This window comes from Tiliqua scincoides, chromosome 4, assembly GCF_035046505.1.
Source record: "Tiliqua scincoides isolate rTilSci1 chromosome 4, rTilSci1.hap2, whole genome shotgun sequence".
NCBI lineage: Eukaryota > Metazoa > Chordata > Lepidosauria > Squamata > Scincidae > Tiliqua > Tiliqua scincoides.
The window spans coordinates 177,979,497-178,036,792 of record NC_089824.1 but is presented as its reverse complement, the minus strand read 5'-3'; the positions used below and the strand labels follow the sequence as shown (position 1 = coordinate 178,036,792).

The 57,296-nt window shown below is 45.6% G+C and overlaps 2 protein-coding genes across 3 annotated transcripts; both read left to right on the top strand.

The window, feature by feature from the left end:
* The first annotated feature begins 4,102 nt into the window (after positions 1–4,102).
* CTSE (cathepsin E) lies at positions 4,103–26,411 on the top strand. Its single transcript, XM_066624659.1, has 10 exons — positions 4,103–4,291; positions 6,597–6,793; positions 15,103–15,259; positions 17,325–17,442; positions 20,211–20,329; positions 21,318–21,517; positions 21,685–21,807; positions 22,163–22,304; positions 23,866–23,961; positions 26,247–26,411. Exons 1-10 carry the CDS (start codon positions 4,103–4,105, stop codon positions 26,409–26,411), a joined length of 1,506 nt encoding a protein of 501 aa, XP_066480756.1.
* Positions 26,412–34,453: 8,042 nt separating this feature from the next.
* Positions 34,454–56,686, top strand: RAB7B (RAB7B, member RAS oncogene family). 2 transcript variants are annotated; one of them, XM_066625494.1, is made up of 6 exons: positions 34,454–34,603; positions 45,640–45,697; positions 48,226–48,352; positions 51,611–51,826; positions 52,431–52,556; positions 54,732–56,686. In XM_066625494.1, exons 2-6 carry the CDS (start codon positions 45,645–45,647, stop codon positions 54,810–54,812), a joined length of 603 nt encoding a protein of 200 aa, XP_066481591.1. In that variant the 5' UTR covers positions 34,454–34,603; positions 45,640–45,644; the 3' UTR covers positions 54,813–56,686. The 2 variants fall into 2 exon arrangements, with proteins under 2 accessions (XP_066481591.1, XP_066481592.1); XM_066625495.1 differs by lacking the exon at positions 52,431–52,556.
* The last annotated feature ends 610 nt before the right edge of the window (positions 56,687–57,296 follow it).

Sequence of the window (57,296 nt, the reverse complement as noted above, 5' to 3'; positions counted from 1 at the left end):
GAATGCACAGAAAGTATAATTTTCCTTTCGGACTAAACAGCCAAAGGTTGAAATCCTATACATGCTTACCTGGTAGTAAATCCTGTTGAACTCAGTGAGTCTTACTTCTGAATAAGGAGTATGCTGAAAAAGGCCATTGACAGCACAAATCTATGCATGTCTACTAAGATGTAAGTCCCATTGAGTTCAACAGGACTCACTCACAGGTAAGCATGTATAGGATTTAGCTTTTGGTGAGGAGACTTACTCCTTGGTAAGTGTGTATAGGATTGTAGCTTTAGATTGTTTGATGAATACATCCAATGGCATGGTGATGGATGAGTGCCCAGGAAAATATTCAGAGATGCAATGAACGAATTAACATTTCATATGAGAATGGAACATTTTATACCCAAACTTGTTGCAGAGATCATTTCATAGAAACCCATTCCCCTTCCTTTGAAATTCATACGTCTTCAGATTCCACTTACCCACTGACAGGCAAATGAGATAGGTAGCAATCACTCTAGAACTCTATTCCCAGTTGGATGTATCCAAAATAAACCTGTTTTGTGAAGTTGCCACCCCAAGTCAAAGCATCCTTCTTAAATGGAAGTCACTCTCAAATGATTCATTTCCTATTGCACCCTGAAAAGTAATGCTGTGGCTGATAGAGATCTAAAAAATGAGGATGTAATGCAAACGGAAATTGCAAAGACCCCCTATCCAAAAATCAATCATAAGCAGCTTTGCATAGCTGCTTAGAGTCAAGATAACAAAATAGATTAAGAAAAAATAGATAGCCAAACAAGGGAACATCAAGAGTTGAGGCATTTGGTTTTCTTTTTGTGAGTCATCTGCCTTTGGTGTATTGTCTCCCTTCAACACATATTCATCTGAAAATCTTAGCTACTAGGGTAGCAAGACTAAACAGCCACCGGGTAGATGAGACTTGTCAGCCTGGAAAGGCAGTTCATCTGAGAGAAGGAAAACTCTGATCCCAAACCTCCACTGCCTTGTGGCTACATCCAGTTATGGAAAAGGCTTCAGGAGTCAATCTCGAGGCAAAATCCGGAGCCGGAGTTGCTGAGGCAGTTCATGGCTGAACACAGTCACGTTCTAGCAACTCCTGCGACACTGCTGGAACCAACTGTATTGGCCTCTGCCTTTCCATTGGACCATTTCAGCGACGTGGAGAGGGGGTATTTGCTGCGTGGGTAACAGTCTATCCTCCATACCTACTTTACCGAGGCTTCGCGCACTGGAGAGGACACTCTGTTCCAGAACCACCATTCAGAGCGTGACACCATAGTCTTCCGAGACTGAAGGATGCCAACTGTAGGGTAGCAAGTCAGGTTCACTTACCCCCTCACCCGCAAATAAAGACACCAGACTTTGGCTTGGATGAAAATGGGCCACTTTATTGAACTTTAACTGCAGCAGGGCAATAACATTGAACATCAATCATGCGGGGCCATATGGGGGAAATGGTCCTAGCCGTCTGCTTCCCCCTGCGTTCTCATTGGGCGTACTACCTGGCTCGAAGCCCCAGCCGTCAGATGCCAGCTTAGGTCTGTCACCGCCACCCCCCAAAGGGGGGCAAGGCAGCTGGACTTCAGGCTAGCCGGCCAAGGCACACCATCCTGTCAGTACAGGCCAGGGGTTCGCCTGCCTGCCTCCTGGAGCCGGTCAGGCATCATAGGAGCGGTTCAGACTTACCCCTCACCCTGCTGCCTTGGATAAACACTGAGCCAAGTACCTGCCTACCCAGCCCCGCACGTACCCTGCCACAGGGGAGAGACAGCCTAGCGCTTGTCCTCACCGCTCCCCACAAGGATAAACTCTCTCAAGCCCTGCTGCAGATCATGCAAAAATAAATCATTCCCAACTGGTGACAGATGCACCCCATCGCTGTGGAAAAGGGCAGGCTCCTTGAACCCAATAGCCGGGTGCCGAATGACCGCCCCGCCCTGCTCCACCACTACCCTCCCCAGGTAATCATTGACTCGTTTCCTAGTAACATCGATCCTGCGGACGCTACGTGCTCTGCGCCACACCCGCCGCGGGAGGAGATTCGACCAGAGGATTGCCATCCCCGGGAACTAGCTACGGAGAATCGAGAACTCCCTACGTGCCTGGAGCCTCAAGGACATCGATGTCCTCTGGCCCAGATCATTCTCTCCTAGATGCACCACAATTACCTGGGGAGGGGGATGTCATTCTAAATAATTCAGCAGCATGGGCATGAACTGACCCCAGCGCATGCCCCTTCTGGCAACCCAGGTGACACTGGCCAGACCCCCCAGTCCCAACTGGGAGCCGAAGCTGCTTGCCACCGCTCTCTTCCGGGCACAAAAGATAATCGAATGTCCGCAAATGAGGACCCTCACTGGAGCCGACCAACGCCGACCTGTAACAAGAAAGGGGGAACATAAGCCAATGTAACAACAACCCACAAGATGCCCGCAGGCAACAGAACTGGGACTCCCACCGGGCAGTCCCGCACTAAACACCAAGGCTGGCTACGCCAGTCAACACGCCCCCCCAACCGCTGAGGGAGCCCGCACTGAACACCAAGGCTGGCAGCACCAGTCAACACGCCCCCCCTACCACTGAGGGAGCCCACAAACCGCTGATCCAGCCCCACCTAACGATGGGCCTAACGCATGTAATACTTGAAGGCACCGGAGCGCCAACGACCAATCTTTTGAATGGCTCCTGCCTGGAAGCCAAGCCTAGCTGCCGTAGATGCGGCACTGATCCGGAAGGAGTGCAGGCCAAACTGGCCGGGTGACACACCACGCCTCTGTAAGGCAGCATGGAAAACAACTCTGAACTGGTAAAGTGTCAAAGGAGAGGCGTCCTGGTGACGAAACAGGGGTCCAGTTCCCTGCAGCGCCGCCCAGTGGTAGGCCACCAATGCCTGCACAGGGCAGATCTCGACATTGGTCACTCTCTTCAGGTGGACCCACTGGCCCTTACCTCGTTGATCGGTCTTAGAGTGCCTTAAAAATAAAGAAACACAATTAACTTCTAACTGACAATCTCCCCACTGCAAGGCTCTGTCCCCCGGGTTAAACTTGGAAACAGACAGGACCTCACTAGGGCGAAAGGCTCCCAAAAATAAAACTAGGCAACAAGCCTTAAACAATTGCGCCTCATAACGCGACGCACAGAGTACTCGGAAGTCAGCACAAAGGTCCTGCAACATACCCGGAGTGACCGGCATACGGGCATCTGGGGCAGCTCCTTCTCAACCCCTCCAGCATTCTTCTGACCCGAAAATCAGAAGTACTGTCAACCCAACCCAGCACCCATGACTGGAACGAGAGGGCAGCTAAGTAGACAGCGATCGAACGCACTGACGGGTCTCTATCCTGAAGGGCAATAATGAACCTCATCAGGTGCTGAACAGGCAGAGGCCAGGCGTCCTCAAGACGCTGCCTCCTACGGAAAACCACAAACTCCTGAATCTTCCTTGTATAACTGACCCTGGTGGAGGCCGCTAAAGAGGCCCAGATCATGATTTGGGCGATGCTGAGCCAAGGCTCCACAGCCATAGGGGCATGGGTTCTGGGTCCAGCTGCCTGAAACGCTCCTCCTGAAAACGAGAGAGAGTGTCGGCAATGCTGTTCCACACACCGGGTACGTGCCTAGCTGAAAAGAGAATGTTAATTGACAAGCACTGGAGGACAAACGCCCTCACCAAGCGCATGACCCTAGGGGACTTAGAAGTCTGGCTATTAATAATCCTGACCACTGCCTGGTTGTCGCACCAGAAGTGGACCGAAGTATTAGCAAACCCGTCTGCCCAGATGTGTACAGCGACTAAGATGGGAAAAAACTTGAGAAATGTTAGGTCTCGAGTGATGCCATCCTGCACCCAAGTGCTTGGCCAACGGGCAGCGCACCATCTGTCCCTGAAATAAATTCCGAACCCATGTCCACCTGCAGCATCCGAGTGCACCTGCAACTCAGCTTCGACCAAGCACCTGGTCCTCCAAAAGGACACCCCGTTGAACTGGTCCAAGAACCGGAGCCACACAGTCTTGTCCTCCCGAAGTGTTGACGAGACCCTTATGCGATGGGATGGCCTGCGCAACCCAGCCATAGCCTCGCACATATGCCTCAGGAAGGCCCTACCCGGTGCCACCACACAGCAGGCGAAGTTGAGGTGCCCGACAAGCACCTGCAACTCCCTGAGAGACAGTTTCTTGGCCCTAGACGCTTGCTGAAGCCAGCCAGCCAACCAGACGAGCTTAGCCTCCGGGAGCCTACTACACTAAGCGATGGTGTCCAACTCAATGCCGAGGTAAGTTAACCGAGTTGCCGGGCCCTTGGTCTTATCCTGTGCCAGGGGAACCCCCAACTTCTCGCACAACTCCACAAACGAGGCGAGCAGCATTTCGCATGTCCCAGTACCGGCAGGGCCCATAAATAAAAAGTCATCAAGATAATGCGCAGTGGTCACATGACCAGTCTGAAATTGGACCGCCCACTCTAGAAAGGTACTGAAACATTCGAAATGGGCGCAGGATATCGCGCAGCCCATCGGCAGCACCCTATCCACATAATAGGCGCCCTCAAAGCGGAAGCCTAGGTGGCAAAAATCGGCAGGGTGGATGGGCAGCAGGCGAAAGGCTGACTCAATGTCTGCCTTTGCCATCAAGGCGCCCACGCCATAAGACCGCAGCCGCCCAACCGCCTGGTCTAATGAAGTATACCTAGCATAACTCGCTGGGGATACCATCATTCACGGACTCACCCTCCGGGAACGATAGATGGTGGATTAACCGAAATTTCCCAGGAACCTTCTTGGGGACCACTCCAAGAGGGGAGACCCGCAAGTTGGGTATAGGCGGGGTCGGGAACGGTCCCGCCACCCTGCCGAGGTCTACCTCCTTGCCAATCTTCCTCCTAACAACATGCTCTAACCCAGGGGTGCTCAATAAGTGGATCGCGATCTACCGGTAGATCGCAAGGCAAAATGAGTAGATCGCGGAGTGCTGATCCCCCCTTCAGGGGCTTCTGGGAGGAAATGCCGGGAGTAAGGCCCATTGTACTCAATGGGGCTTACTCCCAGGTAACTGTGGCTAGAATTGCAGCCTCACAGCCTAATCCTAGGCATGTCTACTCAGGAGTAAGTCCTGTTATACTCAGTGGGGTTCAAGGTACACCAACATACATTGTACACATAAATGTTATATGCTATGATGGCGCGAACATTGTAAAAAAAACTCTGGTAGATCTCCGGGCCTTGCTGGGTTGCAAAGTAGCTCTCGAGCCAAAAAAGTGTGAGCACCCCTGCTCTAACCCCTTAACAGAACACAAATTCTCGGACAGCACAAGCTCAACGGGCGATGCTGCCGGAATCCGAAAACCCTTCGAAAACCCCTCCACCAAATGACCTGTCATCCAACTCTGTCAGGATAAACTTTCAACCATGAATGCAACTGTGCCACCTTAATCGGCATTGGCCCCCTTTCCATTGGAAGGAGGGAAGGAGGATGCGCCGCCCCTGCGGCCTCGGCCGGCCTGCTGCCCTGAGACCTGTCTTGGTCCGCCCAATTTAGGGCATGAGGACACAGGGTGCTTTGCCCCGCACAAGCCGCAGGCGTGCAAGAAAGTGCAGTTATTTCTTCCAAACTTTCCTGACGCGTTATACTTGAAACAAGTCCAGGGGTTCTGAACCCACTGGGCACCGCTAGGTGCCTTGATAGCTTCAGGTTTGTTCCTGGCAATAAGGTGACCGCTATCTGAGCGGTCACCCCATGCCGGCCTCGACAGCAGAACTAGCTGCGTCCACAATTCCCATTGTGGAATGTGCCAATCCAGCACAGGGTCATGTGATGCTCATAGTCTAAAATGATGGTCATACGCCACCCAAGCCGTGCCCATATAGTCCCTAAACGCCCTGTGCACTATGTCCAAGTACTTGAACAAGGCTTGGGCGCGGTTGGGATACATTTGCAACACAACCGAGGCGTAAATGACGAAGCCATTCAGCCAGTTTGCCCAATTCCTATCGATCTTCCGTCTCCTAATGGATTCCTGATCCCTGACAGGCTCCCCCACCTTTGGCACAGGCTCAGGCTAGATCTGCAAAAGGCCAAACATATCCATATCCTTTCCAAATTTTTTCTTTTACAGATAAAGCCAGATGCCCGCCCAGAGGGAGTGCAATATCACCATTCGACACCCGGGGGCGCTCCCTTGACTCCATACCGCCACCAATCTGCGCTCCGGGAGCGGCCAAGGGGCCCATTAGCTGCCCCAGTGGGGGAAAAGCAGACCCACCAATCATGCCAGGCCCCCAGGCAGGCGGAGGGGGAGCGCCAGGCCTGGCCGAAGCCACCATAGCTTGCACCTCACCACCTGGGGTGCCCTGCTGATAAGGGCCCCAAGGATAAAAGGGGTTAACCGTTCCCCACTGATACCAAGGAAACCACGGGGAATTAAGGGCCACTGAAGGTACAGCAAGGCCCTGCCTCTCATCCCATACCGCCCCTACACTACTGCCCAAATCCTGTGCTTGCTCACCTGAAGCGCCAACAGCTGGCTGCCCGCTTCTCTGAGCAGCCTGCGTGGCACCCGTAGTCTCCATCTCTGGTGCGTAGGCCACTTGGGTGGCAGGCTCTGGGTCATTCTCGTCTCCCGAGCCCCTCACTCGCTTCCTGGAAGACAAGATCTCGCTAAGCCTGGCCCCACGACCTTTCCTGGTCGATCTGCGCAGTGGGGTGGCCGTACCTGATACCCCCCCACCATCACCCCTCCCCGCTCTTCTCAAGGCTTTCTCCTTCTCCCTGGCATCAAAGTGAGCCAACATAGCCCTGAGTTCGCTAAAATCTTCCTCCTCCTCTGAGGAAGAGACTGGAGAAGAAGGGGGAGGGGGTGCAGGACGTCTGGGGGCTTTCCCCCCCTCTTTTGATTCTTTTTCCCCATCACTAGACTGTGTGAAAACCACCACCACCACACACACTCTGTGTACTAGATTCACAGAGGATACAAGTGCTACACCAGCACAAAATGGGGGAGGAGGTGTGCCTCCTTCACTCCCACTCGCTCAGAAGCCAGTAGCAGGAACCACCACGCCAGCGGGGCAGGGCACTATAGCCTCAACCAAGAGCCTCCGTTGCTGCTCCGGCACCCTAGCCGCTTCTGGCAGCTCCTCCCCGCCAGAAGCCAGACGCAGGAACAACCACGCCAGCGAGGCAGGGCACTACAGCCTCAACCAAGAGCCTCCGCTGCTGCTCCAGTGCCCTAGCCGATTCTGCTGATCCTTCCGTCCTCCTTGCCAGCCAGGAACAAACTGAGCTCCAGCCAGAGCGCGCGCTCCTTGCTGGAGCTCAAGTCCCGCCTCCCCAGCCGCTTCGCCCAATCGTGGCTCAAGCCTCAGCCCAGGAGCACGAGGCAGGGAGGGGGCAATCGGCTGCTAGCGCCTGATTGGCGCCAACAGCTGTTCTGTTAGTTTCACTTACTGACAAATGAAGATTTTTGTAAGAACTTTCGTTGTTGTCCACAGTTCTAACAATTCTGTTGCTGCAGTGAGGAGTTGTTTTGATCGCTGAGCTTGACCTCTGCTGTAAACAAGGACAGAAGTGGTATACAATACGCACGTCATAAACCAAAACCAGAACATCCGCCTCTTTCAGGAAAGGGGAAAAATCAATCTTTTACATTTTCACGTGGGCAGTTTTACCACAGTCATGGGCAAGGCCTAGAAATGGTGCGATTTAAGAGCCATGCTAGATGGTTCTTAAAAATTAGATGTGCTTGTCATTGCCTTATGTGGCCCAACGGAGTTCTTATTTTATTAACCTGTAGTGCACTGGGGGAACTACAGAGCATGGTGAAACTGCAGTGAGGGGTAGGAGAACTTCAGTACTTTGCCTCTGCTGTGAATTTAATCTCAATTGCACCCTCCCATACACTACTTTTAATTTTAGTCTATGGTAGTTTCCTCCCCACTAAAAACTATACATGGAAAGGTCACGATAGGGATCTAAACTGCAGCAGGAATGAAAAACGAAAGCCCCACTACTCCCTGCCACAGTTTTGCCATGTTTCACAGTTCATCCCTATGTGCTATTATTAGTCAAATAACCCATCCCCACTGAGCCAGGACATCTTTTTACAGATATGTCTATAGTGTCCCTTGATCTGAGCAACCTCTATTAATTTCACTGTCTCTCTCAGTCCCCCCCTAGCATTATAAACTAGGGGCAGCCCAAACCTAAAGCTGACTTGAGCTGGTGTGGAACCCCCTGTCACAGCTCCCAAGTGTCGCAAACATGCCATCAGGTATGTTTGCACTGACTGGGCTTATACAGAGTCCTGCACTGGATCACAAGAGCTATATCTAAACCCTCTGCTGACAGCAGGGCATTCTGGGGGCAGGGAAGGGTGTTTTGGGTAGGAGGGGGCAGAACAGTGAGAGGATCAGCTTGGGAGGAGGGTGGGATCAGCAGTGGCACCACACACCAAATCCTAACCCCCATTCCCCATTCAGGGCAGGAGGTCTGGCTCAGTTGGTAGAGCTGCCGCCTTGTATGCCTGAAGATCTGAGGCTGCCAGTTTGAAACAACCGGAAGTACCCGAGAACTGACCACACTGATATACTGATGAGCTGACCCTCGGTGGCAGAAAGGAGTTGCCGTCAAGTGGAGCGTGGGAGGCGAAGGGCCAGAGAGAGGCTAGACCGGGAAGGAATCCAGCTGGAAGGAGGAATTCTATGAAAGACTAGAACTTTTCAATTGTAAAAATCCCTACGGGGGTTTAGAACAGCCTGCCTATGTAAACTGCCTTGGATTAAAGTCTGAGGAGAAATCTGATGACCAAAGAAAGGCGGTATATAAATACCTGTATAAATATAAATAAATAAATAAATATAAATTCCTTACATGGGCTTACTCATATTTGTGCCAGCGAAATAGCTGGTGCAGATCCTAGTAGCCCCATAGGGCAGGCTGGCATTCAACATGGGGTAAGGAGGAAAATATCTACCTGAGGTGACCTCCAGCAGCCTTCCAACCTGTGCTCGATACAATGCAGGCCACTTCGGCCTGGCTGTACCGGCACAGGTTCAGGATTGCGCCCCCAGCATGTATTGGATAAGACTTTCCTAATATCAGCATTTCTAAAAACTTTAAAAGGCTTTGGACATGGAACTTTCAGTCTGACCGTTCAAAAATCTCTTATATCCCTCAGCAAGGTTTTACAAAGTGTGTGGTGGTTATTTGTGAGGTAGAAGCAAGAAAGCAAGGATAATTCTTTAAAAATGCATTTAAAATATTTTTATGAGCAAACACATACATGCATGTTATCAATGGCTGCTTTCTTCCACCTCGCATACCAGCTCTGAGACCTTTGCATAAAACTATTTGAAGCTGTTATGACTATACATTAAAACGGAAGCCTCTACTACACCTTGTTACTACTTTCCTCTTGCTTCTATAGCACATCGTGTCAGTCAAAGGTGGACTGGGACCTCCTTTGAAACACGGAGTCACCCTTATTAGAATTAACATGAAGATTCAATTTTCTTAGGGTGGAGATTCATAGAGGCAAGATGACACCATTGGAAAGGGACAGGTAGAATTCAGGAGATTAGATGACTTTCAAAAGCCATCAGAGCAAACCTAGTTTTGTAGGAAGGAGCTGGGAAATGCTTCTTTGGGTGCATTCACGCATGTTTAATGAATGTTTAATAGGACATTAAATAAATAGCAAAGCATCTTGCTGTTTTATTTATAGGTGCATTGTCAGAAGGGCAAAGATTCTTTTTGGACGAAGAGACAAGGTACAGATCAGCTGGTGAATGAAGACAGAAATCTGAATTTAGTCACTTTGCACAAGCAAAATCCCCCAAACAAACACAATGAAATACAATGTTTTTCTGTCCCACTGAAATAAACTGCACCAGTTCTGAAAATATTTGAAAAAAGAGCTTATATTTTGTTATTCCTTCTGTCAGTGCCAGTGCCAGATTGCTGGGGGCCCTGAGGCAAAGTCCTGTACTGCCTGGTGCCTCCCGCCAGGTTCATTGGGTATTACCACTGCTACTAGTACTAGTGGTTTAGAGGTTGTCCTGACCATTGGCACCCTGATAGTTGTGGGCCACTGCTCCATTTGGCCAACCTCTGCTACCGCCCCTGCACCCTGCATAATATTAATAAACTGTAGAGCTATAATTTTCAACCACTGTGCCACGCACATTGGTGTGCCGCAAATGGTCTGCAGGTGTGCCACAAGAGTTTGGGGATCATTTATTAGTAGGGCTATTGAGGGATGAGAGTCCCCTGCTGACAGTGTGGGGTGCCTCATCAAAAAACTGATGGTGTTCCTTGACAATTGTAGCACTGTGACAGTGTGCCATGAGATGAAAAAAGACTGAAAATCATGCAGGAGAGAAATGAGGAGTCAAACTATGTTGGGAAAAAGAAATCTTATCACAGATTTTGAAGAAAATTTAGTTTGATCTCTGAGAAGGGCAGTTCCTGCAATCAAGAGACCTAAATATATTTACTGTCATATTTCTGAAAGTTCAGTCTTTCAGTACCTCTCCTCAGCAAGCTTCCAAACTGTTTTCAAACTGGGTTAACTACTAAAAGGGAACTCTCCACAAAGCTGTGGACCTTTATAGGTCAAAGCAGGGGTGTCAAACATAAAGCCCAGGGGCGGGATGCGGCCCGCGGAAGCTTTTTATCCAGCCCTCAGGCTCTCAGCTGCTGAGTAGTGCTGAGGTGTTACTGCTGAAAAGACGGCCTGCACAAAAATTGGACTCTCCCATATCTTGAAATATGATAAAGATTTATGTATTTTCTCTTCTGTCATTTGCAGCTAATGAATTCCTATGTGAGAAAAAGTGCTTATTTTTTGTTATGACCTGTTTAATGACATCACTTCCTGCCTGATGACATAACTTCTGGCCCTTGGCAGGCATCATGAATGCTGTTCGGCCCTCGGTATGAAATGAGTTTGACACCCCTGGGTCAAAGTTTCTTAATGTCTACTCATGATGAGAAAAGGGTCCTCTTTCTGTTTCAAAATGAAAGCTATAGAGAACAATGGCCACAGACAGGGAAAAGCCTTAGATGTTTATGACTGTTCTCAGATAAATACCACTTTGCAGAGCATGCTTTAATAGTAAGTCTAGGCAGAATTGCTGAAGATGAAATAACTCGCACCCGGTTCCCCACTTGTACTGTTCTGGAACAAACCTTTAAAAGGGGTGTAGTCTATCACATGTTATCTCTTTCTAACACACTGTGGTTGATTGGTAGAGGACTAGCATGTGGATGATCCTACATAACGGGAAATTGGAAGACGTTAGGCAAGATGGTCTTTCAGTTCCCAGACCTCACAAAAGTCCATCATTGGTTTGACAACAGCAGCAGCAGTAAAGGCTACGCTATCACATCTTAGTCTGATGCTTGGTTATCACTGTTATGAGCCCTTCCTGTGCAGCTTCATGATTTCCTTTGGTGTTTGTGTTTTCTGATACTGGTGAGACTTAGCTTTCCACTGAAATGCTATTTTAAGAAAAGAAGAACAAAAAAGGATTTTGTCAATCATGCCACAGCGTAGTAGTACAGTGTAGTATACATACTTTTCTGGATTTTTTTTTTTTGGCCTGTTTTTTCAAATTCTATTAGTCATTACTGTTTGCTCAGTCTTAGGTTGACTTAGAACCAAACTAGACATAGCATTACTTACACCTGAATGTAAGAACAGCCCTGCTGGATCAGGCCAAAGGCCCATCTGGTTCAGTATCCTGTTGGCCACAGTGGCACCCCAGCTGCCTCTTGAAAGCCTACAAGCTGGAGAGAAAGGCATACTTCTCTCTCATCATTGCTCCCCTGCAATTAGTATTCAGAAGTATACAGTGAAGGCTGCATGTAGTCACAACTAATAGCTATTGATATACTTCCCTTCCACTGAATTTATCCAATTCCATTTTAAAGCCAGCCAAGCTCATGGCCATCACTACATCTTGTGGCAAGGAATTCCACATACTAATTGTGCTCTACGTGATGAAGTACCTGCTTTTATTCATCCACAATCTCCCTTCAGTTCATTGGTTGACCCCTGGTTTCAGCATTATAAGACAGCCCCCCCCCCACCTTGTTTTGGAAGAACAACAGCATGCAAGCTATATTTGTACGATTACAGTGGCTATGGGTATATGCATTCGTTCTCACCAATAGGTATAACAGTTATTTATTCAGTTCCTTGCTGAAAGGCTTATGGGTTGGTCAGTCAATCCTAATCAAAGTAGGACTGACCAACCCATAAGACTTTTAACAGGGAACTGAATAGGTAACTGCTTGCCTTACTGGTGAGGATCTAATGGATCTAAGGAGAAGTCTAATCAGGCTTCTCAGTTTCTTATCTTGTTGTACTGCCTTTGTAAAAACGGCAGAGCAAGACCTGACCAGGAAGGAATCCAGCTGGAACGAGGAGTTCTATGAAAGACTAGAACTATTCAATTGTAAAAATCCCTACGGGGGGTTTAGAACAGCCTGCCTATGTAAACTGCCTTGGATTAAAGTCTGAGGAGAAATCTGACGACCAAACAAAGGCGGTATATAAATACCTGTATAAATAAAGACTAAGGGTGGTTCTCCATCCCAAAAATTCTACAGATACAGAGAGACCAACTGGAGAGTGCTACTGCACGTACCATATCACAAGTGACTCAGCATATTTACGGACAACTATATGCACCTATGAACAAGTCCCACAATTCTTCCACCCATTTCCTGCACACAAAAAAAGGCCTAATCGCTGTTCATTAGGATAGGGTGTACATGCAATGATTAATTTCTATTTCAAAGGTGCTATGTTGACATTAAGTGGCACGGCTGTCACACTTTGTATTTTTTTCTTCAGTTTTATCACGTTGGCTGGGCTGGGCTGGGCTGGGCTGGACTGGGCTTGTGGATATCAGTACAAAACTCGTATTCAGTTATTGCAAGTTGAGGGGAGCATAAGACTGACTTGTTGCACCGTCAGGATGAGGCCGTTGATCTTGTTGATATTTTGTGTTGGGTTGGCCAGTGGATTCAAAAGGTAAGCAAGTTTTCCTTGGTTTTTTCCTTTCTCTGATTCTTTCAGGCAATTGAAGTTGCATGACTCAAGGCCTAGCTATGAGACTCACAGCCCAATCCTAATCAACTCTTCAGTGCTGCTGCTGCTGCAATGCAGACCCAAAATAAGGGGACACTGTGACTGATCCCCTCAATGCAGGATGCAGCCCCAGCACTGGGAAATTAGTTAGGATTGGGCTGTCAATCCCTCAAAACCATGGGGCACTTAAATCATTTCATAAATTCTCGCAAACTGGGACAGGACACAAGTTCAATATTGGCACAAGAACACCACAAGCACACTGTGTACTATATGACAAAATTACAGATTCACACATTTGTACATGGCAAGGTGTGAGCTGTAGTTGGGTAAACAGCACTGTATGTTTTATTTATTTTCCTTCTTGTGTAGTTCATGTATTTATGCCCTGCCAGTTTTCAAGGTGGTTAACAGAGGAAAAGAATAAGACAGAGGAATTGAGCATGCAGCATTAAAACAATGTCTGTGATTAGAAGCAGTAGTAAAATAGTAGGCAGATAAAACACAATTTCTGAATGTAAAGAGTGGACAAATCATTTTCATGCAGTGCCTAGAACTGAGAAAGAATACATGGTGGGTGCATAGCCCTGGGGAAGGCATTTCAGAGTGTGGTGACACCAGGGAGGCAGGCAGATCCTTATTCACCTGATTTTGGGGGTTGCCAATTTGCTTAAGATAACCTTGTTTATCCAGCTTTCTTCTTAGGCTGCCAGGTACCAAAGGTTAATAGGCTCCCAGGTGCCAAAGGGCAGGGTTGGGAACTTGACTTGGATGACTCAGATTCAAGTCACAGAAATGGGGTGACTTGGCAACTCAACTTGAGTCAAGCCCCACTGGACTTGCCCATCCCTGCTGAAAGGTAAATACTGTATATTACTTACAATAATTGCAGGCTATTTTGAGACCACCGCTGGCTCTGTCCCTATATCAGTGGGCTCCACTCATGGCTCAGTGCCAGATTCCATTCCCTATCTTTCAAAGGTTGGCAGGTCCCACCTTGTGACAAGTTTTAAATCTCAGGATTTAGGCTACATCCAAGTAGACAACCCCACTAAACTCAGCATGCAGGGCTACACAAAGGAGTTCCCAAATGATCTCAGAGGATGGATCAGTTTGTATGAGAGCAGGCCATACTTGAAATAAAGGTTCATGTACCCAGGAACCACACACTGAACAACAGTAAACGTCACATCAGTGTGAATCCCAGAAGATATGCCATATTTGCCACAGTGATAGAAATCATATCTGTTAATATGGTTTAACAATACAGGTTGGATGGCAAAAATGCACCATAGCAAATCGATTTAGAAAACAAAGTTTCTTTGCTCCGGTGATTTAAAAACAGCCTTGATGACCTTTGTGATGAAAGATAAGAGTCATTAAGAAGACAATCCATCAATCAGTCCTCCTCCAAGAACTTAGAAAGAAAGGCGCTTCACTCAGCCCCTCCCTTCACCAATGCAAAGTGATCACTTTCTTTTTCAGTGCTCGGGGGAAGGGAGGGGTCCACTGGAGAGAGAAGGATTGATGGATTGTCAGCCAGCCGCGCATGCCTCTCTCATTAAGGAGGCTATTGTTAAAGGACTGTTCAGTTTTTTAAACTGATTTTAAAGGGATGTATTTTCCCCTTCTCCAGGATAAGCACATTCCTTCTCATTTGCAGTGGCCATTCATGTTGAGTCAAATCCATGTATAAAAAATCCGTGTATAAACAGGCTGGACCTGTATTTTGGAATAAATATCGCATAACAAAATTATGAATTTCATCCACAATCATTTTACTACTGCTGTTACAAATATTTAGATACTGCTTTTCAACAAAAAAAGAAGCACACACCGTGGTATTTGATGGAGTACTACAGACGGAAAATAAATACGAACAAAATATGAACAATTGTTTAAAAAAAACATACACATGAGGGAAACTAGTTCTGTCTCTTAAGACATGCTTTTCTTGGTTTTACCAGCATTCACTTCCATTCCCTCTCCCACCAGAGTTACCCTGAAGAGACACAAATCTTTGCGGCAAACATTGCGAGAACGTGGGCAGCTGTCTCAGTTTTGGAAGGCCCATAAGCTGGATATGATCCACTACACACAGGACTGTTCTGCAGACCAGCAAACTGACGAGCCACTCCTCAACTATTTGGATGTAAGTGGGTGTGCAGCTAGAGGGGGCAGAAACAGGGCAACCACAAAGGAAGCAAATCATCCATTATTTGTGCATGAAGGACTTTGAATGCACTACAGACAAATTATCTGTTGTCATGACCAGGAGTCTTTACAAATTGAGGAGTACAGCAATGTGCCCTCTATTTGTGTATCTGTCATTCCGTTGCAAGCATTTCATTCCATTATTATCTCTTTTTTTGGTGGGTGGTCATTTAGAAATGCAACACTGGTCTTAGTCAAAGACTCCATTCACTATATGCATATATGTAATGCAGCCCATACTCTTAGCTTACTGCCAAGATTAATTTTTGTGCTGAAAAATACAGAGGTTGAAGCATCCTTTGTGTATCAATGTGTCTACCTAGTGAAGGAATGGCCAACTTCCCAGAGCACAAGAGCTCCCACTCAAGAGTTTTTCTAGCTCTTTGCTTTAGCCTGACATCCAGGAAAATGCTTGCCTCATTGTGAAAATAAGGATCGGGCCCACAACCCAGGCACCCAGCCCTTATCTGTTCCTGCCACCTGTGGCCCTGCTGTCCCACTTTTAGCAGACCAGGGTTCACCATGCCCAATTTAGGTTCTTAGGTAGGCCAGGCACTTAAGGTGTCTGAATTTCAGCTTAAGTGTCATGTCTACAGTTCTTAGCTATGGTTCTTCCATTCCTTGCAATCTTAAAGGGGCACAACATAAGACAGTAAGGCACAGTTCTTGCCAATTAAACCAAATTACTAAGTATCAAATATTGGTAGGACTGCCACCACCCTGAATACACCAGTGCCTCAGTCAGGGACTACAGACTTACATCAACCTTTGAAGGCCCTCTCATGCAGGGACCCAGGTGTCAAGACTCTGGACTGCAACTTAGACTTTTCTTTATAGCTCAACCAAGCAGCTAGACTAAACAGCTGACTCCTGTTACCAGTATGCAAGTCCAGACTCAGGCCTATAAAATATATTTCAGTTTATTAATGAAAGCTAACATTACACAGATAGATATTTCAAGGGAACAATTGCAAGAGATATAGACTTCCAGAAACACATCCATTCTAAAATAACAGAGCTAGCTTTCTGACTACACTTGTTTACATTTCTATCCTTTCACCTTGGTCCTCTGACCACTGGAGGACAAATGGCTCCCAGGCTACCTATCTGGCTAGGCACCCATGATGGAAATCAGAGCAGACAATATGCCCAACAAGCAGAGCACCACACAAGACTCACTACTCTAGGAAAACACACCACACCTGCCGAGGGTCCCCTTTTATTCCCTTATCAGCCAACCAGGATGCAGAATGGTTCAAAACTTCTAGAAGGGCTGGCTAACAGGCTACAGTCTGTCACTACTCCTGCCCCTCCCAACCAGAAACTGCACAGCTGTAGGGAATCTTTCTTGATGAGTCTGTCCTTGAGCCGCAAGAAGCGCTCCTCTTTGTGATTGGCTACCTGCTCCTCCTGGCCACTGAGAAGCAGATAACGCATTCCTTTCTTGTATTAATTACTGTACTTCCTTTCCCATCCGCCTGAAAGAAGCAGCTACAAACTCTAAAAAGGATTCAGACATGGGCCTAGATTTTAACTATGACACTTGTTTTGCCTCTGACCCAAATATCTTGCCCAAAAGGAACTTTCTCAAGATCTTGCCAGTGTGTAAGTCTAGAGAGCAATGCCTCATGGGCACGATCCTGCTGTGCAGTGATCCAAAGAATGGCACTGGGAAGAAACCAGGTACACCTCTGCTAATCTGACCTTCCTCCACAGCCTTGGATATCTCTCATGCATGTGCTCTCACATTACACCTGTAGATTCCTGCTACCACCAGGAATGTAAGGTTCAGTGTTGTTCCGTGCCTTTCTCCTAGCCCACAATTCATCTGTTAGCTGCAAACCTTTGTGCTGGATGGTCTGCAGGAAGAGCAAACCAAGAAGGGAACCATCTAAGCTCTGACATGCCCTTTCAGTGGTCTCCTCTCATGCACACACGGGCCACTAGTTCCACAATCTTGTATGGAAAATACATGCTTTTTCATTTCTGTTCTTTTCTTCTAGGTAGAGTATTTTGGACAAATCACCATTGGGACCCCTCCTCAGAATTTCACTGTGCTCTTTGATACTGGCTCCTCCAACCTCTGGGTTCCGTCTGTTTACTGTGTCAGCAAAGCTTGTGGTATGAACAGGGGACAGGGAAGGCTGTTGCTGGACTGAGTTTTATTACATTGGACTTGTAAATTAATATGCAGTAAAAACATATGGTATGTTGGGACTGGTCTCCTGGTAAAGTTTGTAATTCAGGCAGAGGTCAGACTCCTTGGACACAAAATATTTGTCAGCTGATTACATATTCTGGTGGCCATGAGGAAGCCATTTTCAGTAGTGCCATTGGCAACTGTTGTCCCACAGTGAGGTTGTATGTTCACCATGCAGATTGAGCAATTTTCCCCATGCTACCTAAAAGTCTTTATTTATAGTTATTTGGAGTGGCCTGATTTTCAAGGTAAGTTTCTGTAAACAGCCCAGCTACTATGTGAAACAATTTAAAGTGGCCCTCAGGTAATTGCTATTTTGTAGAAAATGTGCTCTACCCTCAGGGGCAGCCTAAGGTGATTTGCCACCTGACCTGAAGCCTCCTCCAATGTTGGCCCAAAGCACCATTGCATGTTATCCCCAAAACATGCAGAAGGTGGCAATCCAGCTCCCTACGTCCTTATATTTCTATTTCCTCACATAGACCCATTCAACAAAGCAGTAATTGTGGGACATGCTGGCTGTAGGCGGTGTACTGCAAGTAAGTAGCGTAGCTGAGGGGTTGGTACTTAGGGGCTGGCTGATGTGATGACACACCTTCATCAGTGCATCACCCCCTGTGCAGTCACCCCCTTCTCCACACATAATAAATAATAATAATAAATAATAAAACTTTATTTTTATCCCGCCCTTCTCCCTAACGGGACCCAGGGCGGCTAACAACATATTAAAAAAACAGATTTTAAAAACATTTATACAAGCAGATAAAAACATTTAAAAACACACTATAGAGGCCATAAAAACAGTAGTCAGATTAAAAGAGTAAAAGAGCAGATCACCGAGGAATCAAGCCTGTAAAACTAAAGGATGTATAAAAAAGTTAAGAAAGCCAGAAATCAGAAGGCTTGTTTAAACAACAGTGTTTTCAGGCCTCGCCGAAAACTCTCAAGAGAGGGAGCCATTCTCAAGTCAAGGGGAAGGGAGTTCCATAATGTTGGGGCCACTACCAAGAAGGCCCTATTTCTTGCAGCCGCACCCCGGACCTCCTTGGGTGGCGGCACTCGCAAAAAGGCCTTCTCTGATGACCTGAGAGGACGAGCCGGATTGTACGGGAGTAGGCGGTCTCTAAGATATCCTGGCCCAGAGCAGTATAGGGCTTTAAAGGTCAAAACCAGCACCTTGAATTGGGCTCAGAAACGAATGGGCAGCCAATGTAGCCCCCGGAGAAGCGGGCTGACAGAGTCAAACCACCTAGCTCCGGTGACCACACGGGCCACCGCATTCTGTACTAATTGTAGTTTCCGAACCGTCTTCAGGGGCAGCCCCACATAGAGCGCATTACAGTAATCTAACCTCGATGTCACCGTGGCATAGATCACCGTGGCCAGGTCTGCACGATCCAAGTACGGCCGCAGCTGGCGCACCAGCTGAAGCTGAGCAAAGGCCCCCCTAGCCACAGCCGCCACCTGGGAATCCAGGAGCAGCTGCGAGTCCAGGAGGACCCCCAAGCTGCGAACCTGCTCCTTCAGAGGGAGTGCAACCCCATTCAGAGCAAGTCGATAATCCATCACCTGCATCGAGGATTTCCGAACCAGGAGAGCCTCTGTCTTATCCGGATTTAATTTCAGCTTGTTAGCCCCCATCCAGATCCTCACTGCTTCCAGACAGCGCTCCAGGCCCTCAACCGCCACCCTGGAGTCTGGAGGAAAGGAGAGATAGAGCTGGGTGTCATCAGCATATTCATGTCACCTCACTCCAAACCCCCGGATGACCTCTCCCAGCGGTTTCATGTAGATATTAAATAGCATGGGGAACAGAATTGAACCCTGCGGCACCCCGCACCTCAAGGGCCAGGGTGTCGAACAGGCATCCCCCAGCACCACCATCTGGGACCGACCCTCCAAGTAGGAGCGGAACCACCACAAAACAGTGCCTCCAACTCCCAACTCGGCCAATCGGCCCAGAAGGATACCATGGTCGATGGTATCGAAAGCCGCCGAGAGGTCCAGCAGGACCAACAGGGACGCACTCCCCCTGTCCAGTCCCCGGCGTAGGTCATCCACCAAGGCGACCAAGGCAGTTTCCGTCCCAAAGCCCGGCCTGAAACCAGATTGAAAATGTGTGGCCCCGGAAATGGCTCCATTTCGTATGGAGCCGTATGGAGACCAGGCTGGGTGGGAGGACCCATTTCATGACATTCACTGCATGCCTCAGGTGAGTGATGTCACCACCCCCCAGCAGTGATGACAGAAAATTGCCACTCTGCTGCAGGGGGCAATCCACCCCCCTGCCCTGGCTTAACTGCACCACTGCTGCAGGTCTGTTTGGCACTCCCTGAAACTTGCCACTAGGTATATCATCCACTTCTAGTGTAGCCCCAATATTGTGTAATCCTCTTGTGCAAGAAGTATGCACAGGCTCTTCGTGCTATGGGGGGGCAATGGTTCAAGGCTCTTTTGTTTTCAAAGTGCTTTGGAATGTTGATTTACTGATTTTGGCGCTGCTTTCTTCTGCTTTGTTTTTGTTACTGATTTTAGACATTTGTTTTATTTTAATACAGTGTGTGTGCTACTTTGGATTTTTTTAATTTCAAAAATCAGGATAAATATTTTTACAATGAAATAAGACATTTGGGGATGTCACGTTTCAACTATACAAAGTTCTAACTGAGGGCACTTTCTTTTATTCTAGTTGCACACTCCAGATTCCACCCGTCAGAGTCGAGCACCTACAGTGAAGTGGGAACTGCTTTTTCCATTCAGTACGGCACTGGTAGCTTGACAGGAATAATTGGAACAGATCAAGTGACTGTAAGTGGAAAGTGCCCCAATGGTTTCTGTTACACTTCTCAACACTTCTGTTCCATTACATTATCTGGCCAGCAGGGGGCAACTCATGAGCACCATTTATTTTATTTTTTAGTTGGACAAGCCTATCCTTTTTCTATAGGTCACTTGCAGAACACTTTCTAGCTTCAGAGACTTAAAGGAGCCAATATTAGAACGTATTTAGCATCATCAGTTCATGTAAATCAGGAAAAACCTAGGATACACTAGAAAGGTGACTATCTTGCAGTATTGAACTTTAAGACATTCCCCTATGGTATGTAGCTGCCAAAGCCAGTGACCATATTAATATAAGAGATGTCACTCACCTCCTATACACATGTATTTACATCATTTGTTTTCTGCAATGCGAAAGATGACCCAGTCCTAAAGGGGGTGGCCATTGTCAAAACGTATTTTCTGCTGACTGCCATAAAGCAGTCAATACCAGTTGTAAAAGATGCTCTGGCAGTGTGGTCAGTAGCAGGCTGACAGGATGCTGACAGAAGGCTGGAGACTTTTCACCTGTGCCAGTGGATCCAGAGCCACCTGCCACCAAAGGTAAGGTGGCAGGGGAGGCGGGAGAGGGTGGCAGGAGAGCAGAATGGGAGCATGGGTGGGTAGAAAGGGTAGCTATGGGGTTGGGGGGAGGGCAGATTGGGTTCAGGAAGGGAGTAGGTTCGGTGGACACCAAATCCTAACCACGCAGATCTGTAGATCCACGCAAACCTATGCCAACTATTTGGCCATCAAGCCTAGAATTGATTATTACCTAACTGGCATTAGCTCTTCAAGACCTTTAGTTGAAGCCCATCAGCTAAGTACCAATTGCAAATTTTTGTCATATTTCCAGTTATTACCCTAATTATGAAAACACTCAGATGCTGTTCTTTCACTGCACTTTTCAGCCCGAGTGGTTCTTTGATGACTCTGGAATCAGCATTAATCAATGTGTGGGATTTCTGCCCTCCAGGTTGAAGGAATCACCGTAGCCAATCAGCAGTTTGCTGAGAGCGTCAGTGAGCCTGGCAACACCTTTTTGGATTCGTCATTTGATGGGATTCTCGGTATGGCCTACCCATCCCTAGCAGTGGATGGAGTCACCCCAGTCTTTGACAATATGATGGCCCAAAACCTGGTGGAACTGCCCATATTCTCTGTTTACATGAGCAGGTATTCAAATTTGACTCCTAATGCCAACCTCTGGCTCTTGCTCTAAGACCATTTCCCACTTTAGTTAAAGTCATTGAAAGAGGACACCAAAAGATGACCTCACACTGTTTATTTTAAATGTGCATGAAGATAAAATCTCAACTGAAACCCCAATTCTATCACCTTAGGAACCCCAACTCCATGATAGGAGGGGAACTGATTTTTGGTGGCTTTGATCACTCCCGCTTCAGTGGAAACCTCAATTGGGTTCCAGTCACTAAACAGGGATACTGGCAGATTCTGCTAGATAAGTAAGTATCTTGTCTGGGGAACATTACAAAGTGCCAGCAGAGATAAATTGGGGAGGCTTGTGGAGAGAAAGCAGTACTGAAAATCAATAATCTGTCTCCCTGTATTCCAGGAGACACTATCAGGAATTTCCTGCTTTTATTACCAGACAGCTAGGGCACAGAAGCAGATGTAAAAGAGAAGAGAAAAAGTGACAGGCATTAAACATGAAAATAAGAAAATAATATACTGGTCAGGTCAGCATATAACATAAGGCAGGGGAAGGGGCAAAATTTTAACTCATCAGGGTAGCAACCATCCCATCCCTGTCCTTGAATACCTTTTCTCCAGAGTTTGCTTTGTTTTCTTCTTCTTCAGTATCCAGGTTGGTGGGACCATTGAATTCTGTGCCGATGGATGCCAAGCCATAGTGGACACAGGGACTTCTCTTATCACAGGTCCTTCCAGTCATATAAAACAAATGCAGAAATTAATTGGGGCAGTGCCTATGGATGGAGAGGTAGGTTATTATTTGAAATGTATCAGATCTGGAGGTAGACCATTCTCTACTCACCAGGAGTTCTTTCCAATTGGGAGACCTCTCACTAAAATTGATACTGGTCCAGGACATGTGTAACACTTCCTGTTTCATGTTTGGCTTTTTACTGGTTATTGCTTTTCCTGATCCTCCATTTCTATAACTTTCTAATTTCTACTGCGTTTGGTTCACAACTTCAAGTGTGTTACATGCAGACTTGCCAGGTTTTTTCCCCAGGAAGGCTGTTGTGAACAAACTGCGCACCAGAGACAAACATGCCTATGAAATCCCTAGCATTCTTTTTAAAAAATGGAAAGCAACTTCAAGAAGGGGGCATTTTGAATGAAAAGGAAAGGGAAGGGAAAGGGGTGCTTCATCCTGTCCCTGCTAGCTATTTTTAAATTCCAAATTGCTCCTCTTAAATAGATGAACCTGATGAGGTTTTGGATGTGTGCCTATTGGGCCTTGTATTTAAATATATAACATTTTTGTAGAGTATTTGATGAGCCTTAAGATGGTCTGTAATTGAATAGTCTGGTTTCCGCACACACCCATGCTTGCCTAGGTAGTTTAGTCCTGCTGGGGCTCTTGTTTAGTTCTATTCTGGACCAGAAGGCATATTAGTAAGGCTTCTGATAATTGATCATGTTCCTGTCAACTGTTCTTAATTACAAGTACTGTTCCTCTAAGGCAGTGGTTCCCAAACTGTGGATCGGGACCCACCAGTGGGTTGCGACCCAATTTTTGGTGAGTCGCAAAACTGATAGCTGACAAGGAAAATGTATTGAGCCGGAAGGTAACCAGAAGGAGCAGCACATTCACAATTGCTTGTGAGTAGGCGAACGTGCCTCGGCTCTTATTGAAGGACAGGTGAAGGGGAACATAAGGCCACCAGAATGGTCTTGATCCAATGAATGTGGAGCTCAACAAACACTCCAGAAGGTGGCTCCCCACCATAGTATAAAGGACAAAAGCAGCGGCTTGAGCCTTTGAAAAGAGAAACTTCATTTTTAGTCTCGTAAAGTTAGGTGGGTTCTGATAGATTGACATTTTAAGAAGTGGGTCCCAGTGCGAAGAAGTTTGGAAACCACTGCTCTAAGGTGCGCAGCCAAGCAGCTGAGTGCCTCCAAGCCAAGCACTGTGCAGCGCACTGCTCAGCACACAGTTAATTTGGCAATTATGTGATGACCTCATGGCTGAATGTCTGGAAGTGGCATCATGGTGCAATTGTGACGCCACACAGCTAGAGAATGGGCCTGTACACCCTGCACCTCCCCTTAACAAGAAACACTGATTACAAACCTACCTTTCTCTGCCGAGGACTGACCTAAGAGCAGGATGCATCAGGAGCCTGGAGACTTGCATACCCACCTCTGGAACCCACAGGGAAAGGGAAAACATGGCATCTATAAATGCCACAGAACAATGAAAGAGGCTCATGCAGCCACTGCTCCTTTGACTTGTCTTTCTACACATGTGGTTTGTTGATTTGTTTTTAATTGAATGTATTTGCCCAACTGCAAATATAGTTCTTTTTCTGCAGTATGCCATGGAATGCAGCAACCTGAATGTGATGCCGGATGTAACTTTCACAATCAATGGGATTCCATATACTCTTACCCCAGAGGCCTACACCCTCGTCATGGTATGCACAGTCTCTACATTTTTTGCCTTTGGATTCTGAAACATGTCAGTCTTTGGGAAGTATGGGCTACGTTTGGTGCTATTTTATTTTAGCTCTGCTTGGGTAAGGAGACGGGAGAGCTTTTCTGTTTTATGAATATTTTTTTCTACATCGATTCAAATCACTCAGAGTGAATTAACTACCCATTCACATCCTGTAATCGTATTCCACAACAGAGATGAGCAAAGAATAGGAAAAGGGCAGGTGTTTTCTGCCTGACTTTGGCACTTACAGATAAAGTGGATGATGATTTTCTTCACTGTAAAGGCCTTTTCAGATAATTGCATATGCCTATTTCCATAATGGGGGTGTGTGTGTGTGAAAGTGCACTAGTAAGCCTAATGCCAATGACCTTCCAACACCCTGCCCCCTTCTGTCTGCAAGTACCACATTTGTCTGCAGTGACAACCACTTCATTTCCAGGAGAGATCGCCCTTGTTTGTTGCTACAGACAAACACTATGCTCACTGACAGTGGGGAATGGGGACAGGGCTTTGGGAGCATGGTGGTATGGGGCATGTCTGTGTATTCTCACTCTCCACCAATTGTGTGGATAGGTCCACATGGGTGAGGGTCTGAAAAGGCTCTTTGTGTGACTTGTACATAGAGTGAAGAAAATCTAGAATCATTAGATTTTCAAAGGAAAAGGGGGAAGATGGCACTACCTCTCCGGAGGACAATAGGGTAGTTCTAGGGGCTCTGGAGTGCTTCATGGAGAACTCCATTGGCTACTGTGGAACTTGTGGTACCCTGAATACGATTAATAATAATGATCTGTCCTGAGCCCAGTATCCCCTTCCATGAAGATATCTATCCCACATCCTCACACCCTAGTGTGATTTGTAAGGTCATAACTGTGACCCAATAAGGAGACATTCCCCATTTGCTAATGTGTCTATTGTTCCTTTCAAGAAAAGAGATGCAATTGTTTCTGGCTTCAAAACAGCCTTCTTTGTCACAGCTAGAGAGAAAACAGCACCAAGTCTTGCATCTTCATCGTTTTTGAGGGCTCTGTTGTTCTTTATAGAAAAATACTCCCCGGTAGTTTTCTGCAAGGACCGGGGTCTCTAATATTGAAACAGTCATTTCCTTCCTCATTCTGCCATTTAGATAGATTTTGGAGTGTCCATATGTATGGTACTTTACCAGTTGAGGGGGCAATTATTAGTGATTGTGAGTCAAAAACATAAGATGATAATCTAGGATGGCTACTCTGGATTAATTAGTGGGAGAATCATGTCTACTCTGAAGCATATGAAACTTGACGACAGACATTAACCCTCAACACTTGTAGCCCAATCCTATCCGCTGTGTAATGACAGTGGAATAGAGTTCTGCTGTCATAACAGGCTATGCGGCAGCACTTGCAGGATGTCACCAGTGGCCATTTTGGAACCGCTGCTGCAAATGACAATAGCGGCAGCAGCTTGCAGCTGCAGCCAGCTACCTGCCCTGCAGCAGGTAAGCCAGCATGGGGGGTGGATCGTAGTTGGGAAGGGGGGTGGGTGTTCCGAGCAGCGGTGTTGCTAGGGGAACAGCACCCAGAGCAGAGACAACATCACACAATGTCATCATGTCAGTTCTGGGTTCTCCCTTCTTTAGAACTCTGGAGTGCTTGCCAGCAGATGCTTTAATAAAGAGTCTGCAGCAAGCAGCTACCAGTAAGCAATGTGGCCATGTGTGCACTCTGGAGTTTTAAAGAGTCTGCAGCAAGCAAGCCAGACTCTTTAGAACTCCAGAGTGCACGCCTGCCTGTATCACTTGCTGGCAGATGCTTGCCGGAGACTCTTTACTAAAGCATCTTCCAGCAAGTGCCCTGGACTTCTAAGAGTCTCCAGCAAGAGTCTGCCAGCAAGCAATGTGGCAATGGAACCTGTCAGATCTTATCCCATCTTTCAAAACCCTCCCTACCTCTTTTCCTTCCTCAGACATATGCCACCAAAATCAGTTGCATATGTCCAAGGACACCCATTGGTAGTACCAGGGTTTACACAGAAGTAAGTAAAAATATTTTCACTTAGCTCCCATTTGCTTTCAGGTTGCCTCCCCTTTTTTGGCACCCACTGCTTCGGCACTGGTGGCAAGGGATAGGATTGGGGCCTTATTGACTTAGGCTCAAGTAAAACAGTTTCAGTTCCCCAGATGAAACACAGTTTGGAAAGAAAGCTGGCATATTGAACAGGGCACGATGGCCCTTGTATATTCATCTTAAAGAAATAACATAATTCTTCTTTATTTAGGAAAATAGTGACGGGTTGACACTGTGCACCAGCGGCTTCCAGGGCTTGGACATGCAACCCCCAGCTGGGCCACTCTGGATTCTGGGAGATGTTTTCATTGGCCAGTACTACTCTGTCTTTGACCGTGGAAATAACAGAGTAGGTCTGGCTCCAGCAGTCCCTTAAGGTACTCAGAGAGTACAGGAGAACAGTCTATGCCCCAGGCTCTATTCCTCTGCGGGCTGTCTCTGAGCAGCCCAGATACAACTGTGCCCTTTTTGTGCTTCAGTTTTCTAGACATGTACAAGGGGAATAATTACACTCATCTACATATGTAAATGCTTTGATATCCTTGGCAGAGGGGCTTCAAAGGGAAACCAACTTCAGTAAAGCTGGAGCTTTTAATTAAATTACTTGCAGATTGATTCTCTTACTCTTCTCTTTTTAAACACAAAATTGATCAATACCACACTGAACATAAATTAAAAATTCAAGCAGTTATATCACAAACCTGTATGGGCCTGTTCCTCGGAGAAGGTGCAGTGAATGAAACGGAGAACAGCAATTTTAATTGGTTGAATCATCGAACTTATTTATTTTAGTTCTGGTATGCTACTACAATAAGAAATGGTTAAAAATATAAAAACTATTAAATATATTCTTTCATTCAAACCGCGACTGATAGCATTTGTTTATGGAAGTGTCTCACGCTGCCTTCAGTATTTCAAAATGGTACCAAAGTTTTCATAATATCCAAATTTATTTAAATTTACTTGATTAATTAAATGAGGAATTATTAAATAGGGTTATATGCAACTCCCTGGCAGGGTTCTAGACACAGGCCTACAGCAGAATTCTCTTAGTTCAAGGAGGACAGTGGCATCACTAGGGTTAGTCAGCCAATACAGAAGGCCAGCATGTCACTCCCATGATGGACCTCCTTCCATGCAGGGGGCAGGGTAATGCCCCAGGCAGTAGGTGTGGTGATGCACCATTGCTCTGCCCCACTGGTTTTTTGGCTATAACATTTGATAGAATAGAGATATTTCAATGTGGTTTTTCATTGCATTCTGCATGAAATTATGCACTGAATGATATATAACAGGATGGTATTATTCAAAAATACCAAGATTTAAAAAATTGTAGCCAGTAGTGATGTCACCACCCTGTGCGCATCACCTGATACAGCCTGCACCCCTCCCCCCCCTTAACGAAGCCACTGGAGTCGGGAGTCTGGAGCCTTAAGGAAAAGGTGCAGTTTATTCATGGTGCCCGAATACTGCACAGTTTGAATGTTACTGGAGTATACCATAGAAAGCAGAGAGGCTTTCTTACTTATGTTCTTCTTTCAGAAATAAAGAAATAACAAACTTATTTCAGAATGTTCCTGTGATGTTCTTTGCACATTTACAGTCCACGCATGCAAATAGTAGCAAAGCAGCTACTAAGTTAAGTGGAAATACTTAGGGCTGGCCTCTTTGTGAGGCCAATTGAGGCAAATTCCTCAGGCAGCAGATTGGGGAAGGCATCCACCTCCATCTGCCCATGCTCTTCCTCCTACTACTTCCTGAATTGGAAAAGGTTTGGTTGGCAACCTTCAGTCTTGAAAGACTATGGTATAAGCCCACAGCAGCTGGTATTCCCTGGTGGTCTCCCATCCAAGTACTAACCAGGCCTGACCCTGCTTAGCTTCCAAGATCAAATGAGATCAGGCACGTGCAGGGTAACAGAATTGGAAAATGAAGAGAGGAAATGGAGGAGACTGGGTTGGGGCATCTCTGATGCTTCTGCACTTCCTCATCTGCTTTGTCTTCTTCCTTTTCTACACCAGGGAGTGGGAGGGGCAGAGGCTGGCACATTGTCATGTAAGGGGGGGTAGTATTTTATACACTGCCTCAGATATCAGAAGGTCTTGAGCTGGCCCTGGATAGAATGGTAAAGAATCTGGCAGTGGTGTACATTGTGGTGTTAGACAACAGCCATGGACAATCCAACAACAAAGTCGGATACAACAGCTACTTTGAGTGGTGGTTAGTGTGACTCCCCTTCCTCCTTTATCTCACTGGTCTAATCTGGTTGGGTATGGATGAGGAAGATGCTGGTAGCAGAGAGTTTCCTCTCCTAGACTGATCAGTTTAGAATCAATGGCAGAGGATGGTGTGGTGAAGTGTGGTCGTCAGGTAGCAGATGAGCTCATTGGCAGGCAGGCAGGCTGGCATGGGGGTAGATTGCAAAATTGCAGGGGGGATGATAGCAGATTCACTGGCTTATTCACTCATTCAAATCCAATACATTCATTTAAATCTGCTCTTCATTTAGGACTTCTCTGCTTTCATTTTGCAATCAATGAAAAAGAAACCAAATGAGACCAATTCAATTTTTCATTTGCTGCAAAATAAGCGCACGCCCTTATATTGGGGCTGTATCCATACTGTCTGATATAGAGTTGGATCAATATGTTACCTTCACCAAGACTCTTTTGCAAGATGTAGTTGGTATTGGAGGGAACTATTCAGTGCTCCAATATTCAGGGAACTATTGAATGTCAGTGGAGAAAGGAATTCGTGGAAGACTGCCATTCAATTCTGGTCAAGAGGTGGATGTTCTGTCGAACATTCATGCTTAAGAAAACAGCAAACATCCACAAGTGTTCTTGTAATGGTATACTGCTCATAGGAGTAGTCCACTCTCGCAAGTTGCTAAATGCACAGGAGAGGTGCACCTGGCATCCTTTGCTGTTAACAGAGGAGTCTGAAGTGTACTTAACCAATAATGTTGTGTTAGCACTTGGGAAGGCAACATACCTTTCTGGAACAGACATGTTCCTGCTCCAGCAGAGAGCTGGGAATGGGAGCTAGAATTTGTGATGCTGAGTTGATCCTTCCTAGGTGGGAGAAAGGAGAGCCATTAAAGCTACCTTTGGTCTAAAACAGGGGTCTCCAAACCCCAGCCCAGGGGCCAGATGCGGCCCGCAGCAAGCCTCTTTCCAACCTGCGGCCAACCTCTTGTCCCCTGAAAGCCTCTGGCCCACTCAACTGAATATGACCAGAACTGTGCTCTGATTGTGTCTGTAGGGTGTTCTGAGGGCCAGAGAGGTTGAATGAATGAGCCCATTCATTCATTTATTCACTCATCTAAGTTCCATCTCTAATTTATTTATTTAAATTTTATATTTAAATTTTTTTTTGGTCCTCAACACCATGCCAGATATTTGATGCAGCCCTCTGGCCAAAAAGTTTGGAGACCCCTGGTCTAAAAGGCCAGTCTGCTTGCAAGTCACATCGACTTGGTAAGTTGGGGTCTGAGACCAGCGTTTTGCCTGGCAGAGGATGTACCAAGAAAAAAAGGCAGATGTGTCCAGAGTCTTAGTTCAGGAACTAAGCATCAGGCAGGGACAAAATATTTCACTTGTAGTAACCAGATGCAGGACTTTTTAATGCATACTGTATTTGTTTGCAAAACACACAGGAATTACTGTCATTCATTCAGGATGGAATATATGGGATGCTTTCTAAAAAGGCCTTAGAAGTTCCAGAAGTTTCTTCAGGTGGCCATGAAGCCTAAATGCTGCTCTGCAAGGCGAAATATTGAATCCTTCCAAGCAGTGGCATAGCAAGCACAGGTTGGGGGGGTGGGCCACCCAGGTATCGACCATAAGGGAGAGCCGTGTGTCACCTGCCACTACCACAGCCTCCTCTTCATGTTTCAGCAGCTTTGTGATCCAGCCTCTATCTCCTTTCTTCCAAAGGAGTTGTGTAACTCCAGAGGAGGAGGAACAGGGGGTGGTGGCCAAATTGTGGAATCACAACTTCCTCCTCCTCCTCATTTAATGTGTTTTGGTGGCTTCTTGATCTGGCTGCCACCTCCCTTCCTTGTTTGAAGGCTCTCATAGGGCCTCCAAGGGAGGAGGGCTTCCAAGGGACCGCTGCTTCTCAGGAGCCTCTGATAATCCCCAATACGGACTTTTCCAATTCCGCTATTGTATGTCATAGGATTCTTAGTGCCACTAAAATGCTGAGTCACGTCACCTACATTATGCACTGTGCAGCACAATGTCCCTGTTTTAACTCTACCCCCCCCCCAAACATCTATGAAACAACCCAAAAGTAATTTTCATAGATCAGTAGATCTTGATCAATTGGCACCATTTTGGATAGTGTCCCATATGATCCCCTTGGACCAAATGACTCAGGGCGCAATCCTTACCTCTTATGTCAGTGCTTTCCAGCACTGACATAAGGGCAATGCAGCTCTGAGGTAAGGAAACAAACATTCTCTTACTTTGAGGAGGCCTCCTTGAGTCCACCTTACTGTAGGATGCAGCACACATCCCACTAGCACAGCTATACCAGTGCTGGAAAGCACTGACATAAGGGGTTAGAATTGAAACGTCAGCATGGTACCTGGGAGTGAAATATGTTTGGCCCACCCTGGTGATAAAATCCTCCAGCTGTGGATCTGCAGGAGTATGCAGTAACTTTGTGGGGAGTGAGGCTGCTTTTTAAGAGGAGCACTGTTTGTGGGCCTGTTGCTTCCATGTGATTAACATCTACATTTTTAAATACACTTCATTACAAAAGGCACTGTAAGTCCACAGTGCTCTTTATCCTCTCAAGGTAAGTCAAAGTTGGTTTGGGTGAACATCCTACCTCTTAGAGAAATGGGGAAAGTGAGGCAGCATGTTACTGGGAAGCAGAAGTGAGGCTGTTACAGATCACATGTGCTTATGTTGTTAGAGAACAATCATCCTTCTGAAAGCTTAAAGGAGAAGTGAGATGTCTGGTTTTCAGGGTTCTTCAGTAATTACCCACAAGCCATGTGTCACTTGCTGAGTGATTCAGATCTGCTGACTCCAGAATCATCTGGTTGCGCAGCTAAACATCGTAGAACATGTGATATGCCTCAGGCACACAACTGATTCAGACCTTCAGCACAATCACATAGCCATTGTTATTAGTCATTCTTATGCGGGGAGACACAATTGCTTGCACAAGAAGAAAGTTACACTGGATAGGGATACAATCCTAGCCCAAGCTGCTGTGAGCCATAGAAGGAAACATTTTATGTACACAAAGAATAGCTTCAAAGGAAGAACAATTTGGATCAATGCTGGGATGGGAAAGAGTTGCTCAGTCCCTGTACCCCAGTCAAAATGTAAAAGGTGTGGGGCAGGGAGGCACAATGTTTTTTACAAGAAGAAAATTACACTGGGAGTTTCAATCGCATTTCAACATGATATATCATTTGGTAAGATTTCAGCAGAAATGAATGCCAGTTTATATCTACTCACAACAGCAACAGTAACATTCCAGCTATTCTAATTATTTAGCCCTCACTGGCAACCAGTGAAATGTCACTTCCACTGAGTCATCATTCCAGGTGAGAGAAGATGGCATAACAAATGAAAAGAACTTTCTCAATAGCCCAGGACTCTTCATGAGGCATTTTAAGTTGACAGCCTTCAGGAACTTGTCCAGGCATAAAATTAGGTATGAACTTAGTTATTTTGTGTTACTTAACAAACTGTTTAGCTATAAAAAAGAAAAAAAAGTCCCCAAAATAGTGTATGGTTCATCAAAAGTAAAAAAAATAAATGAGTTTAACAGTCCAATCCTAAATCTCTGTGCGGCAATACAGCAGCATTGGCATGGCAACTGTGGTATCTTGTGGGGGATTTTCGACTGCTGGAAGTCTCCTTGGAGTAAGGGGACAGCTGTTCCTTTGCCCCAGAGTAAGCCACATTATCTGTTGTAGGTTAACTTGAATCTGCACCAGCTCAATTGCTGATGCAAGTCCACATTGACCCAGGAAGACAGATCAGGCCCAGGAAGAGGGTTAAGATTCGGCATACACCGCCATTGCTGATCCTGTCCCCCTCCAGGGCCTGATCCACCCTCCACTCTTCTCCCATCACTGTCCCATTCATTCTGCTCCTTGCCTCCTTTCAACTCCCTACGCAGGCTTACCTGCTCCAGCAGGTTTCCGAGGGTATGTCAGCGGGCCTGCAGCTTGTGTTGACAGAAACTGTTTTGGGACAGCTATAAGGCAGCCTCTGCCAGCACAACACTAGATTATGTTGGCAAGGCAGGGGGGTAAGACTGGGTCATAACAAACAGAAGAATCAATAAAGCAACATTAAAAGGGGAGCGATAAAACAATATGGAAGATAAAGTTCAAGGTATGTGAAACTGAGGCCAGGTTATCTCTAGATGACTGGCCATGACTGGTGTACCAGATGAAGCTGATAAATGGTACTCCTGACCACTAACACATCTGGCCACCCAAGGACAATACTGGGTTTCATACTTGCTCTTTCAAAGGGAGAGTACGCTTTACAAGCTCAGGATAATCCCCAGTCAAGAGCAGCTCTATCATGTCAGGGCAAAGTTTCAGCCTGTTTCAGCCCATCCTTGCCAGACCTGGTGGCTATTAAACTGAAAAAGGAATCTGCTGGCACTTTTGCTACCATTCTACACTTCAGGCATTCAGCCACTCCCTTCCTCATTAACCGCTGCAGCAGATCCCTGCAGAACCTGTTCAATACCCGAGTTTCATAACTGTGTTTAGCTTTGCCAGCTTGCCAGAAAGGAACCTGCTCCTGGACGCTGAACAGTGATTTGATCTGCAGAAATCAGGCAGTGGAACTTTTCATTGTATTAGCTAAACACTCTTACCTGTCAACCGTTGCAGATCAAACACCTGTTAAAAGGAGAGCTACAGGGGCCCAGTTCTCAACCAGTGCAGGCAACACAGGTTGCTGGAAGTGCAGGGCCCATAGCACCTCCCTACCTGCCCCCATATGATGCATTGAGTAGCACCTCCAGTACAGTGGGATCAGGGGTCAGTTTGCCCAGCTGGGTCCTCAGAAACAAAATGTATATTTGTGTGTGTGTGTGTGTGTGTGTGTGTGTGTGTGTGTGTGTGTAGGACAAAATGTATATTGTACATATACTGCAAAATAGTGAAGTACACTGAAGTGAAAATAATTGATTGTTTTAGTTTATCCGCCTTTCCTTCTTCAAGCCATCCAGACTAATACAAAAGGCACAATTTTTATTTTTATTTGGGATAGTGATAGGCTGCTTTTCAACAAAAAAGTTCCTGAAGTGGTTTTACATGGCAATAATAAGGATAATAATGGTTTCCTTTCCCAAAGGAGCTCACAGTCAAAAATAGGACACGAGAGACACCGGCAGTCACTGGAAAGGATACAATGCTGAGATCAATAGGGACAGCTGCTCTGTCACTGCTAAATACAAGAGCTGTAACCACCACCATTTAAAAGATGCATCTGTGCTCAGTTAGCAGGGGACTAGGGAAATCCATGGACTTGGCAGGACTTGGGAAATCCATGATCAGATTTTTAAGTGTTGGGGGAGAGGAATCTGAACAGGACTTTGCATGTAGTAGGAAGCAGTAGTAGTAGTAGTAGGAACTCATTCTTTGCACAATATTTCTGATTCAAGGGGGATTTTCAATGGCTATTTGTCCTATAAGGCAAAGAGGCAAAGAGCAGCTCAGGGTATGCTTGTGATTTGATTTGGGAAATAGCCTGGAGGGAGGGTTAACTTTTTCCTAGTGCGGTTGCCCTGATCAGATTTACTTGGAGAGGTTTATAAGCATTGAGAACTAATGGTGGTGATAAGTTCTAATAGGGTGTGTTAACGTGGCGGGCAGACATCTGCACATCATTTACAAAATCCTGCACACTTAAACTGGGTGTTCTGCTGTTACTTTGTGCAGCACTAAGGCTACAATCCTAACCACACTTTCCTGAGAATAAGCCCCATTGAACAAAATAGGACTTCTGAGTAGACCTGGTTAGGATTGTGCCCTAAGTCCATATTACTAGGTCATGCAAATTGGAATCCTACACACACTTATCTGACAGCGCACCACCCCTTTGGTGCAGTGGAACTGACTTTTGAATACACTCATTTAGGATTCTTTTGTCAGCCACGCAGCACTTTCCCTTGACACTTGGGTGCCTTGAGTATCATGACCAGGAAGCTAAGTCTGCATTAATTCCATGGGAGTAAACATGGTTATAGTGAAACTATTGGTCACGCTTCCTCTGTGCTCTGCACACTGCAGAGATCTCTTCTGTGCTTAAGACTATCTCAGCCCTTGATGAGTGATGTCATTTCTGGGCAGCCCCTTTAGCAGCCCTCCCCCTCCGAAGACTGGAAGAAAGACAAGAACCAAGAATGGAAAACTGTGCTTAAAGTTTTTTGCTCTGAACACTGCTCTGAACTTTGTCTGACTTTCTCCTTGTTTACTTTCTTTTGAGTGCTATCAGACCAGGCACAGAGAAGCAGCCAGCTTCCTATAGGAGAGGTTAACAGCTGAGCAAAAAGGATCACGCAGGAGGAATACCCGTGAGTAGTTCTTGTCTGTGCCTCTTTTTGCTTGGCATATAGAATCAATTGAAAGCAGATGGTTGCAGAGTGAAAGAGTGGAGGGTGGGATTGATAAGCAAGTACCTGTTTGCTGGTCAGGCAAATCAGTTGGCAAAGTCCACTTCGAACTTCAAAGAAACAAACTAGAGATCTGTGTGGTGGCTGAGCAATATCTAATGCAGGATGAATTTAGAAAAATGCACAAGGGAAAAACACTGGAATGTTCTAAACATTCCCATCTGGTGTTCAGGGCTAGGCACCAAAGCCGTGCTGCCAGTTTTCCCGTGTCTGGACATTGGCACTTCTCTGATTCTATTGCACTGCCAGGGCAGGGGCTGCTTGGAATGGCTAGAAGGCAAGCTGTACCCAGCTGCTGGCACAGGAGTTTCAGTAAGAAGATGTCATTGAGCAAAAAGAAATTGCCCACCAAGGTGTGGGTTAGGGAAGTGGGCTATGAGCCTACAGGCCTGCAACACCAAGGGGGAAACGGAGATCTGTGAGGGTGGGAGGAAAAGAGAACAATGGACGAAAAAAGGTTGTTGTCTGTTTTGCTAATATTATTTAGAAACCATGACAGCAGTGCCTGGGCAGTTCCCGAAGACTGCTGCTTTCCTTTCAGCTCCTCCCCCGTTAAATGGAAATTGTGTAATTTTCTGCCTTCACTTGCAGAGTTTGTGGCCAAACCAGCAATTAGTGATGACCCTTCTCCTAAGCTTCTCACAAAGCTGTATGGGATGCAGAGAGGAAATAGACGATGGAACTTTCCCTGGTCTGAAACACAGAAAGCTGCCTATCTGAGTCAGACCATTGATCCATAGAGGTTGGTTCTGTCAGTACTGACTGGCAGCAGCAGCACTCCAGTGTTTCAGACAGGAATCTTTTCTCTCTTCTCTCTGGAGATGCCAGGATTGGAACTTTTGCATGCAATTGAGGGTCTAGGGCCACTGAGCTGTGGCCCTAGACCCTCAAACAATGGAGAGAAGTGATTGTAAAAATGACACTTCCTTAAGTATTGTGCAGTGGCGGTTAAAGGCACATGGACAGGACTGCTATTTGTTGGTTGCTTTGCTTGTGTTTTTAAAGGTAGTGACCAACATCAAGTGTTTAATCCTACAAGTTAGCCTGCTCTTTGTTAAACTGAATAATAGGATTATTCAATTACCCCTGCTAATTGGGTAAGAGGCACTTTTTCAAGTGGGTGCTCCTTTTTTTAGCAGGGGAAGAGTAACTGGCCCACCTCACCCCAGCACTGTCTGTTCTAGTGGCTGTCTGCTAGTATTCATTTGCATCTTTTTAGATTGTGAGCCCTTTTGGGACAGGGAGCCATTTAGTTATTTGATTTTTCTCTGTAAACCGCTTTGTGAACTTTTAGTTGAAAAGCGGTATATAAATACTGTTAATAATAATAATTATTATTATTAGGTGCACAGATTCTCTCAGCAGTGGTGAGGAAAGGAGAAAGGTTTACCCAGGGGAAATTGAGGCTGGAAAACCATAGATTTTGTGGAAGCAGGAGGGAAGGGGAGAGGAGAAGCACAGGGGGAGGGGGGAAGGTGGGAAAGAAGTGTGAGAAATACCACAGTTCCAGCCACAGTGTAAGATAAAGGCTGAGATACAGCTCTTGAACCCTGAACCAGGGCTACAGGCAAGGAGTGACCCTCTAGGTGGGGTGTGAAATTGTTGTGGTGGGAGGATCTTGTCACTCCTAACTGATGCTCCACGCCTCTGAAGATGTGCAAGATAGTTTGCAGCATGAGATGTGCAATCCCCTACTCTTCGGATTCATGATGGATTGGTTAAGGGAAATCATTTGTTGGAGTCCTAGAGCTAATCTTCAGACCTCCCCCTAAAACAGTTAAAAATAGACTAAGGCAGTGTTTCCCAACCTGTGGGTCATGAACCCATGTGTGCTGGGCCCAATGCAATGCTCCTGGTAGTGCATGAATACTTATGGGGAGCCCCCGGGGGCTTCTTCTGGATTGCACTGGGCCTGTGACCCACTCTGTTGGCCTCCATGGGCCTCAGAATGGCCCACAGCAGTCGAACGGAAGTTGCATCTGCAAACTGGAAGTAATCTTAGCAGTCATGGAATAAGAGGACAGATCCTTTTATGGATTGGTAACTGATTAAAAAAAAGGAAACAGTGAGTGGGAATGAATGGACAATTTTTCACAACGGAGGGAGGTAACAAGTGGGGTAACAATCTCAAAAAAGACATAGTGGAAATGGAAAAGGTGCAAAAGAGAGCGACTAAGCTGATTACGGGGCTGGGGCACCTTCCTTATGAGGAAAGGCTACGGCGTTTGGGCCTCTTCAGCCTAGAAAAGAGACGCTTGAGGGGGGACATGATTGAGACATACAAAATTATGCAGGGGATGGACAGAGTGGATAGGGAGATGCTCTTTACACTCTCACATAATACCAGAACCAGGGGACATCCACTAAAATTGAGTGTTGGGCGGGTTAGGACAGACAAAAGAAAATATTTCTTTACTCAGCGCGTGGTCAGTCTGTGGAACTCCTTGCCACAGGATGTGGTGCTGGCGTCTAGCCTAGACGCCTTTAAAAGGGGATTGGACCAGTTTCTGGAGGAAAAATCCATTATGGGGTACAAGCCATGATGTGTATGCGCAACCTCCTGATTTTAGGAATGGGTTAAGTCAGAATGCCAGATGTAGGGGAGAGCATCAGGACGAGGTCTCTTGTTATCTGGTGTGCTCCCTGGGGCATTTGGTGGGCCGCTGTGAGATACAGGAAGCTGGACTAGATGGGCCTATGGCCTGATCCAGTGGGGCTGTTCTTATGTTCTTATGTTCTTATGGGGTCTCTGAAGGATCTGTATTGGCAGGTGAGGCAGACTACTTTGCATGGTAGATGCCTCTGCTTAACTCCTTCATGATCTTTGCTGTACTATTATTTACAAGTTGAGTTGCAGAGTGATGTACTACCCCACTTCCCAAAAAGGAAGTTTTTCCTGAGCATGTGGTTATGGAGAGATCCAAAAGGATCTTGACAAAATAACAAATGCAGTTCAGTGTAAATAAGTGTAAAGTGATGCATAATCGCTGAGTCACTTACCACACAGGAACATGAGATCTGCTGTCATAAGTGGTCCACAGGATTGGGCTGTTAGTGAGGGAGAAGCATTTAGCATGCTTTCTCAGGTGCCAGGTAACCTTGAGCTGGCCCTATTCCCCCCCCCCCCCGGCTACTATTTACCATGGGAAACTATATCCCATTGGAGCCAGTAGCAACTTTTTCCCCTCAGACAAATAGCAGCAAGGGTGGGGAATTCAGTTGCTATTTGTATTAAAAGAAATGGGCACATCAGTGTTAAGCACATGCTTAATAATATAATATGTCATTTGATTCCAATTAAACAAATGGGGGGGGCTGTTGGGGAGGAGAACTGATTGCACTGCAGTGCTCCATGAACACCAGAAATGATTATTCCCGTTGTTAGGATGAGCACATTTTAGCAGGCCATGAGGATGAGAAAATGTGGCCTTTGCATGAACAAGTAAATCAGGTTAGGTACCTTGGATGGCTGTATGCTTCAACCTGTCATGGCGCAAGATAAAAATTCTTGTGATCAGATGCTAAAGCAGAAGTGGGAAAGTAGCTTGCTTCAGCACAAACATTGTCCATACTGGGTATGTCTCACAACTGCTAGTTTCATAAGCAACGCACATGATCTCATGGGCATGAGGTTGCAATCCACGGAGGAAGTCTAAACAGGGCAAGCTCCAAACATTCAATGCACTTAATGGCCCAGTCCTATTCAGACGCAGCACCACAGCACCCTTTCCTCCTACAAGAGTCACAGCTGATCCCTGTACCCATGTTCAAATCCCCTTATCCCACCCATATGGACGCATATATCCAAGGTATACCTTTTGAGCAGTGCAAAGCACAAGTGGAAGGATAGTTCTTCTGGAAGAAGGCAGCCATGTGAAACAGAAACGTGCCTGGAAATGGCAAGTACTTGAGTCCCCATGGGGGCAGCTGCCAGCTGTAAGGAAACCTTTTACTAGGGCAGGGGTGTTTTTGCTGGTGTGGTGTCTGGTGCATCCGTTGGTGGGTGGGCTTCTACATTGGCAGGGCTGTTGTTGCACCAGCGTATGTGTAGATATACTGGTCTGACTCAAGGATAGGTTTGGACCTTAAAAGTCAGGTCCATTTCAAATCAGTGGCATAGCTACAGGGGGGCATAGTAAGTACTACAGGTGCCGCAATGCACTATGTAATCACCTCCTCCTACTCACTATCGGAGCCATTCCTGGCAGTGACGGAACACCCTGCGCATTCCCATTGTTCCATGGATTCACTCTGATGGCGAGTGGGATGGACCACTTACACCGTTAGTTCAGGCCAAAGGCCTATCTAGTTCAGCATCCTGCTTCCCAAAGTGGCTGACCAGCTGTCACAGGGAGACAAGAAGCAGGAAATGATGGGAGAAGCATACCCTTCCACGATAGCTCCCTTGCAACTGTTACTGAGAGGCATACTGTCACTTCCAGTGATTCATCCACCTGACTTTGGAAGGATGGTGGGTGAAGTCTGATGTAGCAGGATGTTATAATAATTATACTTGGAAATGAGAAGTGAGCCCTATCACCTAATAATGGAGATTCTTGAAAATGAAATGTACCATTTAATAGTAAAAAAACATTTCCTTGTGTATATTATTAAGAGCCTTTCCTTGGTCAGAATCCTAAATCAATGAGTCAGCTGCTTGGAAAGTACTGCTCATCATGAGATCTGCAAAGGTGGATCCTTGCATGGTGTTTATTCTGATTGTTTAGCAAAGTTTTCCTGGAAACCTTCCAGGTTTCACTGCAAATCCTGGACAGGTATCATCATCTCTCCTTGTACCAACATCAGACATTTCCTCCCCCACCCCCAGCCCAGTGAATAATGTGCTCTATGATGCTGCTGCTCCTGAGTGCCATTCTCTGAGTCCTAAGTAGATGTTACAGGGAACATTGGACTACCGCCAACTTGGATGGCATGGCATTACGCTGAATGTGTCCCCAATTGCCACCTTGCAAGCAGTTGCCAATAAACTGGAGTGGAGGGAGAAATTCTAGAAGTGATGTTGTGACATGCATTTATTTTAACTGGCTGTTGTGGGGGGGGGGTTGGCTTGGCAGCATCCCCCATATTGTCTTGTTATGCCCTCACTGCATAGATTGATTGGGAAGTGTGTGTGCATGCATGTATGAGAGAGAGAGAGAGAGAGAGAGGTGGGGGAGGCACAAACTTACACACAGTTGTTGGGGTACAAAGTGTGGGATCATTGCTACACTTATGATGTTTCTATTCGGAATATAACTTTGGAGGTGCTTCAGACTGTGCTGTGTTGTAGAAGGGTATAGTTCCTCTCTGCAGAAAGATGCAGAAATATGTGGGGACAAAAAATTCAGTTTCATCCAGGCTTAAAAAAAAAAAAAAGCACTACCTACAAGGTCCCCCCAATAGAATTCAACTTGTGATCACATATGAATGACACTAGACTGCAAAAGTAGACTCTCATACTTCCCACAATCTTAAGAACATAAGAACATAAGAACAGCCCCACTGGATCAGGCCATAGGCCCATCTAGACCAACCACACGCTGAGTAAAGAAATATTTTCTTTTGTCTCTTCTAACTCTCCCAACACTCAATTTTAGCGGATGTCCCCTGGTTCTGGTGTTATGTGAGAGTGTAAATGGCATCCCTCTATCCACTCTGTCCATCCTCTGCATAATTTTGTATGTCTCAATCATGTCCCCCCTCAAGCATCTCTTTTCTAGGCTGAAGAGGCCCGAACGCCATAGCCTTTCCTCATAAGGAAGGTGCCCCAGCCCTGTAATCATCTTAGTCGCTCTCTTTTGCACCTTTTCCATTTTCACTATGTCTTTTTTGAGATGCGGTAACCAGAACTGAACACAATACTCCAGGTGTGGCCTTACCATAGATTTATAAACGGCATTATAATACTAGCCGTTTTGTTCTTAATACCTTTTCTAATGATCCCAAGAATAAAATTGGCCTTCTTTACTGCCGCCGCACATTGAGTCAACACTTTCATTGACCTGTCCACCACCACCCCAAGATCTCTCTCCTGATCTGTCTCAGACAGCTCAGAACCCATCAACCTATATGTGAAGTTTTGATTTTTTGCCCCAATGTGCATGACTTTACACTTACTGACATTGAAGCGCATCTGCCATTTTGCTGCCCGTTCTGCCAGTCTGGAGAGATCCTTCTGGAGCTCTTCACAATCACTTCTGGTCTTCACCACTCAGAAGAGTTTGGTGTCATCTGCAAACTTTGCCACCTCACTGCTCAACCCTGTCTACAGGTCATTTATGAAGAGGTTGAAAAGCACTGGTCCCAGGACAGATCCTCGGGGCACACCACTTTTCACTTCTCTCCATTGTGAAAATTGCCCATTGACACCCACTCTCTGCTTCCTGGCCTTCAACCAGTTCTCAATCCATGAGAGGACCTGTCCTCTAATTCCCTGACTGTGGAGATTTTTCAGTAGCCTTTGGTGAGGGACCGTGTCGAACGCCTTCTGAAAGTCCAGATATATAATTTCTGCAGGTTCTTCTACATCCACATGCCTGTTGACCTTTTCAAAGAATTCTAAAAGGTTCGTGAGGAAGACTTACCCTTACAGAAGCCATGCTGATTCTCCCTCAGCAAGGCCTGTTCGTCTATGTGTTTTGAGATCCTATCTTTGATGAGGCATTCCACCATCATACCCGGTATAGATGTTAGGCTGACCGGCCTATAGTTTCCCGGGTCCCCCCTCTTTCCCTTTTTAAAGATAGGTGTGACATTTGCTGTCCTCCAATCTTCTGGCACCGTGGCCGTTTTGAGGGACAAGTTGCATATCTTAGTCAAGAGATCAGCAACTTTATTTTTCAATTCCTTAATAACTCTTGGGTGGATGCCTTCAGGGCCCGGTGACTTATTGATCTTTAATTTATCAATGAGGTCTGAAATATCTTCTCTTTTAACCTCTATCTGACTTAATTGCTCGGTCAGGAGGGGCCGTTCGGGCAGCGGTATCTGCCCGAGGTCTTCTGCCGTGAAGACAGATGCAAAGAACTCATTTAATTTCTCTGCCATCTCTAAGTCTCCTTATATCTCCCCTTTCCCTCCCTCACCATCCAGAGGGCCAACCGCTTCTCTGGCGGGTTTCATGCTTCTAACATATTTGAAGAAGCTTTTACTATTCCCCTTAATGTTGCTGGCCATGCGTTCCTCATAGTCTCTCTTGGCCTCCCATATCACCTTCTTACATTTCTTTTGCCACAGTTTATGTTCCTTTTTATTCTCCTCATTAGGGCAAGACTTCCATTTACTGAAGGAAGCTTCCTTGCCCTTTACAGCCTCTCTAACTTGGCTGGTTAGCCATGCAGGCACCCTCCTGGATTTAGTGGAACCCTTCTTTCTTTGTGGTATACACCTCTGCTGGGCCTCTATTACTGTTGTTTTAAGCAGCCTCCATGCACTCTGGAAAGATTGGACTCTTTTTACCTTCCCTTTCAACCTCCTTCTAACCAGCCTCCTCATTTGGGGGAAGTCCACCCATCGGAAGTCAAGGGTTTTTGTGAGAGATTTGCCAGGTATTCTTCCCCTGACGTGCACGTCAAAACGGATCGCAGCATGATCACTGTTTCCCAACGGCTCCGTAACATCGACATCTCTAACCAGGTCCTGAGTACCACACAATATTAAATCCAGAGTCACCTGTCCTCTGGTGGGCTCCATGACTAGCTGCTCTAAGGCACAATCATTTAGCACGTCAAGGAATCCGGTCTCCTTTTCGTGACCAGAACACAAATTGACCCAGTCAATATGAGGATAATTGAAGCCCCCCATGATTACAATCCTGTCCCTCCTTGTCACCTCCCTGATCTGTTTCCTCATTTCAAGGTCCCCTTCCAGTTTCTGGTCTGGAGGATGATAGCACGCCCCCAGTATTACATCGCTTCACAGGCCTGGTAATTTAACCCACAGAGATTCTACGGTGGAGTCGGACCCGCCTTCAATCTCTACTTTGCTGGATTCTATCCCTTCCTTAACATAAACGGCCACCCCACCTCCAACCCGCCTCTCCCTGTCCCTCCTGTAGAGTTTATAGCCTGAGATTGCGGTATCCCACTGATTTTCCACATTCCACCAGGTTTCCATTATGCCCACTATGTCAATGTTTTCCCTTGTCTCCAGACATTTCAGTTCTCCCATCTTTGCTCAGAGACTTCGGGCATTTGCATAAAAGCATTTGTACACGGAATGCCCCAGGGTGGGCTGCTTATTTGCTCCTTTGTCCCTGCATCCTCTCATTGTGCCCAACCTTCTATCACATCCCATCATGCTACCATTCCCAATTTCTTCTCCTATTCTGCCTTTGACTTGTTGTTCTCTAACCTCCCCATCCTCGTCCCATAGGGATGAGGAGTCCCAAACCGGATGCCCCTCGGCTCCTGTCGGCCTTCCCCCAGGGATCAGTTTAAAAGCTGCTCTGCCACCTTTTTAATGTTATGCGCCAGTAGTCTGGTTCCATTCTGGTTCAAGTGAAGCCTGTCCCTCTTGTACAGGCCCCACTTGTCCCAAAATGTTCCCCAGTGCCTAACAAATCTAAACCCCTCCTCCCTACACCACCGTCTCATCCACGCATTGAGACCCCTGATCTCCGCCTGCCTAGCTGGCCCTGCGCGTGGAACAGGTAGCACTTCAGAGAACGCTACCTTTGAGGTCCTGGCTTTCAGCTTCCTACCTAAAAGCCTAAATTTGGCCTCCAGGACCTCCCGGCTACACTTGCCCTAATCTTCCACTAGGTGAAAACAACTACTTCTGCTGTGACCTCTAAGGACAAAGTATACAGTATGTTGAATGAGTGTCTTGGCCTTTTTTTAAAAAACATGTGGTGACCTTGTGAAGTGTAATGAAACCAGGCAGGGCATGAGTCCTTAGGATTTTACTCTTGCTGCAGTGGCACCCCTACTCATGCTATTTAACGTAGGTACAAAAGCTTCAATCAGCTTTCAATTAAGCTCTTTTTCAACAGTAAATAGTACATGGGGGCATATCATACATAATCAGGGTTGGGACCACAGTGGGGACAAAGTCCTAAAGCCCCTTACCGACACATTTTGCTTCTGTCAATATGCTGCTGGCCCCCGCTATTTTTAAAGGGAAAAATTAAAAAAAAAAACAACTAGTCAACTACCCATTTTCTATCTAATTTCACCTTCAGTTTTATCAGGGCAAATAAATTTTCTCCCTGATCACATACAAAATAGAGCCACATTACAGTCTGAACCCTGGAGACAAGGCTGTGTGGCTTTTGACAGTAGCAGCAGTGATACCATCCATAAACCTTTATTGGCATTAAAAACAGTAAATAACAGTAATAACAATAAAAACAAGAGTCAACAGCAGTGATACATTGAGAAAGAAAACCCTGACTAAGTGGTTCCGGGCTTGGTGCTGTCTCTTGTATGCAGTTACTATAGGTTTTGTTCACAGTCGTTAGAGTGACAATGATCTCCTTGTTTAGTTGTATGTAGAAGATGCTCCCAGTCCCCTCTCTTTTCTTTGCTGAAGAAAGTACAGCACAAATGCGGGGATTATTGAGGGGGACTGCAGGTGGAAACTCAGAGACAGATGCTTAGTTTTGTATGAGCCTTTTCAATCTAGAGCTCTTGACAGAAGACAAAGGCATGTCTGACTTAATCAAGCAAAGATTGAAATGGATATGTGAGATTAGGTTAAGGACATATCGCAAAGCAGATACAACGTGCAAATCCACAAAACAGCAATATTAGATGACACCCAGCAGCTTAAATATTGGATTATAAAAATCCAATATTAATAGTGTTTAGATGTGGTGTGTTAGACTACAAAATAATCTTTGCAGTCACTTTGGACTGGTTCAGTTGTGAAAGCACTTACAGCTGGTGTCCATGGCCATTTCTGTTTAATATTCTCCAAATGCATTATACCCAGTGATATACCCAGCGTATTTGACACCCAGACAGGCCACTCCCACCACCCTGCCCTTGGCCTCTCAAGCCACAGGTGGACCTGACTTCTGCAACAAGATCCCCTGGAGGTGACCAGGGCTACCAGCCCTTGAAAGCAAAGGGTAGATCTGGCCTCTGTCTCAAGATACCCTGGGTGAGGCCAAGTCTATCTGATATTTGAAGCAACAGGCAAACAACACAGTCACCCCCTTCTCACTGGCACCTGGGGCAGACCGCCCTCCACCCTGCACTTAGTACGCCTCTGGTTATACTGACGCACAGGCTGTCATAATGGAGGTATTGTATGAATTGGAATCACTTCAGAACAATCCCCATGAACATGGCAGGTTCAAAATATACTGCTATAAATATAAATGCAGAAATCTCTACAAAGTACATTCAGTTACTGCCTGGAGCTTAGCAAAGTATTCGTCCCTGAAAATAAATTATTGCAATGGAATCCATTGTTAGGCGACACAGTGAAACATTTTCTACCCAAAGAGACATTTTCATACGGGTCGGAGAGGTTAGGAGGGCTAACTGTGCACTTTGAATAGAACACCACAGTGATGAACAATGGTGATTATAAATCCACTTTCCATGCATTTAAAACTGCTGTTGCACACCAAATAGCAGGAATAAGACTCAACAGCACTTTGTATGACACATGTAAAAATGGGCCTCTGCAGTGGCTGTTATAGATAAATATTTAAATTTAAAATTGCCTATAGCTCAATTTTGAATCACAGCTGGGAAAATAAGCTGCTGAGATCAAAAAAACAATCTAGTTGGGCATATTTAAAATGGACCAAGTATCAACACCTATAAGCTCCCACTGTGCCCCTCCCAAATCTATAGATGGGCCCATTTTTAGAGGTGGACAGGCAGCGTTTTCCTCAAGGAGTCTCCTACAAGAAGGGCTTTGTTGGTTGAAGACAGTTCGACATATGAAGTGTTAGTAATTGTGCTTCTTTTTCTTCCACTTAGTCTTCATGAATTCAAGCAAGACAGTGGATTTGAAAATCATCATCATTGGCGCTCTGGGGTAAGCAGCCCTCCTTGCTTTCAGTCTGAAGGATCCATTTAGAGAGACTTTCTACTTTTCTGGATAATCATCACATGCTTCCCCCCCTTTTTCCTTTATGTTGATAATGTTAATGACCCTGCTCCCAGTTATGATACATTACATTATTGTATTTCTGTTACATTATTTCTTGGCATTTTTGAATCTCTGAATCCTCTACCAATGAGACTCAGAATACACATGATAAAAATCACATAAAAATCACTTTTCCCACATGGCTCCTCCGTGACATAACCTTTCTCATTTTTAACCTAAAAAAGAAGAGAGGAGACTAGTGTAGGGAAGGATGTCTTCATCCTTTTTTCTCTGGCAGGTTTCCATGTTGAAAGTCCCTGTGGGGTTAAAAGCACGTTTTCCTGGGGGAAAAGAAATGGGTATTCTGGGAAGCTGCTGTAGATTGAAGAAAAAAAAAGTGAGGGCAGGGGACATACACATGATTGATGTAATGCCGGTATACACAAAGTCACCAATGTACACATCATTTTGGTTTCAGAGGTCTGTACAGAATGTATATAGGTTGAAACAGCCTGTTCTTGCAAGCTCAGTGCTATCATGTCTGTGCAAAAACATTGATGTAGCCATTCATAACTCAGACATTCATGATTTAGGAAGCCAATGTAGCCTGAGCCTAGAGGGAACATAAGAGTGCAAGCCTTCCACAAACTGAACTAAGATATAGGTCTATTGACCACTGTGGCATTTGCTTCTGAGTAAACATTAATACATTTGTGTTTCTAGCCCTAACCCAGCCAGACTCAGAACCCGGAAATAAACCCAGCAGACTGGGGGGGTGGGGGGCTTGTGAGGGAGAACTGGCATGCAGGAAAAGAGTTAAGCAGCCGAGCTCACACTGACCAATTCTCCCCCGCAAATGCATCTGCCCCCATGTTACTATCGACAACTGAGGATTCATTTGGGAAGCACATTTTTGCTGACGTGAACCTAATCAGTTTGTGACAACAAAAATCTTGTCCACTTTGTTCACTCTTTTAGATTCTTGTTATAAACTCAGTGGTAAACATTATTATTATTATTATTATTATTATTATTATTATTATTATTATTATTAATAGTTTTTATATACTGCTTTTCAACAAAAAGTTCATAAAGCAGTTTACAGAGGAATATTGTAGCTAAAGCAGAAGTGAAAAAATGTGGTCAGCATGAGGATATTTATATCTGGTATAGTTTCCAGGGCTGTCCAAACTTTTTGGCAGGAGGGCCTCATCAACTCTCTGACACTGTAGTGGGGGCCGGGAATAAAATTTGAATAAATTTACATAAATGAATATATTCGAGATGGAACTTATATGAATGAATGAAGGTCTTGCAATAGCTCAAGCCCTATAAAAGACCTTGCACAAAACAAGGCAGGTGTTTCCTTCGCTGCTGCTACTGCATCACAGATGTCAAACAAGCAGCCCTTGTTGCACAGCTCACGTGAGAGGTCGAACAGTCACCTTCACACTGAGAGCAGTTGTGTCAGGCCAGCATAGGCTCCAGCAAATCTCTGGAGGGCCAGAGGCTCATTGGAGACTGGGGGCTCCCTGCGGGCCGGACTGGGAGTCCCTGAGGGCCGCAAGTGGCGCCCGGGCCGGGGTTTGGGCACCCCTAAGTTTGACCATGGCAACCAAGCACAAAATGATCCCCAGGCTTTGCAACAGAAAGCCTAATAATTTCTGAGAGGTGATGGTCGCAACCAGTATTAGTCATAGTTATGACAATTTCCCCTTAGAAATTAATAGTCATCTCAGAAAAGCATTTAATTAAACGCCAGCCGAGGCTACATTGGTTGTTATGTTTAGCGTGGGAAATCCTATCCAAGGCACTGTATTTGCCCAATTTGTGCAAATATCAAGCCCAGATACTTAGCTCAACTCCTTCCAATACTAGTTGCTGGACTGTCCAGCAGAATATTCAAATTCTACTTGCTGCAACATTCAGTGTCCATCTTTGCTATTGCTGTATAAACAAATTACATCAAAAGTGTTTTGATGATTATATGAGTGCTATCAGGATAAACAGTGTGGCAGATTTATTAATTGTACAGATGTCCTTTAGGGCATGTGTCTATATATGTTTCATCTTCTGTTTTCATCATAACCTATGGATGATAACTTTGATTGACATAAAGAATACAGTATATCCTTGGGAGTTGTTCATTGTTTTCCTTTTATTCTTCTGGGTTGGAAATGAATATAACAGCACATTCTCAATTCCAAGGTTTGCAACCATTAACCATACAATGCCAGGAGGTCTCACACCATATTTCCCTCCCATACCTGCTTGTGGGAATGCAGCTGGGGATGTTTTAACTGAAATACAATACGAAAGGAAGGAGTTAAGCACTCTTCCTCCAGTCACTACTGTAATAAAATTGCAGGGTCCCCCAACCTTGCATTCCTCCCCCACCACAAAAAGCATACTAACCCTCACCCTGCTGGTAAGGGTTGTCTATAGTAATACAAATGCTTCTTCCTTCACCCCAGGGTAGGCAAGACCTCCCTCCTTCACCAGTATGTTCACAAGAAATTTTATGAAGACTACCGGACCACCCTGGGAGCCAGTATCCTGACTAAGATGGTGGTGGTGGACAACACCCCTTTGAAACTGCAGGTAAGATGGATCTTACAGTGTCAGATCTCCTGCCCTGTGTTCATGCAGGAGACTAAGATTGGGCTTCCATTTCCTTGGCAACATTTTGACAGGCAGCCATTGTGCTGCCTTGACACAATCTTTACCTTGACACAATTGCTGTTGACTGCAACATTCCCAGCAGAGGTAGCATCAAGAATTGACCAGGTTGGCTGAGGGCCCATGCCCATCCAAGGGCCTAGATGCCTAGGCTAACCCCTGAATTCTCAGTATCCACATGTGCTCAAGTAGGAACCTTGGGGTCCTTTGTTCCAAAGCATCCTGGCTACTGGATGCTGAAATTGTCTCCAAAAGAAATGAAGGGTTAAGTCTGTTGCATCAAAATGTATGTACAGTACAAAAGTGGGGGGGGGGGTGGCTTTCCTGTTAGTGAACATATTTTTTAAAACGTTGAAATTTCTTAAATACCAAAGGAAGATTCATTTATGGACACCTATGTCTTGGTGAGGTCCTTCTATGTTCTGGCCCTTGAACTTCAGCTCACGTTGGCAGAATCTGTAGTACGTATTTCAGGACTGCTGCAAGATCATCACCTGGTGTCTGCTTTCACCCTCATGGGTGTTGTAGACAGATTTCCCTCTGAGGCACCAGCCTGTTGACCTTGAACTTCTTCCTGCATTAGCTTTCCTTCTGACCTCTCTGTGGTATACCTAGTGGTGTCGCTAGGGGGTGTGGGGGGTGCGGGCTGCACCGGGTGATGCATAAGGGGGGTGGCACACACTGGAAGGGTGACACGCTAAAATTGCGGTGGTTAGGGGTAACACCATCATGCTATATACCGTTGGAAGCTGAATTTCCAGCAGAATGCAATGCAAAAAACGGGAGTGAAATATCTCCTTTCAATCAAAAGTTATTGGCAAAAAAACAGAAAACAAAAAATGCACGGTGCCCAATGGAAAGTGAAACTGAACCACATCGTGCAATTACTTGTGAGTAGGTAAATGTGCCTTAGTCCTTCTGGAAGGTCAGGCTGAGAGGAATCCAATAACACCAGAATTGTCCTGATCCAATGAATGTAGCCCCTCAAAAACACCCGAGAAGTAGGTCCCTCCCTCCAAGCTGGCAAATGTATTGAGCCCTATGGAAAGCAAAACTAAGCCACATGGCCATGTTTACTCGCAAGTTAGCAAACGTGCCTTGGCTCCTGGGCAGTTCAGGCAAAGGGAAATGTGAGGCCACCAGAATGGTCCTGATTTGATGCAAATGGCGCTCAACAAATGCTCCAGAAGGCAGCCCCCCCCCCATAAAAGAATGAAACAGAGGCTTGACAGGATAAGGTTAATCTTTTTGTTTTAGGCTGCAATCCTATCCACACTTTCCTGGGAGTAAGCCCCACTGACTATAATGGGACTTACTTCTGAGTAGACAGGCATAGGATTGGGCTCTCAGACTTGTAAAGCCAGGTGGGTCCTGGTAGTGATATGCTTGAAAAATAAGAACTTAAATTGAACTGGGTACTGGATAGAGGTGAAAATCTTACTGATTCTTTTTTTTTGGGGGGGGGGATGTTATTGCAGGCAGGCTACAGAGAAAATTCACTTGGTGGAACAGGGCTGGTTTTCCCTTATTTATTTTAAATTGCTTTATGATGGGTCCTGGACAGATGTGGGTCCCAGTGCTAAAAGTTTGAGAACTGCTCCAATAAGGTGTTAGTAAGCTGACACCCTGGGGGGAGGTGACACCACTAGTGACCAAAATCACAGTTTGCAAAAATAATACCATCATGTTATATATCAATCAATGTGTAATTTCATGCAGAATGCGATGAAACAAACTACATTGAAATATCTTTATTCTATCAAAAGGTACAGCCAAAAAAACCAGTGGGGGTGGGGCGATGGTAGATCACCACGCCCACCACCTGGGGCATTGCCCCGCCCACTGCATGGGGGTGACGTGCTGACCTCTGGCACCAGGTGACGCAAACCCTAGTGACGCCACTGAGTATACCCACAGAGACAAGAAAACAGCTGTTGATTAGCTCATAACATACAGATCAAGCATGTTTCTGTAAGCAATGCAGAAAAATTTCTAGTACTGAGCCACAGGTGTACATCGACATTATAGATCCCCAGAAGCAGAATTTTCAAATTTCTGAGCATCTGCTAATCTCTCCAAAGACAATGCAAATTTGCTAGCCAAACCTCCAGAATAGTACAGTAAGGGTGCAATCCAGAGTGCGCTCTTGGCCAGCACAGGTCCCCTATGCCACCCAATGAGTGTTGCAAAAGTGCCCTAAAGCACTTTTGCGCTGACTCTGGACATGCACCGGCCTCCAGACACCAGCCCAAGTCCTGTTGGGCTGGCAGATCAGGTAAGCCCACACCGGCCGAGTCAGGGTTGAGTGCCATGGGGAGGGCAGGGAGGAGGCGTTCAGGGTGGGGGAGGGCAGGCGGTGCGCCGGCAACTTATGCCAGTTCCTATCCCTGGTCCTTGGCAGCCTGGAGCAGCTCCTAGCTGCTTGGATCTGCACCACCTCTTGAGATAGCCCCATTGTGGCTGCTAAGGTTTTACCCAGGGTAAGGGGATGCCGGCCGGCCGGCCTGCTCCAGGGCAAGTTAGGACTGGGCTGTAAATATGTTATCTGCTTAATGAGATACCAAATGTGCAGAAGGTTCCCTATATGGGTTCTAGCATCCTACAGACATCCCTGGTTAGAAATCCTTCTCAGTACTTGCGTTATCTCCTGTTCCCATCGAGGTGAGATTTACTCTTACTTAGTCACAGCCCCTCTTTTCTTTTTCTTACTACAGAGAGTGAGGAAATCACTGTCCTTGTTTCCCTTTCTTGTTCTATGTGCCATTGGCTGCTCTTCCCTGTTCCTCTTCCCTCAACAGCAGGCAGAAGAGCAGAGTTGGTGATGGTTTCCTTGTCAGGAACATGAATTAAGGGCTGGAAGGAAGTTATCCAGCCATGGGCATCTGTAGTGTCTGTTGCACCTACAGAAAGTGCAGGAGGGAATCGGCTTAGCTGTAGAGCACATTATTTGCATGCTGGTCAGCCCCCAGCATCTCCAAGTAGGAGATCTGAAACTCTGGAGAGTAATATTGAAGTAGGATGAACAAATGGCCTGATCCAGGATAAGGTAGCTTCACATTTTCATGTGTAGGGTGACTTCTGGAGGCACCATATAAGCAAAGGATAACCCCTTGGTTGGAGCTACAGGACATCTTTTGTGTTTCTGAGATACTAATCTAAATACACATATGCTCCTCTTAGATTTGGGACACTGGAGGACAGGAGCGATTCCGGTCCATGGTATCAACATTCTATAAAGGTTCTGATGGCTGCATGCTGACCTTTGATGTCACAGATATGGACTCCTTTGAGTCATTGGATGACTGGAGGGAAGACTTCCTGCAGAAGGTTATCCCAAGAGATCAAGGTTTCCCCATGGTTGTGCTGGGGAATAAAATTGATTTGAAGGAAAAACAGGTAAGAAATGGAGGTATGAGTGGTAAGAAGATGCAGGGTGTTGGAGCTTGAATCTCCCTTGGAAACATTTATCATATTATAGAATGACTTTGTTTATTTAAAATATGCATATCCCACCTCTTAAAGATACCAGCATCCTTCCAAACCTTTGGCTATGTGGTGCAATATTGGCAGAAGCACCTTCTGTGAACAGGAGAGACTCATGCTCAGGCAAGAGGTCCTTGCACAAGTGGGAGAGACCTTTGTGCAAATGGAACCTTCTTAGTTCTGGAAGGAGCTTTCAACAATGGCATTCTGCTACACCAAAAGTCTGGACCCCCCCCCCCCAATTCACAAAGTTGCAAACAATGAAATGACATCCTCTAAAACAATAACAATTAAAATAGACACTCTGTGATGGCAGAGTAAGAATAGCAACAGCCTCAAGGTACATTTAAAGCTGAGGATAGCCTTCTATTCTCTGGGGATGGGGGATAGACATATGGTAAATCACTAGACATTGAAAGCCACATCATCCCCCGGGGAAGGCCCTTCCCATTTGGAAAGTCCCTATGACACTGGATTTGGGCCAGCTAATCATATTCCTTCTGGTACTGTTTTTCAGGTGTCAAAGGAGGCAGTTTCATCTTGGTGCAAAGAAAAGGACATTGCATATTTTGAAGTTAGTGCCAAGAATGATATCAATGTAGTGCAGGCCTTTGAGAGTCTAGCAAGGCAAGCACTATCAAGGGTAAGTAATGGGGCAACCGATAAAGATAGCAGATCTTGACATTCTTTTACAATAAAGTCAACATCAAAGGATCAAACTGTGGAGGCTGCTGTTGCTTCCTACCTCAACCCTAGTCTCTCAACAGGTATCATCCAGGTGCAAAAGACCACTGGGATTTCTTCATTTGTGCTTTATTCATTGCAGTGAGATATTTGCAACTGAATTCCTTTATACATCTGTGGTACAAGCACTTTTGTTATACCTTTTCTATTCCCAATTCTGATTTCTTTCCCTGATGTTTACTAAGAAATAATTTTTACAACTTAAAAAGTATTTTAAGGATCTGTTTTGACAAGAGTTTGAGCCGTTGAAAAGCTGCACACTGTGCTTTGGACAAATAAATATTGGATTTTGCTTACTAGCTCTTCCGAGCGTGACACCTCCAGGGTGCCTAACAATATATAATACAATCAGTTCAGCATCCATTAAAAATACAGCTCCTTAGAACTAAAGAATGACACGACATCAATAAAAGCATCCACCTGGCCTGGGAGCTGTCAGTCTGCTGCAATGCCTCAAAGCTGTTTTTTCACCTCTGGAGAGGTTTGCCCTTTGCTCTTTAATGGAAACTGGATCTCACCCCCCTCACTCTGGCCAGCAATTTTGGAGCTGCAGTTTCTTAATTATTCAAATTTCAAATGGAAGATGGCAAAGCAGTGATACTTTGCTTTTAGTGCCCTCTTGTGATGAATATGATGAGGGTCAAAGGTTTTGTTGCAGAAAATCTTGAGAAATCCAATATTTCTTTCGCTTGTCTGAGTGCTGCCTTAAGCAGAGCCCATGAGAGGGGAGGAGGAAGGCAATACAAATTACCAGAGCCTGCCTAAGTTGCGCCCTTGCTAGGGGGGTGTGTGTGACTGAAATATTTTTTGCCGCGGCCCAAAATCTCTCTCGGTGGCCCTGGTTAGATCTATGAGTTGATGATTCCATCTCTATAATTCTATGATCTATAAAAATATGCATGCTAGGACAAATTCAGTTTTTGGTCCCTTTTCCCCCCACAGAACATCTAATTCTGGCCCCAAATAAAACAGATGCAAATGAAAGCTGTATACAGTACTATAAATTTATGCATTTATTTTTATAAGAACTGTATACATTTAGAACGCTGAAGGCATCTGCAGGAAACAGATGCCATGCACTTTTAAAATATGAAGTTTTCTGAGATGGGAATTGGCACTAATGTGTGATTGTACACTTTAGTCACTTGATAAATATGACACTGCCAACAAAGAAAAATGGTCTAGTGTGAAACTGGAGGCTAGAAAAGAAAAAGTGATTGACCCATAAAAGAGTTGCATTTGAAAGAGTTCTCCTTTGGATCTGCTTGTTGATGTGCACTGAGTGAGACTCCTCTCTCTGACCACAAGGTGCTGCCATCTGCTTAGGATGAAATGCAGGGGAGAGAGTCAAAGGATTTTCACTCCAGGATTTAGTTGCCAAGTTCCTGTCTGACCTATTGCCAAAGAATGCCTGCAAAAGTGCCAAATGTCCCTTTTCTTGCACCATCATGTTCAATTACCTCATGTATTCTTAAGCAACTTGGCTTATTAAGACATTCCTTTGCCTTGTTTTCACAATGAATTAGTCTTTGTGGATTCCCCTATGTCATGTACGATGATGATTCTCTCCAGAGTTTTCCCTAAACATTTGCAATATGTATGCACTTAAGAGAGCCTTGAATTAGTGTCGAGACCTAAATTTGCACAGATCTGATTGCTAGACACAGAAGACAAATAACATGGCATGTCTATATCTATCATGCCTACTTGCCATCTTTCCAGGGGCCACTGAGTAGAGAGCTGGTTTAGATGGTCTGTAGAATATTAGAAATATAAATAAAATGTATTCTGGACTTTATATATCTATGGTAGAATGGAAAGCAATCAAAATGTACGCTTAAAAAGTGCATGTGAGTTAATGGACATGCAAATGGATCTAAGCACATTTCAATATAAAATTGTGTACAAGGCTAGAGTGGATTGCCCTGACGCAAGGCGCCCTTAGGCACAGGGCCCAATTGGGAACAATTGGCTTAAAGCTGATCCTGGCTACAGCGTTGTTCTTTTGTTCCATTTACTTATGAATCTTGAGAATTTACACTTAAACCTCATGTTGCTTTATTGTTTGTTTTAGTACAAAGGGATCATTGAAAACTACCTAACAGATTCTATAAAGCTCACTCCTGAAGACCAGCCCCAGGCAAAATGCTGCTGAGATGTCATTTGGGAAAATGTGATGTTTTCATTCACTTCAAGCACTACTGCATGGAACAGATACAGCTGTGGGGAGGCCCCTCTTGAGCCTTGTCCATCAGGGATGGAAGAACAATTGCAGCTCTCCTATTCCCCCAATTGTCAGAGAGAGGAAAACTGCAAGCCAGTGATTATTGAACCATGCAGGTGGGAACCAACCTAAAGCACTCCGATTATACAAACCCAGCCCAATTCCACTGGATTCTGGCACTCACTTAAGATGCTATTTTGAAGCTCGGATTTGTCCTTCAGAAGACTTCCATGAAATGACTAGTTCATTTGCCTGATAGCTGTGATCTCATTTTGATGTTCTCCCCTACATTTTGCCTGGTATTACTACAGTAGCTTTCAACATAGCTCAGCCTCTGGTGTTTGATACACATATGTCAGCAGTACATGCTGGAATTACAGCACAATATGGCATGAACCAGGACAGTGCCCTCCTTTAAAAATATTGTTATAATCCATACACATCAAAAATGCAAAGTGGTAGTCATGGTTGTTTGCTAAGTATGCAATGAATAATGTTAACACCACAAGTAGTCTGAAGCTGATACCACAAAGACCTTCACGTAAGTGAAAAGGATGCTTAAGTGTTAGCAGGTATACTGCAAATTAGCCTTCGTCGTCCCGTCCCCCCCACATGCATACAACAGGGGCTCTTCCCAAGAAGGGCAAGTCTTCAAAATGCAGGGACAATAGGCAATAGTATAGGAGATTTTTTTTTTAAGAATTTTTTTTTTTTTTTTAAGAAAAGGGAATGTTTAAAATGCTTGGAAAGAGAATGAGATAGAATTGATAGGGACATGGAAAAACATGTAGCAGAAGCTTGAAAGGGGGAATAGGCTCCTTGGTAAGGGAGGAAATAATCTCCCTGGATGCCCGGGGTGTGATGCTGCACTCCCAAGATTAACACTGTTGTGGGTCAGAGGAAGGGGAATGGCCCACAAGGCAAATTTGTGGTTGTAATTAAGGGCATTGTTGCATGTGAAAGTTAAATCGGTTTGTGCTTAAATACGTTTATAATGTGAATGCAAAACCTACTTGCTAATGTGTACATTCAATTGTCCTTCTGGATTGCATTTTCTGTAAGAAACAATAAAGCATTTGGGGCTCTTGCTTTAGAAAAAAAGACTAGTAAGGGAAACACACACAGGATTGTGGTTTCACAAATTATGAATGATAAGGAGAGTGTGGATAGATTTTTTCTTCTTCAGTCTTTCATAATTCTAGAGTTCAGAATAAAGTTAACTGACAGTAACCTTAGCAAAGATGAAGGGAAATTCTGTTTCTCTCTATTCATAATCAGTAAGGAAGATCTTCCAGGGTGTAATGATGGCAGGGTATAATGATAACCAATGATAGTTCCTTGAAAACGAATGAGACAAATGTGTGGAACATTAAGGAATATTACCCACGGTAACTCAAAAAAATCATACAAGAACATGAGCCTGGTGGACCTCTGCTGGATCAGACCACGTGTTAGTCTGTACAGGTGGAGCCTGTTTATCTGCAGATTTTACATACATGGATCTGGCTCAGTGCAGGTCCGCAGGACCCACGTTGGGCCAGACTTGGCCCTATCTGACCCTCTGAAGGGGACTGGAGCTGTGATCTGGTTGCCTCCAATGACTTTCTGAAGTGTTCACCCGCAGCCTCTGTGGGCTTCAGAATGGCCCACAGAAGAGAAAAAAAGGGACTTCCTGCTTCCCCAGGCCTTCAGAATGCCTGAAAAGGCACAAAAACATCACTTTCAGTTTTCTGCGGGAAACAGGAAGTCATGTTTTTGGGGGGTTCTGTGGGCCATTCTGAAGGTGCAGAGACCATGGGCGGACATGCACAGCCTCTGCGGGCTTCAGAAAGACCTCTGGAGCCAACCGGAGCACGGCTCCGGTCCCCTTTGGAGGGTTTAAGAGGCTGAAAACTGCAGATTCATTATCTGTCATTTTTGGTATCCATGGAGGGTTCGGGAATGGATCCCACATGGATAACGAGGTACCACCTGTACTAGCATACTATTTCTGAGAGCGGCCAATCAGATGCCTTCAAAAAAAGCCTACAACCAGCACACCTACGCAAGAACCCTGCCCTAGTGTTCATCCCCAGTACCTGGCATTCAGAGGTGTGCTCCCTCCGTCACACGAGGTTCATTTAGTGATCATGGCTAATAGGCTGATCAATAACTACCTTCCTTAAAAATTGCCAAACCCATTCTTAAGCCACCTAAGGTAGCCACCATCACTGTGCCCTGTTGTGACTTCCTTGTTAATTATGCATCTGGTGAAACTGCACTTCCTTTTATTAGTCCTGAACCTGCTGTCAATCAATTTAATTGGGTGAGTTCTAGGATGTGGTGTCTGTGAATTTTATTCATGTGAGACAGATGGCAAAAGACAGTCATATTGACATTGACGGTGCTGTCTAGCCAGTATCGGTGCAGGGAATG

Bases quoted from the DNA above. Each gene is read 5' to 3' on its own strand.
- CTSE (XM_066624659.1), top strand. From the start codon at position 4,103: ATGCCTCAGGAAGGCCCTACCCGGTGCCACCACACAGCAGGCGAAGTT. The intron at 20,330-21,317 runs GTAAGTGGAAAG...TCTGCCCTCCAG, and splicing joins TTGGAACAGATCAAGTGACT to GTTGAAGGAATCACCGTAGC. The intron at 21,518-21,684 runs GTATTCAAATTT...CTATCACCTTAG, and splicing joins TTCTCTGTTTACATGAGCAG to GAACCCCAACTCCATGATAG.
- RAB7B (XM_066625494.1), top strand. From the start codon at position 45,645: ATGAATTCAAGCAAGACAGTGGATTTGAAAATCATCATCATTGGCGCT. The intron at 51,827-52,430 runs GTAAGAAATGGA...ACTGTTTTTCAG, and splicing joins TTGATTTGAAGGAAAAACAG to GTGTCAAAGGAGGCAGTTTC. The intron at 52,557-54,731 runs GTAAGTAATGGG...TGTTTGTTTTAG, and splicing joins CAAGGCAAGCACTATCAAGG to TACAAAGGGATCATTGAAAA.